This window comes from Nuphar pumila, chromosome 1, assembly GCF_984573655.1.
Source record: "Nuphar pumila chromosome 1, dmNupPumi1.hap1.1, whole genome shotgun sequence".
Classification (NCBI taxonomy): domain Eukaryota; kingdom Viridiplantae; phylum Streptophyta; class Magnoliopsida; order Nymphaeales; family Nymphaeaceae; genus Nuphar; species Nuphar pumila.
In genome coordinates, this window is record NC_143249.1 from 182,704,734 (window position 1) to 182,773,859 (window position 69,126).

The following is a 69,126-nucleotide window of genomic DNA, read 5'->3' on the forward strand; positions in this document are numbered from 1 at the left end:
CTGTCCACATTTCATATGAGGTCTTAGTTACTACTTTAGTTGGTACCCTATTCAATACATAAGTTGCAGTCTTCAATGCCTCTCCCCAGAGAGACTCTGGTAAAGTAGAATAAAAAATTATACTCCTTACCATATCCTTTAAGGTCATGTTTCGTCTCTCAGCAACATCATTCATGCTAGAAATGCCTGACATGGTATACTGAGGGATGATACCACGTTCCTCTAGGAATTTAGCAAAGGGCCTTTGACGTTGTTCACCTGAACCATCATATCTATCATAGTATTCACCACCACAATCAGATTTGACGACCTTAATCCTTTTGCTAAGTTTGATTTCAACTTCAACCTTAAATGATTTGAACACATCTAGGGATTGAGACTTTTCATGAATTAAATATAGGTACCCATAACGAGAATAGTTTTCTATGAACATAATAAAATATTGTTGATCATTCCAAGAAGACGTAGGGCATGACCCACAAATATATGTATGAATTAGTTCTAAGACGTTTGTTCTTCTTTTGGCATCTAATTTCCTTATGTTTGTTCATTTCCCTTTTATGCACTCAACACAAACCTGAAAGTCGGTGAAATCAAGATAATCAAGAATTTCACTCGTCACAAGCCTTTCAATTCTTTGTTTAGAAATGTGACCTAACTGCTTATGTCATAATAAAGCAGAATTCTCATCGGCTAATCTTCATTTTGTACCACGTGAATTTGAATATAAGGTTTCATTATATGAGGCAACAATATTAAGTAAATATAGGTTATCAGCTATAGATAAAGAATCAGTCCCAATAAGATTTGAATCAAGAAATAATTTAAATTGACTATTTCTAAATAAACATGAATAACCAGATTTGTCTAATGTAGAAATAGAAACTAAATTTTGTCTAAATTACAGTATAATGTATGTTTCTTTCAAATTTAAATAACTACCAGTCATTAATAGTAACCTAAATGTCTTTATTGCCTCAACTTTAACTAATTTGTCATCGCCCATATAGATGAATCTTTCAACATCAATTGCCATTCAACAACTTAAGCAACCCTGCATGAACACACTTGTATGAGTGGTAGCACCAGAATCCATCCACCAAGTGTGTTTGGGTACATAAGTTAAATTAACTTCAGAAGAAACCAAAGCAAGGAACATACTTTTCTTTTCACGCCAAGCATGATATTTGGTACAATCTTTCTTTATGTGACCCTCGCCTTTGCAAAATAAACAACTAGACTTTGGATCCTGATGTCTCTTCTATTTTTTCTGCGATTGAGTGTCCACTGCAGCTTCATTATTCATTCTCTTTATCTTAAATTTATCCATAGAGGCTACTGCTAAGTAAGCATTTTCTGTCTTTTCTTGCTTCATCCTTTCCTCTTCTTGCACACAGTGGAAAATGAGCTCATTAAGAGTCAATTTATTCTTCTGGCAGTTATAACTGACTGTATTGTGCAACTAAGTGCATGAGTATGTCCTCATACAACTCTAACTTTAGTGCCTTTGGTTTTAAAGCAAGATGAGACATTTTTATAATGTACTCCCTAATGTTTCATTTACTATTATACTTCATTGAAACAAGACTCAAAAGAAGAGTGTTTGTCTCAGCCTTTTCATTTTTAGCAAAACACTTTTCGATTTTCTCAAGTAACCTCTTGGCATTAACAACTTCAGACATAGTGCCCCTGAAGTTTTTTGAAATTGCACGTTTCATGATCATAAGACTCATGCGATTAGATCGATCCCACTGCTCATGATTCCTTTTATCCTCAGTGAAACACCTATTTGTAAGCACAAGTGATTGATCCTCTCGAAGTGCAAGGTCCAAATTCATGCATCCGAGAACAATCATAACGTACTCTTTACAGTTTTTGAAGTTAGAGCTATTCAAAACAGAAATCAAATTGATATTTGCAGATATCGTAGAAGCATAAGTATTAACTGAATCAAGAACAAAATAAGCTCATAATTAACATACATATTCACATGCATTAACATAAACAAACATATTCAAACTGTGGTGAACCCCATCACAAGATACACATCACAACATTGACATTCAATCTTTATACAGAAATGTCAACTTGTAAGTGGTACTCTCATCATAGTAATCAAACATGGATAATTAATCATGTCATACAACGAGTCTTTCTTTAGACTGACTCGTTGTTCACATGGAAAACCTGTTAATCATCTCATATTTATTACTAAAAATATATATTTAGGCACGGCCAAATAGTAATCTTCCTTTGGGCCGATCACTATTCGCATGCAACCCAAATATATACACATCTCAATATTCCAAACAAGTCAATCTACATAAGAGAGGTTACTTTGGTAACATATTTTAATCAACTTATTTTAGAATATCATACCCTTATTCTGAAAATAATACTGTAGTTCAAATATGTCAATACATGCATATGAAGAAAACACAACTATAATCTGTATAGGGTCAAAAAGTAACCGAAGACAACCCTCTAAAGGGACCCAAAATGCATACTTAACGGCCCTAAAATTAATAATAAAATTCTTTTAAAAAAGTTTTTTTTATTATAAATTTCAAGGCACATGCAAGGGTCCAGCCCATGGGACCAGGTCGGACCCATCGACGGGTCAAAACGGGCCTGACCCGTCACGGGTCAGACCCCAACACCATAGCCGAGTACAGGGCTTGGGCCAACGGGTCGGATCTGACCAGGCCCGACCCGCAGGTTAGGTCAAGTCTGGCTCGACACGGGTCTAGCAGAAGGGGGGTCGAATCAGCTCAAAGTTGATGGCCGAACCGCCCTGGCCCGACTGAGTTGGATGAAGGGTGACAAATTGGCCTAAAGTCGATGGCCGAACTGCCCTGTCGCGACTGAGTCGGCTGAAGAGCACCGAATTGACCCAAACCTAATGGCCGACCCAGCCCATGAGACAGAATCGGTTGTAGGCCACTGAACCAGCCCACGCCTAATGGCCGAACCGGCCTGGTCTGACTAAGTCGGTTGAAGGGCTCCGAATCGACCTAAAGCTGATGGCCGAACTGCCCTGGCCCGACTGAGTCGGTTGAAGGGTGCCGAATCGACCCAAGCCTAATGGCGGACCCAACCCACATAACAGAATGGACAGTAGGCTGCCAAACTGGTCCATGCCTAATGGCCGAACCAGCCTGGGTTACTGAATCAGCTAAAGCCCGAGTCAGCTCAGTGCATCGTTGTACCAGTTAAATGTTGAACTGTCTTGGATCACCGGATCGGCTGAAAGCTGAACCGATCATGACTTACGATGGTGAAACTAAAGAGGTCTCTGACCTTGAGGCACCCGACAATGGTGGCTGGGGCGAGTCGGATGCCCCACGCACCGTCGTCAAACATGGTCAGCCTCATATTGTCATCGATGGTGGTTGGGGCAAACTGTATGCCCAGACCATCATTGGTTTCCGACTGGCCAGCAGTGACCCTCTTCGTTTGACGAATCGAGCAAGGGAAAAACCCTTGGTTGCCCGGTGATCTGAATAAGGAAAAACCCTTGCCTCGTATGGTGATCCGAAAAAGGGAAAACCCTTACCGACAATGATCTGTCAGACAAAAAAGGAAAGGGTGAGGGTTGATCGGCCCTCTCGCCTGTCTGATGACCCTAAGGGGAGGGCCAAATAGCCCTCCCTTGTGTCCGGGCACTTTCGAACAGCGAGAGGAGTGTCGATCATCCCTCATCTGCATGTGCCACACCATCAATCAAAAAGAGACTCGGGAAAGGGAATCCGGTCCTTCCCCTTTCCTCGAGAATCATGCAGACACGCGACGGTGCCCGCACCAAAAAATTGACTGCAACATATTGTCGAACCCAACGGGAAATAAAATGTTAAAAAATGAATATTTCATCAAGAACAAGCTGCTTTGATACCAATTGTTGGATTTTAAATCCACCGAAAAACTCTTTATTTGATTGTTAAACTTGTTTGTTCTAAATCATTGAAAAGAACAGAAACATAACTTGATGTGGAAGTATACCTGAATTCATTGGTGTTGTGGTAGATCTTTTACGGGTATGATCTTCCAGAACCTTTATATGTGTCATTGCCTTCTTCTCTAAACCTAATGAGAGGGACAATTTTTTTTCTTGATGATGGGAAGGTAAAAGAGAACAACCACTATATATGGTTTGGAGACCATAACCAAATTGTAACCACCTTATGGTCTATTTCAAATTCAACCTATCATAAAATTGAAAATTAACACATGAGGGCACACAAGGTCTCTGCACATAATAAAACCATACTATATGAGATATCATATGGCCCAACCGTATGTGATCACTTTATACAGGCCTTATCCTTAGACAACATATAATGTTTAATTAAATATATGTAAGCCCACACTATTTATCTAACAATCTCCACACTCAAATTGTGCCATTCTTTACAAACTATTTTTATCATTGGATTATACGGTTTAAATCACGCTTGGTACAAAACATACGGCAACATCCACAAGATGTAGTTGTCATCTACTTCTTTTTAACATACAAAGCTAACATATCAATCAACTAAACCTAACATGTCCTTACATTCCCTCTAGTATGTGCAAATTGTTATTTGTCAAGAGCACTCCTAAGTAATCTCCTCAAAAAAAAAAAAAGGAACACTTCCAAGCTATTCTTCCACTTGTAGCCGACAAGCCAATGGTGTAACATCATTGTGAATTGCTAGTTGAGTTCACGCGTGTGGTGTAAGACAAACATGTAAATCCATTCCGCTGAGTACCATCCGTGGTCCTTTTAAATTGTAAGCAGGGCACATGATGTACGACTTATGTTTTCTTTTACCAAACATAACTTCTTCCTTTCGTCTTCACTTGACATCAACATATCCCCATTTCTTTGGTATTGCCCATTTTTTATGAATATTTTTAAGCTTGTTTGGCGTCCAATTATGCATTGTCGATGGGGCCTCTCTTTGCTAAATTTTCAAAGAAATGGAGATGGGCTTGGTGGTGTTGGTTGATTTCAGCATGGTGGGAAATTTGGAAGGAGCGCAACAACCGACTTTTTAATGACAGCAACCTTGACTACCTTAAGTTCGTGCATCGCATCCAGCTTCATATGTGTTTGCTGCGCGTTCCGTCTGGGACTCACAAGACATAACTTGGTTATGACCATCCATGCTGGGCTCTCTTGCTAATGTAGCCCACACGGCTACTGCTTTGCTGTAAACTTACTGTTAACTTCCTGTATATATGCCGATCTCTCATCGTCATTTCTGAATTACTGTTAATAATGTTTTTTTATTCTTCTCAAAAAAAGAAATTAACATATCCCCATTTCAATCATAGCCAAACTTGATGGTGAGGTTTACCTATATTTTTAGTTGAGGATTGACGGTGACTTGTACAGATGACCTACCCTTAGATTTTTGTCGAACTACCCTAACTTTAGTGCTCCCCACTTGCTTCACTGGCATCATCTCATGATCCACCAACAAAGCCAGATTATGGAGGGGTAAATTTATTGGCCGGCTTGTTTTCTTGGAGTGTCCGTTGTATCTATGTGGTTTCTGAAAATTGAATTGTTTTTTGTTCTTTTATTTTCTCCCCACATATTAAGGTATTATTTTAATTAATATTGTAATGTTCTGCTTTGCCTAGGACCATTATGCATGCATACTTTAGTACAGCTAAAGTTCGTTGCTATCCAAATCCCTATAATTAATAAAATTAAGATGTTCATATAGCAACCCTGGTAACTTCAACAACATATGCCGACTAGTGTACATGCTTCTATTGGACAATGACAATAAACAGGCTTGAGATAGGAAAAATTATCCCTTTATGATCGTGTGCGAAGTTCTACTCATACCCAGCATCTTCTTTTGTTAAACATTTTTATCAAAATGTGGGTCCCTCTTTCCTAAGACCTAAGAGGGCGTTTGAATCGGCGGAATGCTCCATCCACGGGATGCACAATACGTGGGGCCCATGCGCACCCACGCAAATGCAGGGCAGCACAGACCATAGTTACCGGAAGCACCCCTATATGGGGGAAAAGCGTGCTTCCAAAGTGTGAAGCACCATGCTTCCACCGGATAAGCACGCTTCTGAAGCGGGAAGTGCCACACGTCCCCCAAAAGAGGGAAGCATCAAGAAAACTCACTTCCCATTTATGGGAAGTGCGCTTCCCATTTGTGGAAAACATGCTTCTCTTTCGTTTCCCACTGGCTTCCCCTTTGTTTTCCCATCACTTCCCCTTTGTTTTTTGTATTTTTTATATTAATATTTATTTTTCGCTCTCCCTCACTTCCCCCATGCTTTCCCCTCGTTTCCTCCTCATTTCTATCAGGTTTTCTTTTTTGCTTCTCATGTGCTTCACAATCGCTTCAAAAATGAATCCTGCTTCTTGCTTCCACTACAAGAATTTGCCTTTTTATTGGTGTGCCTATTATGTGAGCTAGTAATGAAGTATCTTTACTGGTGCAAAATATATTCATGTCAGTAAAGAGATATGTTATACCAGCGCAACACACATTGCGTCAGTATAACATCTTCACTGGGGCAATTATATTTCACGTTAGTGAACATCTTTACTGGAGTGAAATATGATCGTGCTAGTAAAGATGTACCTTATATTGGCACGAAAGTGCTTCATGTCAGTAAAAAAAACTCACACCAGTAAAGTTCTCTTAAAAAAACTCTCTCTATATCTCTCCCTCCCCCCCCACCCTCAATCCCACTTCTGTGCCATTGAAGTAAACATCTTTACTGGAGTGAAATATTGTTCCGCCAGTAAAGATGTACCTTATACTGGCACGAAAGTGGTTCATGCTAGTAAATAATGTTCTTTACTAGCATGAAAAAACTCACACCCAATTAAGTTCTCTTAAAAAAATAAAACCTCTCTCTCTCTCTCTCACCCCCCCCCCCCCCCCCCGCCCCTTCTCTCTGTCACCCCCACCCTCTTTTTGTTGCCCCCTCTCCCTCTCTTTAGCCCCTACCCCCTTTCTCTCGCCCCACCCCCTCTTTGCCGCCCCCTCTCTCTTTTGCCCCCTCTCTTGCCCTCCCTTTCTCTCTCTTGTACGTTGCTTTCATCAATAAGGTAAGTTTTTTTTCATATATGATTTAGTTTTTAGGAGTTTTACATTTTAATTGTCTTATTTTGTTATTTATTTATTGAATGCATATTAAATGTATTTTGTTTTCATATATGATTTAAATTTTAGGGGTTTTACATTTTAATTGCCTATTTTGTGATTTATTTATTGCTTGCATGCTAAATATGTTTTTTCTTATATATGATTTATATTTTAAAAGTTTTATATTTTAATTACCTATTTTGTGATTTATTTATTAAATGCATGCTAAATATATTTTTTCATATATATGATTTAGAATTTAAGGGCTTTATATTTTAATTACCTATTTTGTATTTTATTTATAAAATGCATAATAAATATATTTTTGTCATATATGATTTAGATTATAGGTAGTTTACATTTTAATTGCCTATGTAACGCCCAAAAATTTTAACCCAAAAATACTTGATTTTTTTATACAAAGCCTTATCGATGGCATCGCTCCAACCAAACTAAGCACTAGGGGGCTCGCTTGTGCATAAATGCTAGCATATATTAGCCCACTAGAACTAAGTTCAAATAAAAGACAACCAAGGATAAGAACCCTTTATCAAAGAAAAATGAAAATACAGTGAAAATAATCATTTTGGTTCTAGGACAACAACCGGTAGATTATGGGTAGGGTAACTCAGTATGGCACATGTTCAAACCGTGAATCGATTCCAACACATGAATTCAAATCCAAAATATAAAATAATAATACAATTCATGAACCAATTTGAACCTTCCATCAATTAATTTGTAAACAATTGCCAAACAGTTCAACAAGTCTTCATAAATTATGGAGTATTGCCAAAACAAAATCTCAGATTTAAAATTGTTGCTTCTTGAAAAAACCCGCAACATCCCACTATCGCGCCAACTAATTCATTCATTACCTGAATATTTATAATATAGAAATCAGACTCATTAAGTCTTAATAGGAACAGAATTGCATGTATATGCAGAGATAAGCATGCACGAAACATGTGCAATGCAACATCATATTATAATGCATTCGATTGGATAACTACAACACAACTTCATGTATTCAACTTGAAAATTATAACAAATTCATGCAACATGTTACAAATCATAAACATATCTACGATTAAGCATTTGCATTATTAAGACATGTTTTCAATACAAGTTTAACACTGAATAAATAAGTTTAAGTATAAGACTTTTATTTTATTTTTTTACCCTTCCTGTAAGCACATACAATGTCATCATTGAATAAAAAAAAACCACTCGGGTGTTTGTTATGCCATGTATTTTAAATTTTCAAGTGACTTACTGAAACAAATCCACTGAGGGCAGTTTGTGACTGAGAGAAAACCCATAGTGGTCGAGATTCCCATGATGCATCATAAACTTCTGCATAATACATAGACTTACCCCCTAAGACACATTGGTAGTTTGCCCCTAATTCAAAGGACCTAGGAAGAAATGAGACACTCTTGCTCTCAAAACACATAATGGTCTCATGGAGTTCTATACCACATGCCTTCTCTAAGGTAAGCCTAGTCTGGATAGGTTATTAGATGTCTTTTTTAAAGATAAGAGTCCATTACATTTTATCACATGTGTCATTAATCATTCAGCACTTTATGGCTTAATAGTCCAAGTACCCCTCTATGGTAACTTTCCACATTGTCTTCTATGACATGAGCATAATAATACTCATTCATGGCAGTGACAATTATATTAGCTCATTTATGTTCATAACCTATTCAATATGCTCTGATTCCTTTAAACCAGTTGAATATTCATACGCATTGGTATCTATTTCTTATATTATGTGCGCATGCATATTCTTTTTATAACTTGGTACACTTTTAGCACCTCACTTGTTCTTTTCAACCACTTATTCTTTCATGAGCGATCTCATGTTCATGCAGGATTTTTATGCCTTGCAGCACATCATCATCACATGACACACAACATATTCATGCACTTAAGACACCACATTGGTTATTTTAAACCACAAGCTCATTCATGAGCATCCATATGTGCATACATATTTTTTATGTCTTATAGCACATCATAACATCATATAACTTCATGTTGCATGTCATAACATCATATAAATCATGTTATATATTATAACACCATGTTGTATATTAACACATCATGGTGATAGAAATTTACAACATAGTATTCAAAAGATGTTCACAAGTGATGGCACACTCACAATGTATTAGTAGGCCCAAATATTGTACCTCAGTATGTCATGTGTCCATCTGGTTCACTTTTGAAACCATGTCATGTTCATTTGGTTCACTTTTAGAACCATGATATGCATTTAAACACACTTCCTAAATTTGAGACTATTATTAAAAAAATTACCTGTCATTGTAAAATCTGTCATAAATCATCCATAACGATTTAGGCTCCGTGATTTTCACAGAAGATTCTCACATATGTTACATGCAAGCAGGAAAAAATCGAAACCTTAACTCATTACAAATTAAGAATTAAAAATTATGTAAGCATAAACTATTTTCTATCTATAGAACAGTCTTGTCCAATTTTGTCTTTTCAATAAAAAATCAATCATAAATCATACAAAATGAATTAAATGTTGGAATTTTTACTTTGATTGGCTTGATATGTCTAATTCAAGCCCATAAAAACATATAATTAAATTTGATTCCAGCGTCAAGCTAAAAATCATGTAATATCTACTGTTTATGTTACTTGACAAAACATGTTTAAAAAAATTACAGATTTTAGACCAACTTTTCTGATTTTTCATTTCTAAACCATGAAGAATCAACCTCCAAGATTTTAATTGTGTATTTTTTTATGCCTAGCTTAACACACTTTAAAATCTCATCCATGGATTGTGAGTATTATAGGCGATATAATTTTTATAAAGTTTTTATATTTTTATAGAGTCTTTGTCAGGACAAGATTCTTGTGTCAACTTATAGAGGTCATATCTCCCTAACCATGACTCATCTGGGTTTATGATTTGAATTGAGATTGCTTCAATATGTATGAAATATTTTTACAATTTTATAGGATTTTTGGGTTTACGGTTTAAGAGAACCAAATTTATTATTATGACTGGTTAGATCAAAATACACAAAATAACATGTAGTTTTCAGAAATCAAACAAGAACTTCATGTTTTTCAATAAAAATATCAAGAAAATACATCCACTGATTTTGATCCTTCAAGAACACATCAGATTCATACATAAAAATATTTAATCATACTGTAAATATAAAATTATAATACATAACATGAATCTATATTCAAAATCAACTGTTATTTCAAAGAGAACACATTTTTCTCAAAACCGGTTTCTAAAAAAAGATTTTGGATTTTAAAACCTTCATACTCAAAACCATATCAGTGCCTATGTGAATCTAGAATGATAAGTGTGTTGATACACATTCGGGGATCATCCCACGACATGTTCATGTATCTAGCCTCATACACACATACAAAGTTATGGTGTACTTACCTCAAAATCATTAAATCATTCGATGAAGCTCTTTCAAACCGTATTAACCAACAGATCCTTCTTCCTATGTGCACTACCAATGTTGCAGCCACACCAAACCAACTCCTTCTCCAAGGAGGAGCATGTAAGAGGAAGAAGGAAGAGAGAAAGAGAGAGATAGGAAAGTAGAAAGAGAATAGGAAACTGGGGGGTTGTGGGAGGAGGGAGGTATAGACCTCCCTTTAGATAAATTTTCTCATGGGGTCCTTTAATTAATAAGGAAACCCACAGGAAGTCTTAGCTAATTAGGATTCTTACTCAATTATGAAAACAATTAGGTAATTTCGTTAACTAGGTCTTAATAAAATAAGAAAACAATTAAAGTTTCTAATTAACTAAAAGTCAACCTAGCTAATTAAGAAGAAATAGGAAAGTAGGTGAGGATGTCCCACCTTATTGAATTAGCCTTGAGTCCATGTCATCTTGGACTCCATGATCCAAGAGGGCCCACATCCTATTGGGCGTCCCACCCTTGGATCCAATTTTCAATTTTCAAGATCTAGATACTACAATTTGCCATTATTCAAACCCAAATCCATATTGAAATTCAAATATGAGAATTGCAATTATCCAAATTCAAATTAAAATTCAACAAAATTTAAAACATGAATTTGATCTTTATTTCTCAAAAAATTATCAAAAGTTCTCAGGTGTTACAACCTATTTTGTTATTTATTTATTGAATGCATGCTAAATGTATTTTTTTTATATATGATCTAGATTTTAAGGGTTTTACATGTTAATTATCTATTTTATTATTTATTTATTGAATTCAAGCTAAATATATTTTTTCATATATGATTTAGATGATAGGGGTTTTATTAAATGCATGTTAAATGCTAAATGTGTTTTTTTCTCGTATATGAATGACATAAGTTAGATCCAAATTTAGTGAATACAGGTATATAGTAGTTTAATATTTTGTACATGATATCCAATTAGGCAATAATCTTTGAACTTGCACATATTTGAAGTGTGGACGTTTTGGATGATAGAAGTTGGATCCAAATTGGAATATAATTTTAAGTATTTTTTCAGTTGCCTTATATGCAAATTAAGATTGTATTTGGATGCAATGGTTGATGATGACATGCTCTCGATAACCTTCATTTCATAGGAGCGGCCTTAATCGCTATTTGAAGTAGTTAAGAATTTCTTAGAAGTTGCCTGACACAATAATGTAGTGTGGAAAGGAAAAATAAAGTGCCAATGTCGAGCGTGTGTCAACCTCTTATGGCAATCAGTGCAATATGTGTTCAATCATATGATGTGCAACAGATTTTTTGAAAACTATATGAACTGGCATTTTCATGGTAAACCTATCAGACCACAAGCATGTGATTTGTCATATGAAACGATGGATGATATGGATGAGTTGATAGCAGATGCATTTGAAGTACATCCAAATTCGACAACCAGTGATCATGTAGATGACATAGCTACTGGTGAAAGTTTAGAGGGTGATATATATTTTAGGTTGCTAGATGATAACACACAATAATTATGCCATGGATGCTTGAAGTTTATAAAACTATCCTTGATCGTGTGTTTGTTTCATTGAAATGCATCACGAACATAAGAAGATCTTTAAGCAATATAGTACACTCGAAGAACGCATGGCAGCATGTTTACCTTACATCCGTTCTTATTAGTGGTGGACATTGATGCATAAAACTTCATGTTATACGATGCCATCCTTTCTTAATTTATGAAGTATATAATTATCCAAGCTTTATATAAATGTGTATGTGTTCATATTTTTTTCATCTATGTTTATTTGCATGCCTCGTATACAAGTGTGGTGCACCTCAGGTTCTTAGACTGTCTCTCCTCCATGCAATTCATAAATTTTGAAATTGTCTGTATATATTTGAGATGAAACTTGTTTGTTTTTTTATCTGTTATTTGATATTATTTATATATATGAATTTTTTCATACTAGTTTGACCTTTAAGATTGTCTCCTTATCCAGCATTCTTTAAATGTTATGTGGATGTTGTAGTTGTGAATGTTAAAGTTATGGCAGGTCTAGTTATAGAGGAATAAAGGAATAACTACAGTAGTGTACGTATGAATGCTTTGCATGTTGTGTTTCTTGTAGGGTTTCAATTGTAAATGTTAGAGTTATGGAGGATATAGTTATGGAGGGCTGAAGGAAGAGATATAGTAGTATGTGTAAGAATGCTTTGCATGTTGTGTCTCTTGCAGAGTTTTAATTGTGAATATTGGAGTTGTGGAGGGTTGAAAAAAGAAATAGAGTATTGTGTGTATGAATGTTTTGTATGTTGTGTTTCTTGCAATCACTCAATTGTGAATGTTGAAATTATAGAGAATGTAGTTATGGAGGTTGAAGAAAGAGACATAGTAGTGTGTGTATGTGTGCTGAATAATTTGATAAATGAATAAGTGAATGTATAAGCATGTTTTGTAGTCAATGGATGATTTAGTTCATAAATGAATGAATGAATGTATAAACAAATTTTGTATAAAATGAATATCTAAGCAGGTTCATGAATTAATGAATGAACAAACAAATATATTATTGAATGTATAAGCAGTAAATGAATGAATGATTGATTGATTGAATTAACAAACAAATGAATGAATGAACAAGTATATATTATTGAGCAAGTTATGAATGAACATATTGACAATGAAAATTTTTAAAAAATAACATTTTTACTAGCGCGAAATCCACTGGTGCCATATTAATGCTAGTAAAGAGATTTTTATTGGCACAAATTTAACGCCAATAAAGACTATGCTTACTGGCATGACCATTTTGCGCCAATAAAGGCTATACTGACATGACCTACTATAGCACACTTATTGAAGTAACAACAACACTAGTAAATACCTTTACTGGTGCTTTTCCTATCTTTACTGACATGATTTTCATGCCAGTAAAGGTAGAATGTTTTGTACTATTCACACTACTTTTTAATACTCGCTTCCACTTCACACAACGCTTCTTGGTAACTATGGTGCAAACACTGCTGGAGGACATCCCGCAATGCTCTACCCCTCCCCACAAAACATCATGAGACAGACACCAAGGGACACACTTTAACTCAAATAAAACAAAAAAAAGGCATAGTCAAGGGAACGACTCTCTTCTCCTTTCATCCCCCCTCTCCTCTCACTGCCTCTCGCAAGATGACCTCCTTTTGATATCTCCTGTGATGATCACCTATCAACGATAGTCTCTGGTACTCTCTTTCAATCATGGATAGAGCAAACCCTAATCCAATTTTCGGGTTGCAGATTGCTAGATCCAAAAAAAATTTAGGTATGCTTAGATCTTAAGGTTCTTTATTTTAATCTCTAATTTTGTAATTTATGAATGAATGATGCTAAATCTGATTTTTTATATGCTTTAGATTTTAGGAGTTTTGTATTTTGATCCATATTTTTTAATTCATTGAATGAATGATGTTAACTCTAATTCTTTTGTTCGAATATGCTTTAGTTTTAGAGATTTTATATTTTAATCCCTATTTTTGCAATTTATTGAGTGAATGATTCTAAATCCATTTTTTTGTTTTCAGATATGCTTTAGATTTTAAGGATTTTATATTTTAATCTCTATTTTTGTAATTTATTGAGTGAATGGTGTTAAATCTGATTTTAATTTTTATATATGCATTAAATTTTAAGGACTTTATATTTTTATTTCTATTTTGCAATTTTTTAAGGGAAATGATGTTAACTGAATTTTTTCCGGATATGGTTTAAAATTTAAGGGTTTTGTAATTTAATCCCTATTTTTTGTAATTTATTGAGTGAATGATACTAAATCTGATTTTTTGGGAGATTTTAAGAATTTATATTTTAATCCTTATTTTTATAATTTACTGAGCATATTTTAGTCCTATTTTTGCATTTTTTCAAGTGAATACATGTTAAATCCAAATTTCTTTTTTTTAATCAAAATACAGAAATTTTAATCATTTGTGTTCAAGTTGTCTGTGATGATCAATCAAATGCAAAACACGTGAATAGTAGGGTTCTCTATTACTCACGATGCTTTTGGGCATCCCATGAAGCTTTACTACATGTTTCAAGAATTTGTATAACACTTTTTGAACTGAGTAGTCCATGGGAAGTCCCACGAAATGTGCATACTTAGTGAGTCGGTCTACTATGACAAAAATGACCTCCTTTCTTTCGGACGAAGGTAGGGACTCAATGAAGTCCATGGAGATGTCTTGCCAAGCCCCTTTTGAAATGGAAAAGGGTTGAAGCAATCTGGGAGGTTTGATCCTTTCATATTTGTTTGCTTGGCAAATGGTACATTTTCAGACATAGACCTTGACATCCTTCTTCATTCCTTTCTAAAAGAAAGGACTTTTGAGTTTTTGATAAGTTTTTAAAACTCCCCCATGGCCCGCTTGGAGAGTGTCATGACACTCTTGAATGACTTCTCGTGTAAGCTCGCTTTCACTTGGGAGGTAGATCCTCCCTTTGGTTTAGAAGTGGGGGTAGGCTAGGGGGTCCTGGACCTCCTTCATTTTCTTTTGGGTTTCACTATCTTTTTCTTGCATATTACACACTTTGCCTTTTACATCATAAGAGAAGGTAGTGAGTGTGTGCAATACATGTGTGTCCTCAAATCGCCTTGAGAGTGCATTTGTTGCCTTGTTTTCGAGCCCTTTCATGTATTCTATGTCAAAATCATAGCCCATGATCTTGGCAATCCACTTTTGTTGATTTGCCCAATGATCCTCATGGAGTGCGGGCTAGGTCCCCCTCAGATAGCGTGATAAGAGATTCTATAAGCGGAACCCCCATCACTCCCACTATCGTCTTCTCCCTCCGGTTCGGTGGAATCCCCATCTTTCTCTTCACTTGTCTCCCCTACTTGGTACACGTGAAACTTTTTACATTGTTAGGTTTTGGACCATTTTTCATTACAAGTGAAGCAAAGGCCCTTCTTGATTCTCTCTTTCCTTTGGGCCCGTGAGATGTATTCCACCTTTGGGGTAGAGGGTGAGGATCCCTTAGTGAAACGAGAATTAGGTTTACCCGTTTTGTTCTTTTTAGGAGGATCGGCTTAGTGGTTGGGTCTCTTTAAAGCCCACAGCCGCTTTCGCTTTTTGTCATGCAGCCGAGCCACTTTGTAGGCCTCTTCGGGGGTCCTTACATTGGCTGCCAACACTTCAATCCTCAATTCTTGCTACAGCCTACTCGTCTAAGAGCCTAACAAGGTCTCACAGTCCACATGCGGGAGTAGGGTGCACAGTTCTTCAAGCTCATTTTGGTAGTCCTCCAAACTACCCTTTTGCTTAAGATTTTTCAAGTCAACATGGTGGTTGACTAGGGTGGTTGGTCTAAGCCATTTCATTACCTCGATCGTGAATTTTTTTCATGTGGGCTTACCACGCATAGTGACCATCCATTGGTACCACCTAAGGGCACTGCCCTCAAAGTGGGCCATGGCCTCATCCACCTTGGCATCATGGACTACCCCATGGCACGTAAAAAAATGAGCAGCCTTATACAACCACTCTCTCACATTATCGTTGGAGAAGGGGGTATCTCCAACCTTACCTTGCGGTTATGCCTCGGTTCATAGCCGTAGTAGTCACGTCGTTGCCTTGGCAGTTCTCCAAGCAGCGACTCAGCCGCGTCATCCATTCGGCCAGACATGCTCGCACGGTCTGCCCCTCCGGGGCCAATGCCTGGGCCTCCATTGCCCGGCTGTGGAACTGGACCTCCATTGTCAGCGCCTGACCCGTTTCGCAGGAAGGTGCTCAGTGTCTCCAATCTTTCTGTTAGGATGGCCAGCGTACGCTGGATACAAGTGAAGCTCTCTGCGTTGGCCTGACGATCCTTGATCATCTCCAGCTAGGTCTGCTTGGCTAGAGCCCAAGCCTGTTCGCTGTGGAGGAGGGAGTCCCCCGCAAGTTTGCGCTCCCGCGAGGATTGCAGAACGTCCATGAGTGATGTTTCGCTCTGATACCAGGTTGATAGCTCCGGTGGTGATGGGGGCTAAAATTTTTGTCTGAGTGCTCTCGGATGGGAAGTGGGGGGGAGACAGACAGATGGATTAGTTCCAAACTGAACTATCGTAACTGATAGACAATGAGTGTCTCGATGTGTTTGCCCTTGGGGATGCGCGAAAAGTGAGTGTTCTACCCTATGGTTGCTGCAGTGGGTGGTTATAGGGGTAGTCGGCACCGCGGGGGATGCGATGGCAGATGCCGCTTGGGTGTCCAGAAGCTTGACGCTCTGAGGTACCGATGTGCAGGGTAAGTTGGGAGCTTTGCCAACTGTGGATGGTCGTCGGCGTCATCTTGTACTCGGAGAGGTTCTTTGTTGCCCATGTGCCTTACGCTGTGTGAGGCAGTTCATACCGCAGTGTGCGTTCTCTTCCTTGCGGGGGAGGTTCTCTACACGGTGCACTACTTGCACACTTGGGGGCGTTTTGACACTGCAGCGTGGTCAAGCACGGATGGCCATGGGGGCTGTTGGCCTTGAGGCAACGCAAGCGGGCAGGTGCGGCTGTGTAAGCACCAAGAGTGCATGCCAAAGACGCGCAGTTCTCCGATAACAAGCTCTCCATGAAGGCGCACTCACCGATGGCAGCGCAGAAGCTGGCGAAGGGGAAGCACGACCCTTGTGCACACTGGGGGTTGCTCGAAGCTCTAGGAGTGGGGGAGCAATTGGGAGGTGTGGAATGTAGGAGGGGTTCCCTCGCTAAACCGAAGGGGAGATCAAGGACCAAGAGCCACGCGGTCGCCTTTCGGCTTGGGGAGAACCACACCCCAGGCGATTTAGCTCAGAGGTTGGGTCCTTCCCACAGGTCGAGCACCTAATGGGGAAGAATAAGAAGAGAAAGGGGATCGGAGAATAGACCCTGTCAAGGGAAATTCAAAATATTCTATTCATGCCTTTGGCACATTTTCAAAGAGGCTTATAAGGCCTCATTACAAAAAAGGATGCCACTTGATTGGTTAGCCAGCCAACAGACCTGCTGAGAAGCCACTATAGAAATCAGAAAAAGGGGAGGGTCCCAGTCTGAGGTGTCTGCTTGTCGGCCTCAACTGACATGCTCTGACATCCCAATTCGGTCCTGCTCTACAGGCGGGACCACCAGTTACACTAAAAACCATGAAAGTGACATTCTCTTTGTCACTGAGAAATGCCTTGACAGTAAAGGGTGCCAAAAGGGTGCAGTAGTCTTGAGTGTTGTGCAAGTCCTTCTGTGCCAAATCGGTGAGCCGCTTAGCCCGGCCCCATGGGTGCATATCACCTATGTGGGCTTGCCCGAACTTCATTTATGGGGAACGCGTTCGTGAAGTTAGAACACAGAAAGGAGATACTTCATCTAGAGGTGCCATGCTAGTACCTACGCAGGCCTGCCCAAACTTCAAGACTGCGTATCTTTATGCACGTTGAGAATTATCAAGCCAAGATCGAAATCTCGCAGACACTTTCATATGTGAGGAAGATTTTTGTACGGTCATTTCGACAAAATACAAAGTCTACATTTGGAAACTCCATTGGAGACAAAAGCATTGTATTTTCAAGGGATATTAGGGTTCCTCCTATTGGCGGGGGTCAACGCCCATAACACCTACATATGGGACCTTCCTCTTGATTTACATTAGTGCATCACTGTGCGATCCAGAGTGGGCAACACCTATATCTCGTGAGTATCACGTTGAAGTGCACTGGGGTACTCATGAGTATGCAAAATTCTGATGAGTATCTTAGGCATACACGGGGCCTACTCTTGTTGTCTGCCTAACTTCACACCCTATCGAAGGGCTCGACGAGTGCATGTTGAGCAACAGTGATTTCTCTTTACTAAGGAGCTTCATTACGTCATACTAGCAACTGGCTTTGGCTTGGGGTTCCCCGTGGAGAGCACGCGTTACTCAATGCTCACTCCAATATCTGTGATTCTTATTCAGATGCGTAGCTGATTTTATGACCATCGATTGCTTATGCGCTCGTCACAGGAAGACAACACACATGTCCGGCTTGGATGCTCATATGCCAAAAACTTTGGCATTTTCCCTCTATTGACCCATTCAACTCTATTGCTCCAGGCAATTCTGATGTTCTAAGTGTGCATGGGATATGTATTGTCTCGAATCTACTTATGTTAGGCTTATGTAGTTCCTCGTCTCTAAGGCAAGGTGCGTACCGCATGGCCCAAACTGCCCGCCAAGCTCTCTCTTATAGAGAGTGCGGAGAAAAAGGCCGTGACATCGCTACACATGTGTCATTATGGCATGAAAACAAGATCATCCGCAAAAAAGTTTATCAATGATTAGCCGTGTCATACCAAACCGACATCAAACTGCAATTTCATTCATAACAAGCTCTGTTGTAGAATTAAGAAGGTTACCAATGCGGGGTCGCTTGCGTGACAAGTGGGATGGTTGTGAGGGTGCTTAGATAAAGGCACTGGATCAAACCCCACTGACGGTCCGGTGTGTCTGGTGGGCGTAGGGCCCATTCGGTTTTTCCTCGCTTAGACGAGGGTTCCTTGTCATAGAAAAAAAAAGACAACGCCGGTTTTTGAAGGGCCAATACTAACCCTCAGAAGAATAAGTGGCAATGTTAATAAAAACTTTAAAGCACACATGGCTTACACAATATCCAATATAATTTTGAGTTCATTTTTTTTGTAGCTAATCCAATAAAAAGCCTGCTCATCATCAACTGCATATTGACAAACCTTGAGTTGATAAAATACTTGACAACCAGTACACTCAGCTTTGAGCTTGTAGCACCTGTAGGTTTCAACTTGGTGATGTTCTCAAGTCATTCCCCACCAGATGAGTTTAGCTTGTGTGGGCACAACTATGAATTGATGGTATATTATGGTCAACCACATCATAGTATCCACTATTGCATTTCAACTGTGCGAGTTGTACAAGGTTAGGGGTGATTTTTAAAGTAACAGAAAAAGGTGAAGGTGATCTTGAGGAAATCAAAACCACTATTCCATTGTACACTGCAGCTAGCTCAAGTCCTTTGAAAATTGTTCCACTGCCTGATAGGATCAGGTAAAATGTGATTGTACACTTTTAGTATGCTGCTGCACCTGATCACCCTCTACCTTTGGGATAGAGCTTTGTCAGCTATGGGGCCAACAGCTGATGGAGGGTGATCAAGTACAACAGCACATAAAAAAAAGTGCAACCTGATCTTCCCTCTTCCGCAACACTACTCTCTCAGAAGACGCATCAAATATGCCAAAGTAGGTGCACCACTTGCCATTTGGAGAAGGGGAGTACACGAAACACGTTTTAATGCTCAAGTAACCTGATGAAATTTTATTTAGTTTCTTCACGTATAATGAATGGCCAATTCATTAAGAATGTGGAGCTCGGTGTATTGCACCACTAAAACCTTTGGACACTCCAATTTTCAAATGAAGATGATGAGCACTTTAGGCCGGCACCAAATGGCTAGGTATGAATCGGTTCCGAGTATTTAGATGGCAATGAAAAAAAAATAATAGTAAGTCTGATTTTCGTGGCAAAGAAAAATAAACTCTACAATGAGACCATGGACTTTATCAAGCATATTGTTAATTAACATCACACCTTAAGAGCCAATTGTTGATCGTGGCTCGTGAGGAATCCCACATATTACTCCTACACAACGAGGGCGGCAACACAAAGTTATCATTTCTCACGCTAACATGAAACATAATACACATGGATACTCCCAAGTGGGTAGGTGGGGCTTCAAGGGTTTTACCAATCAGAGAGACCTGCTAAGTGATGTTTTTCTTTTTTAGCATACACTAGTATACATGGCCATGCTTATGGTCACAAATAAGGGTGTCAATCGGTCGAGTTTACTCGATTAAGACCCAAGTTCGGACCCGAAGGTTCGATTAATACATGAATCCAGGTATAGTTTGTGAAATTGTATACCATACCCGGGCCCGACCAGAGTTCACCCGCAATTATTCAATGTAAAAATGAAAAAAAAAAAGAAGCATTTTACCAGGTATAGCCCAGTCTGGTTCATGTAGTTCTTATTAGGTCCGGGTATGGTTTCTCTTATGGTGGGTCTGATTAGACTCGGGTCCGGACCTGATACCATACCCAAAAATCGGGGTCAGGTTTGGTTCCACCTGAGTCCCAACCAAACCACACTCTTTGACACCCCTAGTGACAAACATTGCTGGTATTATCAAAATACCATAATTTTGTTATGATATCCTCAATGGCAGATATTATTTAAAAAAAAAAAAACATCAATTCACATTTGCATTATATTTTATATTTTTATATATATTGACAAGCCACCACTAGGCTTGCACATCTTTTTTGAGCTCTTTGGAACTAGCAATGAAGTTGCAATTTGAATATTTTTGTTTGTCAGATACAAGCATAGTTACCAGGAAGTGAAATGGATTCTGGAAGTGATGCGTGAAATTAAAGCATTGAACCCAGTCTTAAAAAAGTAGTGTGAAGCGGGATTAGTTTTGAAAGCTACTGTGGAAGCATGTAAGAAGCAGAAAGGAAAACTTGAAGGAAATGAGGAAGAAATAAGTGGAAAGCGATGGAGAAATGAGAAAAAAGCTAAATAAATAAATTTTAACATAAAAAACACACACACACACACAAAAAAAAAAAACTATGTGAAAACGAAGGGAAAGTGAGTGGGAAACAAAAGGAAAGTGAGTGAGAAGCTTGTTTCCCACAAATGAAAAGTGAGTTTTCCCCCATGCTTACACCTTTCGAGAGAAGCTTGACGCTTCGAAATTCGTGCTTTCCACCATATAGGGGTGCTTCCCGTAACTATGGATACAACTACAAGATCTTGAGGTAGTTATCTGAATCGGGAAAGGGTCACCAAAATCATCCAACCAGCAGGACTCCATCCTGCGTGCTGCCGCTGATCACCCCCAACCAGTAGGACCTTAAGCCACTGGCCAACGCCCATACATGGGAGAGGTGGATGAGTATGCAAACCCTAACAAATCACCATGCTTGTTCTCTTCCATCATGGGAGAGGATGGGTTGGAAAGAAATGTTCAACTCAAACCAGTTCATTCCTCCTCCTCTACCTTTTAACCCATTAAAACACCTTTAAAAGCCAGTTCATACGGACAAAACCGGTTTCAGTCATCATTTGCTTCAATTAACTTAGTTTTGGACCTTGGACTAACCCAAAGCCCCTTAAATCCTATTCATTTGAACCCAAATAACCTACTAAACCCTCTTGGACTGAACTGATTAAATCAAATTAGTCTTCAACTCAACCCACATTCAAAAATCATTCCCATTTGACCCAGGTCCTACTCTTAATTCCATTAAAAACCTATACCCAGTTATGGAATATCTGAATTCCTTTGAAATTAGTTGGACCCAAATGCATTTTAAATTAGATCCCTACAGTTTAGACTGTAGGCTGGAAACAGACCCATTTGGATCTCAAATACATCAACCACCAAAGGGGACCACCATTCCACCCATGCGACTGGACCTGCATTTCCCAATAAGCTGCAATGAATTGTTGTTTTCTACAAATGGAACGGAATTGGAAGAAGTGAAAAAAGACACAAATTCAAGCTCGAGGGTGAGGAAGAATGATGCAAGAGTTAAGCAAAGTAATTTTTGTCCTAAGAATTCATTTGAATCTTGTTTTTAGTTTAGATTTTTTTTTATTTTGGTTTTTATTTAGGATTGGATGCTTCTTATTTAATGGTTTATATCTTAGATCCAATTTAGAATTAGGGTTTTCTCTTTTGTCCTATAAATGCTCTTTATAGAGATTCATAATAATTGATTGATAGATGAATGCTCTTGTTATTTTCTTTGAATTCTTGAACTTTAATGGATATTTTCATTGAATTCCTTGTCTTTCAAGTGTAGTTTTGTAGGACTAGATGTAATTTAGCAATCTTTGCAATCTCAGATTCCAAGATTGTATCAAAATGCAAGATATTGGTAAGGTTTCTCAAACACGCCACATTTTGGGGAATGAAGGCCAAAATTAGTAGTAGCGTCAAATGTAGGGTTGGTAAGGGATTTGTGGCAATAGTAGGGATCGACACGGAAGAAAGAGCGATTTCAAAGTCTAGAATAGGCGAGATGATGATATGATGGTGTTGGGCTTGTGGCAAGATAGAGAGGGCGTTCTAATGGAGATGCGGTAGGAAAGTGTATGTGGTGTGGAAACATGACAAGCGGTGAGAAGGGTTTGTTTGTTTGTTTTTGAAAGTCAAGCTGGGGTTAGGCAGACTCCTATCATATCATTTCGATGTAAATTTTGAATTCAAGAAAATTGATCATATGTGCTGCAAGGTCATGCCGACCAGTTTCCAAAGTAACTCTGGATTTTGCATCAATCAATTCCAAAATGTTGAGCCACCCGCACCACTCTCTGTCTGCTATAGAAAGTGTCCTGAATGTGTTATGATAGTAAACCCAAAGTGCCATAATGTTCTGCATCGATTCTGAATGGACACTAGAAGCCAACCCTTCTTGGAAGGAATCCAGTTTTTTAATTTCCTCCATCTGACAGCAACCTCAGACGTTGAGTTCTTGAGAGCTGTCAACAACTGTTCTCTCAACATCAGCTATCCTTCGCTCTACAAAGTGGTTCGCGGCTTAGGATGGTCACCAAAGATTTGTTCATTTCTGATTCTCCAAATCACCCACACCGCAACTTGGTAGGCGCGTTCCCAACTCCGGCGCATTACTGTGTCTTCGATTCTTTTTGCAAACCACAACTGCACTTTGTCACGGGTCTAACTCCTTCAATAGGCAAATGCGACGCGACGGTCCTTCCTCACCGCCGCAAGCCTACTTGTTAGCTCGCTTGCCAATCGCGAAAGCTTGTAATAAGAGTGCAAGAGAGCAAGAGAGCAAGAGAGAATAGAGGGAGAATAATTGCAATCACAACGAGGGTGAACAAAAGAAAGCTCAATGCATTTTATTCCTTCACAATTTTGCCCAAGGGCTATTACAGTTCAAGTATAAGGGTTGCCCCTTCGGGATAATGATTCACCTGAACCGGGCAGCTTACATCAGACTCAATAAAAGCAAAACAGACTCTAAGTACAACTTTACAAAGTAAGTCACAAGGAAACATGTTCTCCCATTGAAATCATGCACCGTCCTCGACGCCAACTGTTTCATGGTAAGCCCTGACTTCAGCCGGATAGCGGTTGTTCATTCAGAATGCAGGCTCTCACGTTGGTTACAATGTTTTCTCTCACTGCACTAGGTATTTTTTCGTTTTGCCTAAGTAATTCACCTTATGACGAAGGATCTTACTGCGGTACTTCTAGTCCCGTTATGCTATCGGGACCCTCTGCATGATGGGAGCATGTTGTGGCACGCTACGTTCCGGATCTCCATCGTCTGGATGGAACTGCTTGAGGTTGCACACGTAAAACATCAGGTGCACCTTGAAGTCTGGGGGAAACTCCATCTTATATGCCAACTTGCCCACCTTCTTTGTGATGGTGAAGGATCCTTCATAATTTCTGAGCAGTCTACGGTGCCGCCCGCGGAAGATGCTTGTGCGCCCTTAATATAACTTCACCAACACTTTGTCCCCAACTTAAATCTCAGCGGACCGACAATGGTTGTTCGCTCACTTCTTCATTCTCTTTGTCGCCTTGTGTAAGAATGCCTTCATCAACTCATTCTGCTCGTGTCATTCACAAATAAACTGATAGGCCTTCTCTTTTCTTGTGCGGCAAGAGTGTGCGGGGTCAGAGGTTACTGCCCCGTGGCTATCTCAAATGGGTTGTGGCCTGAAGACTCGCTTTTTTGCAGATTGTAACAAAATTGTGTCACGTTAAGGAGCTTCACCCAATTTTTCTGATTAGCACTAACAAAGTGCCGAAGGTACTGCTCAAGTATCCAGTTGATGCACTTTGTCTGCTCATCTGTCTACGGATGAAAGTTTGTTGAAAATAGCAAATCAGAGCCAAGTAGCCGAAATACTTTACCCCAAAACTTGCCCGTGAAGTGAGCATCGCGATCACTCAGAATGCTCTTTGGTATGCCCCAGTGCTTTACTACATACTTTACGAATAACTTTGTAGTCTTCTCTGCAGGGCACTCCTTAGAAGCTGGAATGAAGGTGACATACTTTGAGAAATGATCCACCACAACCAAAATAGAACTGAGACCATCTACCTTTGACAGACTAACAATGAAATCCATGGAGATGTTATCCCAAGGACGTTCTGAAAATGGTAGAGGCTCAAGGAGACCGACAACCTTCTGGTTTGTCTCCTTATCTTGCTAGCAGATGAGGCATGTTTGCACATACCCCTCAACGTCGTCCCTCATCTGCGGCCAATAGTAACCGCACTCAAGGAGTGCTAAGGTCTGCTCCTAACCAGAATGGCTGACCCATAATATATCATGGCACTTCTTAAGCAGTTTTCGACGGAGGCTTCTCCACCGCGGCACGAAGATGTGTCCTCCTTTTGTCACGAGGAGGTCATCCTGTATCCAAAATAGTTGAGTCTTCCCTGCCTACGTCAAAGAAACAAGGTGTTGTGTTGTCGGATGTTGCTACGTTCCTTCGCGTATGCGGCTCAACAATATGCCCTATAAATGCACTTCAGAAGGCACCACGCACGCAGCTGCCAGTTCAGCCCTGTGGCTCAGGGCATCCGCAATAACATTGATCTTTTCAACCTTGTACTCTAAGGCAAAATAGAACTCAGCCAAAAACATCTGCCATCGAGCTTGTTTAGGCGTCAGCTTCTTTTGTGTCTGAAAATAGCTCGTGATCACAATGTCCGTCTTGACGATAAACTCGGCACCCATAAGGTAGTGTCGCCAGGTCCTGAGGCAATACAGGATGGCGGTCATCTTACCTTCATGCAACGTATAACGCCTTTCTGCATCCTTCAACTTTCGACTCTCATATACAATCGAATGACCCTCCTGCATAATAACTCCGCCAATGGCAAAGTCTGAGGCGCCTGTGTGGACCTCAAAAGCTTTTAAGTGATCAAGCAGTCGCAACACTGGCTCCCTCACTAAGGCTTTCTTCAAGTCATCGAAGTCATCTTGGCACGCTCTTGTCCAGAGCCATACTCGATTCTTCTTTAACAAATCTGTGAGAGGCGCAGTAATGAGGGAATAGCCTTCGATGAAACGCCGATAGTAGTTTGTCAAACCAAGGAATGACCGCAATTCTAGCACTTTGCTTGGCGAAACTCATTCCTAGATAGCCCTTATCTTCTGCCCATCCATGCACAACACGCCACGCCCACAACGTGGCCAAGGAAGCTAATCTTCTCCTGCTTGAAGAGACACTTCTCTCATTTAACATAGAGGTCATTCTCCTTCATCACCTGAAATATTGTTCGCAAGTGCCCGACATGTTCCTCCATGTTGCTGCAGTAGATCACGATATCATCCAGGTAAACTATCACAAACTTGTCTAAGTAAGGGTAGAAGATCTGGTTCATTAAAGTCGTGAACGTGGTTGAAGCATTTGTTAACCCGAATGACATTACTAAAAATTCATAAGCACCATAACGGGTGACACAAGTTGTTTTCAGCTTGTCACTTTCAGCAAACCTCACCTGTCAGTAACACGATCGCAGATCTAACTTGAAAAAGATATGGGCACTGTTTAGCTGATCGAACAAGTCCGCTATCAATGGCATTGGGTATTTGTTCTTCACCATGACCTTGTTCATAGCACGATAATCCACACATAACAATTTGGAGCCATCATGTTTCAACTGAAAAAGGATCGGGGCGCCAAATGGGGCTTTTGATGGACGAACGATGTCTGAGTCCAACTTCTCATCTAGCTGCCTACGTAGCTCCTTCAGCTCAGCTGGCCTCATGCGGTAAGGAACCATTGTGGGAGGCTTCGCTCCTGGGGTCAACTCAATCTTATGATCGACCTCACATCTTGGTAGAAGACGCTTTGACAATTCCGGAGGCATCACCCCCAGAAACTCCTCCAACAATGGGGCTAGGGTCGGTGGCATTGTTGCTTCCACCTTTCCTTCTTCTATGTGCACAACTAAGAATGTCTGCTCCTCATACTTAACACCTGTTTTCAACTGCATCGTCGATAACACTAAAGACTTGTCTTTCTGCGTAAGACACTACACTATATGGGACAGGTTTGATCCCATAATCGTCAACGTATTAAACTTTGGCAGCATCATAACATTTTGACTCCGCAAAAACTTTATACCCAGAATCATCTTAAAATCGTCCAGGGGCACCACAAAGAAGTTGGTTTTGTCGGCCCAACTCCGCACTTGGATAGCTACATCTCTTGCTTCACCAAGGATGGGCTTGGCCTCAGAGTTTACCATTTTGATGGTACTCTACTTTGGCCCGAGCTTCAAGCTCAACCGCTCTGCCTCTTCCACCGAGATAAAGTTGTGTGTGGCCTCAAAGTCTATCATAGCCGAAGTAGACTTTTCATTCATAATGACTTCGAGATACATCAATTCTTTGCTAACTTACATGTTCTTAATTGCACAACTTCTAGCTACGTTGATCGATCGCATGGATCCCATCCGTGGTTGCATAGTCTCAATGTCATTGCCTTCTGCCTGCGCAACATTGGCTTGCCCGTCGTCCTTCATGAGGCACTGCCTGACGATATACCTATCTTCAAAAAGCCAACATGTCACAACTGCACCATTGTTGTTGTTGTTGTTGTTGTTGTTGTTGTTATACTTCAAGTAGTTTTGTTTCTTGTCGGATTGATGACGTGTCGATGCCTCACCTTTGTCATCACGTCGCTTGTCCTTCTTACCTTTGTGGTCAGACTTCTTCCCGACTTTGATTGATGGGGTGAAAAGCGTGTGCTGAGTATCAACTAAGCGCTTAGCCGCCACATATGCATCTTTCAAAATACGGAGATTGCTCCTTTCCACTTTCCACAATGAACCAGTTGAGCTTGTCGTCTTCTGGCATGTTAGACACCTCCAACATAAGCTTCTGGAACGTTCTGACATAGTCTTGCAACAAACCAGTATGTTTAAGCTTGCAAATCATCCGATATGCCTGCCTTAGTGCATTTCTTGACATGAAATAGTTGTGCAACTTCATTTCGAAGTTGTCAAAGGTGTCTATCACACATTGACTCATCTTTTTGTCATCACGCTTCCGCCTCCACCAAGCGATAATATCACCATCCAATAACGTTGTTGCAACCTTAATCCTGAGATCTTTAAGCATCACATTTTGAATATCCAAGTAGTTTTCTACTTTGAACAAAAAGTTCTCAATGGCCTTGCTGTCTCGAGAACCATTGAACTTTGTTGGTCTTGGCACATCAATCCTTGATGGCCTCTCACCATTTCCCCCATTTAGGGTCATTGATCGATACAGTGTGCGGTTTTTCAACTGAAGCTCCCCTACTTCAGTCTGCAAGTCGGCCACTGTTGTCATCAACGAAGTGACCTGCCTCATCAGTAAGTTCACCTGCTCTTGCAGGCTCGCCACCACATTATTCAGTCCACCAAATGATTCAACTGCGCGTGAAATCACTCTCTCGTGCAAAGTCACATCTTCCACCAACCTATTGACAATTGCAACCAATTCTTCTTGGCCCCAAGGTGAACTCATCTCTTCAGCTTCGGCAACTGCCTTGCCTTTGGTGTTGCACAAGTTTTGATAAGGCGCCATAATGTCTTGCTCATAAATCGCAGTCTGTCGACGTGTCTGTCAACGCCGATTCTGGAGTCCCTTCCTTAGCACGAGAACGATCTCTGATACCACTTGTCATGGGCCTAATTCCTTCAATAGGTCAGAACAGCGCAACGGTCCTTCCTCACCGCTGCAGGCCTACTTGACAGCTCGCTTGCCAGAAGCTTGTAATCAGAGTGCAAGAGAGCAAGAAAGAATAAAGGGAAAAAAATTGCAATCACAAGAAGCAATCACAACGAGGGTGAACAAAAGAAAGCTCAATACATTTAATTCATTCACAATTTTGCCTGAGGGCTATTACAGTTCAAGTATACAGGTTGCCCCTTCGGGGTATTGATTCACCTGAACCGGGCAACTTACATCAGACTCAACAAAAGCAAAACAGACTTTAAGCGCAGCTTTACAATGTAAGTCACAAGGAAACAACTGCACTTCTAAAGTAAAGTTTACTAATGGGTACCATTTGATCCTAAACAGGTTGGTGGAAAGATTCCATAGGTAAGATGCAAAAGGGCATCCTAGGAAAAGGTGGGCAGTGTCTTCACAAGCACTCTCACACACTTCACATCTGCTAGAGAATTGGTATCCCCATCTATGGAGCCTTTCCTGAGTTATAAGGCGCTCTTCTAGCGCCCACCTTAGAGTTAGTGTTGATCGCGGATATCCCTTCTTAACCCAAACATAGTCCCATAGTCTGATTTGTTGGCCACGTTCCCTAATGACCTCCCATACAACTTTGCTTGAGAATTCAGTAGGTTCTGTCCATTTCAATTGGTCCTTCATGGCTGCCAATTCTCGCCACTTGAGTTTTGATCAGGTCTGGAACATGCAGCAATGAGCCTCTGGAGCAGCATTGAGGTGATGTCAGACTAGACAACATCACTTTTCTTGTGTTCATAGGGAGATGATTAATTAGAAGGCCATATGAACACCATGGATCAACCCAGAAGGCAACCAACTCACCACCCACTATCTCCCACTTGCAGTGATCAAGGACTTGTGCTACCCCTTTTTTGATCCCTTTCCATTCATATGAGCTAGAGCCATGTCCAGTGGGAATCCATAATGATTATTTGCTCAAATATTTAGCTGTTTGTGTTGCTTCCTTGACTCGAAAGGCTGATCTGATTGAAATCGCCAGGTATCACGCGATGCTTCCAAATAAACCTGTGACAACTGGTACCAGAGTCTACTCAAGAACTGGGAGAAGGAAAGAGGGGTATTTGCTGAAACCCTCGTGAGTTGAGTTCGATAATGGACTCAAAGTTGGAAGAACTCCTTGGAAAAGTTTATAAAGAGAAAAAGTCAGAAAAGGAGAAATCTATCGTGGAGTCGACGAAAATATCTCGCTTGAAATAAACGGTTGGCCCTATAGAAAAATGGGTGACTAAAGTCGAGAAATGAATGAAAGAATTGACACGTGACTTTCGTGTATGTGTAAATGTTGTTAAAAGAGTACAAGATGACTTTGGAAAGTTAGATGGTGATATGAGGGCTGAAACCGAAGAACTAAGGACTACAATCCAAGAATTATCAGATCGGTTGGGTATGCAGGAGGCTGAAATGTGAAAAGTTTGGAAACGCTATAGAGTCCTAGAAAAGCCTGTTGAAAAACAGGATTGGTGGTGTGGCCAATACCAAAAATCTTGAAAACAACCCATAAGAGGAAAATACAATGATGTTTCGTCGTGATCGCCCTAAGTTGAAACCAGTTGAGCTGGCAAAATTTAAAAGTGAAAGAGATGCTAGGATCGTAGAAAATTGATTGTAGGATATGGAATAATTCTTTGATCAAGCAGAAATTGACATCGATGCTAATCAAATACGTACGACGACTAAGTACTTGATTGAAGGTGCCACCGTATGGTGAAGGACTCAATACTGAAGCATGAAACATGGAAGAGTTATGATTGAATCGTGGAATGACTTCAAAAAGGAAATAAGGAGATATTTTCTTCCACACAATACTGAGAAACTTGCCTGTGACAAGCTGATGGCCCTAAGGCATATAAGAAGCATTCAGGAATATGTGTCATCATTTTTATCGGTGATGCTCGATATAGAAGACATGTCAGAAATGGATTGCATTTACTTCTTTAAAAGAGGCCTAAGGTTTTGGGCTCAACAGAAGTTGACTCGGATAAAACTGACGAACCTTATAAGCGCAATGGCGATAGATGAACAAATAGTTAAGTTTCCTAATCATGGAGGACCTCAAGCAAGGCCGTTCCACAGAGATGATCAAGGTAATGTTGTAGGAGGCCAAGGGAGAAACCAATATCGACCACCTCCTCGAGACCAAAGAAATAAGCCCCAAGCACGACATGATAGACTTTTGGGAAATAGACCAGTATCTCTGAACCTTCGATGTTGATACTGCAACGAAAACCACTTTACATGGGATTGCTCAACCAAAACTAAAGAAATATGGGACGAAGAGCGGCCAATGCTATCGAGATAGAAGCACCCGTAGAAGAGGACCTCAAAATGAGGGCCTTACAAAAGGTGAATGCACTAGAGGGGTCTACCTCTGCAGTGCTCGTGGTAAAGGAGTTAATGTACTTAGCAGTGACTATCAATGGGAGGGCTACTAATGCGATGGTTGATACAGGAGACACACATAACTTCATGGCCCAAGAGGAAGCCCAAAGATTGGGCTTGCAATGAGATCAAAAAGTCAGTCACATGAAGGTCATGAACTCAGCTACATAACCCATCTTGGGAGTATCCAAGAACGTACAAGTTGGGGTTGAACAATGGGTTGACAGAACAAACTTCTATATTGCTCTGTTAGACGATTTCAAAGTAATATTGAGGATGGAGTTCCTAAGGGCGAGTAAGGTCGTGCCTATGCCCCACTTGGACGTCATTAGCTTTATGAGTGAAGCGTTTCCTTGAATGATCCATGCCTCAACGTCGAGAACGTCGAATGTCTGCATGATTTCTGCATTGCAGATAAAAAGGGGCCTCCAACAAGACGATCGAAATTTCTAGTGACGGTGCAAGAAGAAATAGAGAGAAAGCCTTTTGAAGATATATTGTCACCTATTATTATGATATTAGAAGAGTTCCAAGAAATAATGCCCCAAGAGTTTCCAAGAAACTTGTTGTCGCGAAAGGAAGTGGATCATCAGATAGAGTTGGTGCCAGGTGCAAGATCGCTCACAATGATACCATACAGAATGGCCCCATCGAAACTAATAGAACTTAGAAGACAATTGGATGATATGCTGGTTGTTGGTATTATCCGACCATCAAAGACTCCTTTCGAAGCTCCCGTACTATTTCAGACCAAACATGATGGGTCCAAGAGGTTGTGCGTAGATTATAGGGCACTCAATAAACTGATTGTCAAGTTCAAATATCTCTTGTCCCTAATTGCTGATTTATTCGACGAGCTAGGGAAAGGTCGAGTTTTCTCAAAATTGAATCTGTGAACGGGATATTGACTGATTAGAATTATGAAAGAAGACGAGGCCAAGAGTACATGTGTTATACGGTATGTTGCTTTCGAGTTTTTGGTGATGCCATTTGGTTTAACAAATGCATCTGCAAGTTTCTCTACATTAATGAACCATATATTTTACACTTATCTTGCTCGTTTTGTGGTCGTGAATTTGGATGATATCATTGTTTATAGTCAAAGCATGGAGGAACACGTGCAACATCCGCGCACGATATTTCATATTCTAAAAGACAACGAGCTATACATAAAAAGAGAGAAGTACATGTTCGACCAAGAGAAGACAAGTTTCTTGGGCCATGTGGTTGAAAAGGGTTGTCTAAAGATAGATAGTCAGAAGGTAAGAGCTATTCGGGATTGGGGAATCCCAACCAAGGTCCCTGAGTTACGATCCTTTTTGGGCCTAGCAAACTACTATCGTCGGTTCATTGAGGGATATTCAGCCATTGTGGTGCCTCTAACAGAGTTGCTAAGGAATGACAGAAGTTGAGATTGGCAAGAAGAATGTCAAAAAGTATTCGAGACTCTTAAAGATGTCATGGCCAAAGAACTAGTCTTACAGTTGCCGAACCAAGAAAAAATGTTTAACGTATATATGAATACATCAAATTTTGCTATTGGAGGTCTACTGATGCAAGAGAGTCATCCTATAGCTTTCAAAAGTCGAAAGTTGAACAACGTTGAACGGTGGTACATAATACACGAAAGAGAAATGGCGGTCATCGTACATTGCTTACGTGCATGGAGGCATTACCTATTGTGATCGATGTTTGTTGTCTACACTGACAATGTTGTCATGAGCTATTTTCAAACACAGAGAAAGCTTAGTCCCAAACAAGCTTGATGGCAAGAGTTCTTAACCGAATTTGATATGATTCTGGAGTATAAACCTGGAAGGACCAACGTAGTGGCATATGCATTGAGCAGGAAGGCCGGACTGGCTGCCTTTATTGAAGATAAAAGTGAGGGTACTGGACCTCGAAGCAACCTCCTTGACAGAATCTGAGAGAACTTGCGAGAAGACCCCATGGCACATCTTTTCTTTCTGGTAAAAGAAGGAAAGACAATATGATTTTGAGAACAAAAAGGATTATTGATAACAACCAGGAATTGAGTATATGTGCCTCAATGGGGATCCTTGCGTCGGGAGATATTGAATGAGTGTCACGACTCTCTCTGGGCAGGACATTCAGGGCAAGAAAGGATATATGTGTTGATAGAACAAGTTCATTACTGGCCTCAAATGTGTGATGACGTAGACGGTTACGTACGCACTTGTTTGATCTATCAACAGGATAAGGCCATGAATCAGAAGACCACACGACTATTGGAGCCTCTCCTCATCCCAAGCCGACCTTGGAGAGCATTTTTATAAATTTTATCGTTAGCTTGCCAAAAATTGAGGGGTGCAGTATTATTTTCGTTGTAGTTGATAGATTCTTAAAATATGTGACATTTGCGCCTAGCCCTAATAATTGTTCAGCTGAAGATACGGCTCGACTCTTTATGAAGCACGTTGTAAAGTATTGGGGCATTCCAGAGAGCATTATCAGTGATCAGGATGCTCGATTTACAAGTAAATTTTGGAGAGAAGTCTTTCGATTGCTGGGGTCAAAATTGCACTTTTCTACCAGTTTCCATCGACAGACAAACGACCAGACTGAACGTATTAATGGGATGTTGAAAGAATACTTGAGGCACTTTGTAAGTGCAAATAAAAAAAAATGATGGATCTATTGGATATCACTCAGTTCTGCAATAATTTTCAAAAGATCAATTCATCGAAACATGGTCTATTCAAGATTGTAACAGGACAACAGCCCCAGACACCGCACTTAAAGTCGAGGGAAGGTGCCCTTTGCTTATAACTTTGTCAAGAACTTGTATGATCTGACGGAATTAGCAAAGGTATTTCTATACAAAGTTGCAAAACAAATAAAGAAATAAGTGGATCAAGACCATCGACCCAAGTTTAGAGACGAAGATAAAGTGTTGGTCAAATTATACCTCGAGAGAACAACTATCTTTTGGAGATACCATCGAGGACTCATTTGAAAATATAATGGATCATTTTCTATTATCCAGAGGATTGGCAAGTTAGCATATAAGCTAGATCTTCCTACCAGTTTTCAGGTTCACTCAGTCTTTCACGTGTGTAATCCAAAGCCCGTCAATGAAGATGAAGAGGATTTCAATTGTAGTCTACCTCAGTGGGCTCTCATTCATCAACGAGCTCCAACATTATCGACCTCCAGAGAAATTGAATTCAGCATGAATCATGTGAACAACTATCTAGGAGAAGTGAAAAAGTATCTCATGAAATGGAAAGGCCAACAAGATAGTGATGCCAGTTGAGAGACTCCAAGAAATATTCACCAATTTCAGCAAGCCATTGAAGACTATCAGCAACAGATCACGCTGAGGACAATGCCAGTTTAGGCAGGAGAGCATATTCTAGCTCGCCATGTTGATAGCTTTGTTTCTTTATGTAAATACCTCTTTGATCCTTTGTAGTGTACATAAATGACTTTTAGCCTAAGATCTCCTGTGAACAACAATTGTTACGTATCTCTCACCTCCCCCCATTTCTACTCTCTTGGTGTAATCTTGCAACTTATAAATATAAATTACTCTCTCTTTGTTGCTCTCTTTGAGATTGTGCACGCTCTGTTGCGATTGTGCACTCTCATGCGGGGTATTTGTGTTGCTTTTTTTACTCGAAAAGCTAACTTGGTTGGAATCATCGTGTCGCACGATGGTTCTAAATAAGCTTGTAACACACACAGAGAGAGAGAGAGGTTTTTAATGAAAAAAACCATGTGTGTATGGTGGTGGGGGAGTTAAATAGAGAATTGAAAAGGTGAGGTATTGGCGGGTGGATCAGGTTAAGCGGATTGGTTGGTTTTGGGTTGGCTCCATTGGGACCCAACTCTATATATACAACAACAACTACACCTTTATCCCAAAATAATTGGGGTCGGCGATATGAACCAAAAAAGAAAATCATTATGGGTCTTCCACATGAATCCTTCTCCTCCAATCATTTCTATCCAAACCGCAATGGCAATATATATATATATATATATAGTGGTTTGGATTTGGATTTTAATAATTTAAATCCATTCCAAACCTTCTTTTAAGGTAAAATGCATTGGATTGAGATTGGATTGGATCCGATTCTAATTAAATGCAATAGCATTGTAATCTGGATTTGGTTGGGTCCAAATGGACCCAAACCCAATGTTATCCTATACGAGACCCACTTTGGGTCTTGTTCGGATCTTGGATCCAACATAACCATTCTTACATTTATTTTGATGTATATATATAGGTGTTCGTATATTTGAGAATTGGTCCATATTTTAGGATCCAACTCCCGACCCATAATGTCTTATCAATACAGATATTATATGAATCCAACTTGTTTTGAGAGCGGATCTTTCTAATGGATCCATTCTCATATCTTAAAGGTTTTGAGTGATTTGGGTCTCTTAAGAAACCCTGTTCTAAATTATTTTAAACCCGGACCAAGTCTATTGAATGGATTCGAGTCCTTTTTATGATGTTTTACAAATTTTGAATACTGGGTCAAAACTTGTTTAAACAAGGGATTCAGTGTATCCAACATATGTCAAATGTATAACTTGAATTGGGTTTCATGGGGGGTCGATCCTCATGGATCTTTCATCGAAATCCAGATCCATAGGTGTTTATAAAGCCTGTATAAGTTTAAATAACTTGATAAACATCTAAAAGTTCGTCCATTATTAACTATTGATGAAATTCTCATAAAAATATCAAGAGTAATCTCTTATTATTTCTAAAAAATCCAAAAAAAAAAAAAAAGACTTTACAGTGACATTTAGGAAACTTTTTGGGTCTGGACCCAAAGTTTCGGTTCATTGGAGCCAGACCCGGGCCCCGATCCGGCTTAGGAAGACCGAAGACGGTTAGAATGGGATGGCTCATTAGCTAAAACCAGGAGGAAACTTCAGTTCAGGGATGGTTAGAGAAGAACCAGCCAGTTCACACATCGTTTTAGGAGGGTAGCAAAATTCAACATTTCTTACCATTTTTCCAGGCGGAGTAATGATGTTTCCAGCTGTTGAGCCTGCAGCAGCTGCACAGGATTGATCATCCGATGTGATTGACCAGGGTTTTTGGGAACCCCACTCATCAGGTTGTATCCTGCTCACCTACGAGAGAGGACTCGAGGTGTCATCCATGACCGTGTCTTCCATCACCGCTTCCCTACTTCTGGTGCACCGCCATTGGTAGGGACGAGACTCTTGTTACCATCGGGTTGATCGTTTGCTGAGAGCTGGTAACCACCCGGAAGTGAAGACCTTTCGAGATGGAGTTGCTTCCTGCGCGCGCGGGATGTCGCTGGGATTGCCTTAGCAATATGCAGTTTGTCGCCGGTAGGAAGGTTGGGTCTGGGAGGAATGGCTACCCCAAGGGGTTGTTCAGGCTCAGCATCATTCAAACTTCAAACTGGTTTCCTGAACTCTTTTTCGAGAGAGTTAGACTTCTTCTACAATTGCGAAGCGATACTCTCACTTCAGTCCATCCGTTCACCGAGTTGCTGCGGCTGGGGCCGAAGGTTGGGCATTCATGTTGCATCTTGCTGCTGAATGCGAGATCGAGCCGCATTTAGGGCAAAACCGAATGGGATTTTCATAAACTACTTCCTGTCGATAGGTGCGCCCTAAATCCACCTCAATGAAAATCTCTGGTGGTGGTTGAAAATCTAGATGGGACCTCTAGTCGGATCCGAGCAATTTGTCGACGTTCTTTTGTTTCTTCGCTGCTCTATTTCTTATCTGCAGTTGATTAGCTTAACCTCAACATACCCATAACAACATCTCTCAGAAAACAATCAATATGGCCCTTGTATCACATTCTGAATTAAACATCTATGAAAATCTTTAACCCATTAATACCTATAAAATTTCAAGCCAACAAATGCAAAACAAAAGAAAAAAGAAAATAACAATTTCAATATGATCAACCATCCAACAATGCCCACCACACCAGAGCCATCAATACAAAGAATCCAATTAACCCCAAAAATCCAAAAGAAAGAAAAGCTAGTGGATGGTGAAGAAATGCAAAAGAACACAAAAAAAAATTATAGTTTCTATCCAAGCAACATTCAATTCAGACACTCCCAATCAAACTAGAAACTCAATTTCCCAAACTCAATGGATTACAACCATTCATCCTCGTTAAATAAACATATCCAACCATAAAAAATAGATTAATAAATTTTGCAAACATAAAGCTGCCACAACCCAAACCTTTCTCTTCAAACAAAAAAGATCAACTTAATCAGAGCTTCCAAACGGGTCGCAAAACTCAAATTCCTCAAACTCAATGAATCAACATCAACCATGCAAAAGGATAAATTTTGCTAAACTAAAAGCGATCGTTACACACCCATTTTGTCTGGTTGTCCATCTTGTGCCATCTTTAACACGTATGACTAACCTTCGATTTGTGACATCTCCAACACCCATTACTATCTATCTTGTGTCATCTCCAGCGCCCATGTCCGGTTGTCAGAGTTCAAGTCGGAGTTGGAGGCGTCGTCATCGAGGCAGAGGAGGGACCTCTTCACCAGCACCACCGACTCCACCATTTTCTTCTACGATTTGTCCTCAAGGGCCTTTACCTGCTTCTGCAGCTTCTTCACGACCGGTGCCGATGACGAACTACCACCACCATGATGGCCTCTACCCTTCCGCCCGCTGCACAGGAGAGAGAGGGGGGGGGGGGTCAGGTGCGCCGGTCGAGAAACATTTTTTTTTTTCAATATGTGCCTCCCATACCTGTTATTTTTGTAACAGGAGAAAGGTAGAACAATTTATACATGCTTTTATGGATGTGACAGATGGTCTTTGGCTCGTCCGCCGCATGCAAACTGTGATCTTTTTGACCTTCTCGTCTCGCGTGATGCGTGATGTAATGCACGCACCATCAAAAATACTCTTAAAGTAAGGGTAAGCAGTGTGCTGAGAACTTTCAAATTGCAATGACGGGGGCTCCACTTATTTGGTAGAAGCAGTTACTGAACGTCACCTTGTGTTGGGGTCTTTGCAAGTTCAAAACCCAAATCCAAAAAAAGAAAACTCTGTCTTTGTCCCATTCCAATGTTTGGGTTGTTTTTGAAAACATATAACGTTAGCCTTTCAAATAATTCAATTTTTTTTAAAGGTAAGCTGGGGTTAGGTCGACCCCTTAAGGCTCTCTTTATTTCCTTTAAAAATTGACATTTTTGTAAAATATTAACAACAAAGTATGTCACGGCATCTCATATCTTGATCTGGTATCCATGATGAGATTTGATTCTGACCCAGATGTGAACCCACTTTACTAAAACGGATATTGAGCCGATCAAGGGTGTACTGAAATACAGTGTTGTGAGAGGCGTACGCCTCAGCGAAGCGCACGCTGATACACAAGAAGCTAGCAGCCGGCAAGGGTTATCAGCACCTGAAAGCAAACAATCGCCTGCAGGGCCAGTTTTTGTCAGCCTTTTTTCTCTCATTTTTGTGCTTGCTAACGCTTTTTTGACTCTTCTCCTGCAACTTGGATTCTGGGCCTTCAACGCATCCATGGAGTTCTCCTCCTTGCTTTGCACTTTCTTGGTTGGACGGCTGGGAAAATGATGGGTCATGCTTCTTGTGTGTTACTTGTCGTAGCCATCCGATCTCATCTGTTGGCTTCATTGAACTGGAGCTTGTCCTATTTCCTTTGTCCAATTCAGAGCTCAACTGATTAAAAAGGAAAAACAGAAGTCAATAATGGGCAAGATGAAAAAATAATTTCTTGAAAGGTTTGCCTTAATTTTTATTCATTATGAACATCAGTTGGTTCCTCGAAATCCAGACTTACCTATATGCTTAATCCTGTATTGTATTTTCAAGGACGGTTATCAATTAATCTGGAAGGATAAAGCTCCAGATTGGCATCCTTCCTCCCCTGTTTGCTCATCTCTTTTCTTTATTTCTTCGTTCTTAGATGGATTTCGATGAGTTTCCCGCAAGATGTCGATTTGATTTTATAGTTTTTCTTCTTAATTTTTGCGATCTCGGGTAAAAATGACTTTAAAGCTCTAGTTTAGACCAATGTAGAGAGAAGCTCTAGGTTCAAACTCTAGTTTTTCAAAGTTTTACTATGAGGATTTGGAACTTAATTGATCTTGTGAGGACATAATTTATTTTATAGTCATTTATTAGTAGTTTTTATTTAAAATTTTTATTATTTTATTAATATTATATATTTTATTATTTTGATCATGAAGCTTACACTTCAATGCCTCGAGGCTTATGCCTCGCTTCATAACAGGCTCAATGCCTCGCTTCGCCTCATCGCATTTAACAACCTTGCTGAAATGTGCCTACATAAACGGTTTAGGTTAGAATCACAACAATAAATGGACATGATTGAATACCTCAGATTAGGGGTGGCAATCGGGTCGGGTTGGTGGGTCGTGTTTGCGGGTTGACGGGTCTGCATACCTCAACACGAACCCGACCCGTTTATTAGACAGGTCAGTTGTGGCAAACACGAACCCGACCTATTTATTAAACGAGTAACCCGACACGACCCGGTTAACCCGTTTAATAAATGGGTTGGATTGGGTAAACAGGTTGGTGGGCGGGTTGGTGGGTCAGGTTGGCGGGTTGGGTTCGGGTAAGCAGGTTGACCCGCCCGCCTAACCCGTTTATTAAACGGGTCAGTCGGGTTGGTGGGTTGGCATACCCCTAATACGAACCCGACCCATTTAATAAACGGGTTAAGCGGGTCGACCCGTTTATTAAGTGGGTTAGTTTAAGTCAAACCCGAACCCATCTAAGAGGCAAGTTGGCGGGTCGTGTCAGGTTTTGTCGTGTCAGGTTTTGCCACCCCTACCTCAAATGCCAAATAAACAAGGATATATACCCAATTCCTCATGCCACCTTTTTTAATGACTGTCCTGGAAGCAGGCAATTGTCACCATCCAGTGGTATGCTTTCTAAACCACTGGATGCCGGGGACCATGTGTAAAATATGAGTGGTTAATGATCCAAGTGTAGCTTCTCACGGAACCCGGTTTGACTAGCATGGGAGCGCTGACCAGAGGGAAGCAGCTGTTCCTCTCTCTCTCTCTCTATAGGCGTAGGTCTAATGCGCCGGCCCTTTGCTACTTGTGTAGGTAGGTAGAGGCCCGGTAACAGCGCACATTTCTCTCACCCCCAATAGCCACGGGCGTCCATCTCCCCTGGCCGAGCATAAGAAGACTTTGTGAAACCTGCCTTTGTTTTGGTTGGTGGAAAATGGGAGGGTTTTACACTTTAGAGAGACCAGTTTATATATATTACATCTGTATTATCGGGATTTTGAAAAAAAATATCAAAAATCTAATAAAACGTGTGGTAGATAGGTTTGGCATATTTTTTAGTAAGTAGTTTTTCATTATTCATATATATAGGAAAATGAAATCCTACCCACTAAAAAATATGTCAAACCTGCCCAATGAAAAAAAATGATATTTTTTTCAAAATTCTGATCAGACAGATGTGTTCATATTGATTTACTAGAAATCAATACTTGAATCATGAATTTTGGATAGGAAAAATCGTATTTGGAGCTTCAAAAATTTATAAAAATTGTATGCCGTTGATTTTTTGAAACTTATAAAAACTTATCCATGCATGGGAATAAAATGCTACAAGAACTGATTCTTGTAAAAACAAGCATATAGATTACATTGTATGGTCAAAATTTTGAAAAAAAATATCAAAATGTGTGGTGGGTAGGTTTGACATGTTTTTTAGCGGGTAGGTTTTCATTACTATATATATATATATATATATATATATATGTAGTAAATTAATGATAGGGTGCTCCTCCCACAGCACTTACTCCCTTAAACCATTGGATTATTTTGAAAGCAACGGTATATGTGGGGTTTGAAAATCTTAGTCTTATAACATTATTATTATTATAGAACTGAAATAAAGGTTTTTTATTATTAATAATTTTCAAACAAATAACTGAGGGAGGAGGAGGAGTGGCCGTTTACAAAGATGAAATCAATGAGTTGCTCTCTCCCTGGTCCATATTTCATGCCTGTGGATGAATAGCATGAATGCATAACTTGCATGGACGATGAACAAGGATGCATGTAGACTTGCACTTTTCCTCTTTTAGTATACATAAATGGATACATGGGCATGAATGCAAGAACCAATGATTGACATGAGTGGATTCATGGATCATGGAATAGATGCATGCTTTCTTTCTCTCTTGCTCTTTGGTGGATGGACATTGATGCATGATAATAATTATAAGAAAGAAAATTAATAAGTTAGCTGCATTTAGCAGTTTAGCATCGAAAAAAAAAAGTTAGCTGCGTTTAATTTTTACCTTTGGACAAACACCATTCACGCCTACCTCATTTAGTTCTCAGATGTTACTAATAATTGAAAATCATCAAAATTAATGCTGCCTCCCTTTTCTTTATTTATTTTTTGGCACGCCATGCAAATTCCCTTTTCATATATATAATTTTTTTTTTTACTATATTAAAGGAAAACCCCTCCATCAAGGATCAAGATGGCACATCGCTAGGCCTTCCGTTTGTAAAATCCTCGTGAGTAGTATACACCCCAGCTTCAACCTCGTTGCATAGGAGGATGTTTCATGTGGGTTTCCAACTTGTGACATCCCAGTCAACTCTACCTTACTCGTTTGGCTGTTTGTATGTGATTTTAGTGGGAAAATAATTAAAAAATAAAAACTTACAAAATAATAATACATTTGAATTACCGACCTAAAAAGTTTTTGGGTATGTTTTTTTGTAAATAATTCTTCTTTCCATAAGGACAAACCACCTGATTGGTTCCCGTCCTCACTTGATATAGTTAATTTTGGTATTCTTTTATGTTTGTATCGAATCCAAAACAAAAAAACTTGTGAAAAGGCAGAAGATCTCTGAATTAAAGTATATATAACTCCTGATGCCCAGGGAATGAACAGCCTAATGTTGCTGAATTTTGAATGATAAGGAACCCAATTATGGAAGGAAGCGGTTGGGTAGGAGTCCCATAATTGGCAGGAGTTAAAAAAGTTAAAAACAGTACTTCACTGCATACGGTGGCGGGGGGGCCAACGAGCGGAGGAAACCCCGTCTACGTTCTCCCTTCTCTTCTCCGTGTCCCCCCAAGTTGAACGAAACGAATACATACAAAAGTATTAGAAATTTATTTCTTCCTTTCCAGACTCTCCTTTCGGTTCCGTGCTCGCCTCGTTTTCCTCCCCCTTCACCTTTAGAATCTGCAATTTCCTTCTCCTTAGTCCTGACCTTCTGTAGTCGGTCTCTATATATATATATATATCATTCAGAGTCATACGCACAAATATAAAAAACGAAGAATCTCTCTCCAAATTTCCCTTCCTCCCTCCCATCTTCCGTCTTCTTCTCCAATTTCGCATCCTCTCCGATTCCGCTGGAGGGATGGAAGCAGCGTCGGCGTTGGCGTCCTCCCCGTTAACCGTGCACATGATGGTGGCAATGACGGACTCTTCCCCCTTGTCCAGGCGCCTCCACTCCTACGCCCCCAACTTCTGCGCGCCCTCCTCCTGTTCCCTCCCGGCCAGGAGGCTCCCTTCGCCCTGCAGCCTCCGCAAGGGCCCTCCTCCCCTCTTCCTCGTCGGCAACGGCCGCCTCCCCTGCCAAGGCCAGGGTTTCGGGATCGCGAGCCCGCCGTCGCGGCGGGTGAGGCGCAGGAAGTTGCTCGTCTCGGCTGTCTTCGAGCGGTTCACGGAGCGGGCGATCAAGTCGGTGATGTTCTCTCAGAGGGAGGCCAAGGACTTGGGCAAGGACATGGTCTTCACCCAGCACATCCTGCTCGGACTCATCGCCGAGAACAGATCTCCCGGGGGGTTCCTGGATTCGGGGATCACCATCGAGCAGGCGAGGGAGGCCGTCCGAAGCATCTGGAAGGACGATTCTGCCAAGGAGGGAACCAGTGAGACGGGGTCCGCCACCGATGTCCCCTTCTCCATCAGCACCAAGCGCGTCTTCGAAGCCGCCGTCGAGTACTCGAGGAGTATGGGATACAATTACATAGCCCCTGAGCACATTGCCATCGGACTCTTCACCGTGGATGATGGCAGCGCTACACAGGTTCTGGAAAGGTGGTGAAAGTCTTTTCTTTTTCCTGGATTTTGGTGATTTGATTTTGATTTCTTTTTCTTTTCTTTTTTTCTAATAAGCATTTTTTTGTTGTAGCCTGAATTGCTATAGAGACTGATCAAAATAATCTTTGCATCGTATCCTAATAAGAGAAACCCAAAAAACAAACTGCCATCAATGCCTTTTAGAATTTTCTTCTTATTGAATGTCAAGCTCAAGTTGTTTAATTGGGCGGGAGCGATTGAATTATTGGTTATGTGATTTATAAATGGATATACGGATGATTCCACGATTGTGGAGGTTTTTGTCGGATAGATACGATGTGGTTTGAGTAAGTATATAAAGGTACTAACCGAAAGAGGGATTTGAGCCTTTGCATCTTTATATGTGCATCTCCCTTGTGAACTGTTAAGCAAAGATGAGGGTCCATTGTTGCCATTGAAATGAGATATAAGATTCATTGGTAGTTTCTTTATTCGAACTGTACATAAAATGCACTGAAACTGTGGTGTTTGGGTGATGGTCAATGAATTACACGAACTCATACGGCCATCAAAGTTTGGGATAGGCCATTGAATGCAACCTAACCGTTTGATTACAAGTATATACCAGATAGTTGCTACTTATACTGAAGCAAGTGCACCGATTTCTGTTTCCATAGTTTTTAACGGTCACTTTGTCGATAACACTATTATGATAAATGTTGTTTGTAGGTTGGGGGTAAAGGCAGATCACTTGGCATCTGTTGCTGTCTTAAGGCTACAAGGAGAGCTAGCTAAGGACGGCAGAGAGCCACCTAGTATGATCAACAAATTGAAGCCCAAATCAACCCCTGGCATGTCCACTGCTCTGAGGAATTCAGATAAAAAGAAAGGTTGGTGGGAGTCTGGGGGATCAATATAGCCTAGTTTCATTTTTTTTTCTTGTTATTAGTCCCCCAATCAAATAAAGCTTCAATTCTGATCCTTGTTTTTAATGTGATTTTCAGAAAAAAGTGTTGTCTCTCGGTTTTGTGTTGATCTTACTGCTAGAGCAAGCGAAGGATTGGTTGATCCGGTGATCGGCCGTGTCTATGAAGTTCAGAGAATTGTGCAGATCCTTGGTCGTAGAACTAAAAACAACCCAATTCTTCTAGGGGAACCAGGCGTGGGGAAAACTGCAATTGCTGAAGGTCTGGCCCTGCGTATTGCAAATGGAGATGTTCCTACATTTCTTTGGGTATGTTATCCCTGTCCAAAGAGAGTTTTCTCCTAATTTTTTTTTTGTTTATCCACTTATTCTAATGTAAAATTTATTTGCAGGAAAAGCGTATAATGTCCTTGGATATAGGTCTGTTGATGGCAGGTGCAAAGGAGAGGGGAGAGTTAGAGGCACGTATCACCAGTTTAATCAGTGAAGTGCAGAAAGAAGGTATGTGGATGATGTTTGAAGTGCTTGTATAATGTTTCAATAACTGTTCATTTTCATGCTTAACATGCTTGGTAATGCAGGTAATATTATTCTATTTATTGATGAAGTTCATATACTTGTTGGATCTGGTACCGTCGGAAAAGGGAGCAAGGGAGCGGGGCTTGACATGGCTAATTTATTGAAACCATCCCTTGGAAGGGGGGAATTACAGGTATATGTTCTCAATGTGCAGTTTTCTGCCAAAAGCACTAATATTAGTTACCTGAAAGGACATGAATATGTCCTTGAGAAATAAGCTACGTATTCATAACTTATCTTATGCCAATGTATATGTTTTTTCACAAGTGACAATGACCTGTATGCCTGTTTTTCTGCTCATCCATTTGGAGTGACCTAATCTAAATCTTCTATCATTCCATTCAATTGTCCATGTTTCACCTTATAGCACCTTATTGTTGCCCCACTCCCCCTACTTTCTGTAGGTGTTTTCTACACAAATAGATTGGCTGAAAAAATGTCCAGAACAAATTCTTGATGAAATTTTAAAATGTTGCAACAAAATTGCTCAGCTTGTTTTGCTTGTGGTTCGCTTATCATGAATTTTTCTGTACTCCTATTATCACAAGTGAAATGGACTTCCAATCTAGCCAAAAGAGCAACTAAGCCCACCCAAGCTGTAGGCCTGCAATGTGTAATTTACCCTGCTTACTACTGGATGTAATGCCTTTTCTGTTGGATTGTAAAATTTATATTGTTTGCTACACTTTTTTTCCCATAAAACATGACTTCTTGAGTCTTACACTGTCATATTTTGGAAATATTGTGATTTTATCATGTTAGTTTTAAAGGCTGATATATTGCCAAGATATAAACGTGATAAAAATGGATTTTTCAATATTTTATATTTATTCATACTTCTATTTATATTATAGTATATATTTTTATATAATTTATATATTTATGTATGCTGTCATTTTTTTGAGATCTTCCCAAGAAAAAACATTTTTTTTAGAATATCACAAGATTTTTACAAGCTGAGAATTTCCCAAGGACAAGATTTGTGGCATTAATTTTACATTAATTTATCTATGGGATGAGTTATATATTTTTTTAATTACTTGTAGTCTAGGCCTAAGCTGGCTAGTTCCTTATATTTGGATGTATAACAAGAGCTGTAGTCTTTTTCATATGGGACAAGTGTTTATCCTCTTGCAATCTTCTTTCTTTTTTTTTTCCCTTCTTTCCATTCTCATCATGCATTGTGGTTTCCATATCAATATCGTATCTATATGTAGCTTCTAATTTCTTCCTTCTTTTTCGGTGGGACACTGATATTCGATTCTGTCTAGTGCATTGCATCTACAACTTTGGATGAGCATCGGAAGCATTTTGAGAAGGATAAAGCATTAGCCCGGAGATTCCAACCTGTTTTAGTGAATGAGCCAAGCCTGGTGGGTTATCATGTGATCTTCATCTGCAAGTAAGCAATTTAGTTTCAGTTCTCATTAATTCTCTCTGAAATGCTTCACAGGAAGATTCTGTCAACATATTGCTGGGTATCCGTGACAAGTATGAGGATCATCATAAGTGTAGATTCACTGTGGACGCTATTAAAGCAGCAGTTTACCTGTCTGCAAGATACATTGCTGACAGATACCTTCCGGACAAGGCCATTGATCTCCTTGATGAGGCTGGAAGCAGAGCTCGTATGGATTCTTTTAGGAGAAGGAAGGAAGAGCGAACCAGTATACTTTCAAAGTCACCAAATGAATACTGGCAAGAAATCCGAGCTGTTCAAACATTGCAGGAAGTGGTAATGCTTTGCACATGTTTAAGTTTGTGTTTTTGTTAAAGAATTGAATTTTATAACAAGATGTCTGAGAATCTCATGTGATGTGCAGGTTTTGGCTAATAAAATCAAGTATTCCATTGAAGGGGATGCCTCAAAATATGATAGTCCTTCATCCGCCGACACAAAAGGCAGTACTAAAGTTGTCCCAGAGTCCTCTCTGAATTCTGTATTAGACGAGGCCGAGTATGATAGCTGCTATGTAATTTTTCCAATTTGGAAATGTAGATTTGACAATAAAAGAGATTATTGAAGATACTGGGTTTCTCACTGAATCAGTTTGTTGATTTGTTTGCAGGCCTATTGTGGTAGGCCCAGATGAAATAGCTGCAGTTGCTTCTTTGTGGTCAGGGATCCCAGTTCAGCAGCTGACAGCTGATGAAAAATTGCTTCTTGTTGGGCTTGATGAGCAGCTTCGGAAACGCGTAATTGGTCAGGATGATGCCGTCAGTGCCATCTCACGTGCTGTGAAGAGATCCCGTACTGGCTTGAAGGATCCTGATAGGCCCACTGCAGCTATGCTCTTTTGTGGTCCAACTGGAGTCGGCAAAACGGAGCTCACCAAGGCTTTAGCAGCTTGTTACTTTGGATCTGTAAGTTATCCATGACAAGTGTAATTTCACCATTTTACACCATATGGAAGAGTTGTAGCTAACATGGCAGCATATCCCTTCGTGGCTTTGCCATTTAATCCTGAATTTCATGCTCAGACGCATCTTGTTTATTTGATCCCCAAGTATGATTCATATGCATAGATATTTTGGTATTTGTGATGCAACTGATCACTGAGTTGCTTTGTGCTTGATGATTGTTCAATTGATTCGTAGGAAGATGCAATGATCAGACTGGATATGAGTGAATACATGGAGCGGCATACAGTGAGCAAGTTGATAGGCTCACCCCCAGGATATGTAGGATTTGGTGAGGGCAGCACGTTAACAGAAGCTGTTAGAAGGCGGCCTTTCACCCTGATATTGCTTGACGAAATTGAAAAAGCTCATCCAGATATTTTTAATATTCTCTTGCAAGTGTTTGAGGATGGTCACCTCACCGATTCTCAGGTATGCCTAATTCCAATGGTAGTCATTAGTTCATGTAGGGAAGAGTATATTCTACAGAACACATCAACATATGTTCCAGTTTCATTGATATTCTGTGCCAAAGTAGCTTATTCCACCGTGTAATCTACTGAATAATTAGCTGCTTTTCATTCGGTCCCTTTATAAAGAAGGTCTTACAGAATTTTTTATACCCAGGGACGAAGAGTTTCGTTCAAAAACACGTTGATTGTTATGACATCAAATGTGGGATCTACAGCCATTGCAAAAGGTGGACGAAGCAACTTTGGTTTCATGATTGCAGACGACAGTGATTCGAACTCATACTCTGCCATTAAAGCCCTGGTTATGGAGGAGTTAAAAGCATATTTCCGGCCAGAGTTACTTAACAGGATAGATGAGGTGGTTGTCTTTCGTCCCCTGGAAAAGGCACAGGTATGGTGTATTATGATTAATTTGCAGAACAATGTGTGCTAGTTAATGTCAGCTTCCATTTATCTGTTATTTATTACTGAGAATTACCAGTTAACTGTGCGATGAAAGGTACTTTGCCAAATGGTGAAGTGTCTTTTAGAAAAGTGTTTAACAACAACAAACAACAACAACAACAACTACGCCTTCATCCCAAAACAATTGGGGTCGGCGATATGAACCAAAAAAGAAAATCATTTTGGGTCTTCCACATGAATCCTTCTCCTCCAATCATTTCTATCCAATGCCATGTCCTCGGTGAGGTTCAAAGCATTCATATCCTTTCCTATCATCTCCATCCAAGTCTTCTTAGGCCTACCCTGACCTCTTTTAACTAATATATTTTCCCATTTCTCCATTCTTCTAACTGGAGCATCATTAGGCCTTCGCCGAATATGTCCAAACCACCATAAACGATTCTCTCTCATCTTATTTTCAATGGATGCAACGCTTACCTGTGAAGTGTTTAAATTTAATCAAAATTCGCTCAGCACCACTGGCGTTCACTGTGAAGTCTCTGCATTATAATATCTTTGAAACCATTACCTGCTGAACTTGATTTGGTTGACTGTTTTTTTTATCAAATATGCACCCATCGCCTAAACTTCTGCTTCACAAATTCTGAATCGATTGGTTTTCCTCAGCTGACGTACTTCATATTATTCAATGGTGAATTTAGTTTTTGGCTAGAAGGCCAACTGTCCAAAACATGGGTTGACTTTCTGTTTTATAGGAGAGCGCTGACCCATCCCTAAGGTGCATGTGTCTCACGGAAAGTTGGTGGCTTCCATGGAAATGCACAGAGAACGAGGTGTTTCCATGTGGCCCATCAAAGCGATGCAAATGTGGGGGTTGTTTTCTGATTAACGCTGCCACCCCCTTTCCATTGAACGCATTCTCATGCGGGGGCGAACTCTCTTTCACCGAAAGGAGACTCCAACATGAAAGCCGCATGGGATCTCCTTCACTTTATGCTACTGCACTCTAAAGCACGAGCTGACCTATAATTCAGCATTTGTTCACTGTCTGCCATGCTTTTCAAAATAGCTGATTCATTGGTCTTGATAGACGTCGCTATCTGCTTTTATGGTCATACATGAATGTCTTTTTAAGTTACTTTGGGGATCTGATGATTGGTTTGTTGTAAAATTCTGATTTCAGATGCTTCAGATTCTTGACCTGATGCTACGGGAGGTTAGGAGCAGGCTCTCAGTGCTTGGGATCAGCCTGGAGGTATCTGATGCAATCATGAACCTTGTATGCGAACAGGGTTATGACCGCAGCTATGGTGCCCGGCCTCTGCGAAGGGCTGTCACTCTTCTAATTGAAGATGTGGTAAGCGATGCATTACTTGCCGGAAACTATCAGGCAGGTGATACGGTCTTTGTAGACGTTGATGCAACTGGAAATCCATTTGTCACAAGTCTCTCGGATCGCAGCATACACTTGTCATCTTTGTAACTTGGAAGTGATATTGTAAGCTAAAGATTATATTAGCGTGCAGGGGGCTTCGTTTTGTATAGTATTGTATATGAATCTTTCTATTCTTTGTACCGCTGTGGGCCTTGAATGACTTTGCAGCGGTTTTCCTTGCACTTATAATGAGGATGGAGATTCTTTATAAATGTACTGTCATTGTGTTTTCCCGAATGCAAGCACCTCTTTACCTTGTAGCCTGGAGATTCTTTTCTTGTTTCATCTTCTCTTCGTTTAGGTTACGAGCTTTGTGCAGTGCGTTCCCAACACGATACTATTCTCGGGTATGAAAGATTCTCATTTGGCGTGAATGCCTATTACAAATGTAACCTACTCTGTTGTCTTTTTTGTCCTTTTTTCTCTGTATGAGTTACGAACAGAACAAGCTTTATAAAACCAAGGATCTGTATGGTACAGGGGAATGATGTATTTCCATTCACTTCAAGTCCAAATTGGTAGCAACAACGAAATGAGGGCACGCGTGGCAAAAAGTCGTGACATTGCTGAATCTACGATACTACTACGATGGCAAAGTCTATACACTTGCTACTAACTTTGCTTTGAGGAAAGTAACTTTCTTCAGGCCTCTTTGGTGGTTTGCTCAAGCACACGTACCCCTGCAAATTATTCTTTGTTCCTGCATTTGGCCAATTTTCTCCATTTCGACTTTTTGGGGGATCAATTTCGAATCATCATGAGTGCCATCGAGTAGGCGTATCTGCGATCCCATGTCCCTTATTTACATATAAAATTTTATACTCGGTCATTCTTAAGCTTGCCTATCTCGAGAAGAGACAAACAATATGATCAAGACAGCAGCCGTCACTATAATGGCACCAGTTCTTTTACCAAGCAAATGCGCATTTTCGGGTCCTATGGAAGCTACATTATCGTCCCATAGCTGCTCCTTATTTTCATATACTGTTTACCACAGTTTGCTTCTATCCCTAAAATTTAATGTCATCATAGCAGCTACATGGTAATCGTGTTCTTTTCCCATTAGCTCATTTTGCATTCCGTGGATTTTGCAGCGTGCTCTCTACATTCTTAGTGATACAAAGCTAGTGATCATCTAAGCCATGTTACCCCATCTTTACCTTGTATCTTGCAGGGAGATGCAGGCAGCACTTTTGACAGTCTCGGGCAGAAGAAAACTAGAACTCGGGTTCAGATAGTATGAATGTTCCTGTTATAAGCTTAATTATATAGGTTGATGTTTGAAGTTTGTGCATTGATTTACTTAAAAGTTATTTTGCTTATACTGAAGCATTAGGCTCTTCAAAATGACCATAATGTAGACCAGGCCTCTCATTAGCACAAGTGATTATTTGGAGGCTATCGAGTGCATTGCAAATGTAATCTTTTATAGTATCAAATAAATCTATGTGAAATGTAACACGTGTACACATTACATGAATGAATCTGCACGAACTCTACGAGACTGCTATAAAACCAATGCTCTTATGTGGTACTGTGTCTATTTGTCCCCACTTTATCCAACCAGCACCAATTCTAATAGTGGTATCTTCTTAAAATCTACCATCTTGTTGAAATATAGATCCTAAATGTTGAAACTCATATGACATTGTTGAATTGCACTTTTTGCACTTAACTTGCACTCCATATGGTTTCCTTGGAATTCTGTCAAAACCTTTCTCTAAATATGTGAAAATCATGCATAAGTTTGTTCCCTTCCCTCTAAGTCTTTCCTTGAGCTGCCTTAATAAGAAAATACTCACTATTATCTACCTTCCTGGCATGATCAAAGTTGGTTCCTTGATACTGTGATTTTCTTCTCAAATTACTTTCACGGATGAAATCTCTGGTTAGGATGGCCCAATTGTCCCAGAGAGTATAGAGGCAGCAGCTAACTCCCACTTGGCTCAAGTCTTGCTTTATCACTCTTAAAAGGCTTCATAATGTGACTCTAATATCCGTACTTTTGTTCTTATATATAAGAACTAAAGTAATATTTCTCTACTCATGTAGCATTTTATTTGTGGATAAAAATATTATTAAACAATTCTGTTAACCACTTAACTCCAATATTACATCTAAAATTCCATAGGCACATTATCTAGACCTAGTGATTTGCTTTTCCTTATCTTCTTTATAGCATTTTCACTTCATCCTCACTAATTATATCAATCATTCATTAGTTGTTTCTCTTCTTGCTCTATTCCATTCTACTATTCTTCATTTAACACGTGACAAGAAATGCTGTTTTTATCGTTTCTTAATTTGATCATTCTTAACTCCAATCTTTCCATTTTCTATCTCTAACGCACCTTATTTGGTTCAAACTTCTAGTTTTTCACTCTTTACTTTTGGCTAACTCATACATGTCTTTTACACATTCTTTTATATTTAACTTGTATACATTTGACCATGTGCATCATATTTAATCTCATGACCTTTTTTGCTTCTTTCTTTGTTGACTTGTATTTATATTATGTTTCTTGATTTTTGTCGTACTCTAAAACATAGTTTCTTATTCTTGATTGATTTTGAGCATCCACTTTCGACCATCAAGTTTCTTTATGCATATAAGGTAAGCAGGCCTTTATATAAGTGCCAAAAGGAACACATGCTTTACCTTAGATGAGAAAGTATTTACAAAACCATTGGGAGTGATCTTGCAAGATTAAGTATACATGATAATAAAAGCTTTGCCTCTTGAACACAAAAGGGAAAAGACCAAAGCATTTGCAGAAACTTGGTGATTTATTAACACAGCAATATAATATCCAAGAGCATCATAACAGGTACATATCAATGATTCTAGCTGCTTCAATCCTACAGTGCCAACACTACTACCTGAGATCTTTGCAGAAATGTCACAATGGTTTATCAGCTAAAGCCCATTGTAACAATTTTCCGATGAATGCATAACAAGGTTAGTAGACATAACCAGCTGGCCTTAGTTCAATGAGTGAACAAACGGCCAAACTGTTAGAGAGAGGAAAACAAAAACAGAGCGGGGAAGAGAACAAAGTTATATGGTGCCTTCACGATAAAGGATGGACAGAATGTGTTATACTTCAAAGCAGATTCATATGGCTTCTATTTGTACAACATAAATCTAAGCATGCAGAGCAGCCTCCATTCACAGGCTACTAAACTGACTCATAAGAGGTCAAACCTGTTCTTACAAAGGGGAAAAAAATCATCTGGAACCGTTGTGCAGCTTGAACCCAAAAACCCTGGGCGTGTAAGTTTGAACAGGTGGTGCTGGCTTTGCAGAAGGATAAGCCATCAAATACAAGTGTGGGAATGTGGTCCCAAAGTAAGCCCCATCCATGTCTAGATGGCAGTTAAGTAATGCAACATCAAACAAGGAGAGTTTGAAGAAATGATTATCTTGTAGTCACAGTAAGCGCTGCAGTATGTCTTTGTACCAGAAGATGCACAACACAACTAGCAAAACAATGAAAAACAGATAAAATTTACCAAGAGCTGGAACAAACTAACATTTTTTTATACGACACTGGGTTGATGTACATACAAGAAATGGAACTTTTCAACTCTATCTTCATGGATCACATACACAACCTGGATCGCCTAAAACTAAAACTTTAAAAGAAACCATATGAACGTATGAACTTCCATACTAGGAAAATTACTAGGCTGACTCCATAGGGAGGAGATCCAGGTGGACTTGGAAAAATCTCTTTTTGAAACAGACAAGAGAATAGAACAATCTAACAAAGGAAATAACAAGCAAGAACTCTGATTCCAAAAAGGATACTGCTCTGGTATTTGGACCTTGGGAAGTACAGATCTTCACACTTTGGGCAGTAGATCTTCACACAGCCATTACGGGGAATGTCTGATGGACCAACAGGAAGGCAAGGGTGTCCTCCACAATAAACTTGAGGGCATCTCCCAAAATCAGCTCTCTTGAACTTCTCATGCTGAGGTAGTAATCTGAAAGGCATTAGTAACAGAGCCACCTCAAGAATTATATCATTCATTAATCAAAGAGAGAAGCTCACCATTGCACTTAAACCCTTGCTTGTAAGAATATAACGTGCATGAATAAGACCATACAATAGCTCTGCTGCACATTCAACCTCATGGTGTTCTTCATCTTCCAGCTCGCCTGAAGCAGTTACAGTGTATCGTGTTGAAGGCAAAACAGTATCATTGATGGTAATGGACCTTAAACTTGTCTACTACTTGCCAACAAAAATATGTACATATAAGAGTAATAAGAGAAACTGAGCAAGATGCTTCTCAAGATGGAAAGATCCCATAAATATGAAAATGACAATAATTGTGTCATATATAAACAAAACTATGAACCAAGAAGGCTAACACGTAGAAGGTCAATAAAATCAAAGTCCAATTTCCATAAATGTGAAAATTACAAGAAGTATCTTATATATAAACAAAACTATGAGCCAGAAAGATTTTAACATGTAGAAGATTTAATAAAATCAAAGTATATCGGCTAGTTATGCAGCTACATAGCATTATAGAACCCACCAAAAGAGAAATGGAATGATTGCTTATCAACAATTAGTAACAGATATTGCAGAATATCTTTCAAGTACTAGATGCAAAACTTAAACTGTATAAATACCTAAAAAGTTAGAAGGAAATATCAATCTTACATTTCACTATCCAAGATCTAGTACTAATGAATAGGAAACAAAAAAGATATGCATTAAATTAGAAATGCCAACTATTTTCACTTAAATGTGGTTTTAGAACAATGCTGTTATCAACTTCAATAAAACATGTCAACAGCACAGAGCAGTGTTATAAAAAACGCGCCTTGAGGCGCAAAAGGCGTGCCTCGCCTTGAGGCGCGGCCCTCTGTCCCTCAAGGCGCAAGCCTGAGGCACAAAATAAATTTTTTTTTTTACAACAAGATTTCTGAGACATAATCAACAAAGTTTTTGTAGGTTAATCTCATATATTTCCAGTTATTTCAGTTATGTAATAAGTTTATTAGTATATTACTAATTTACTATATTTTAACTTTTGTTGGTTAATCTCGTATATTTTTCAGTTATTTCAGTCATGTAATTAGTTTCTTAATATATTTTAACTTTTGTTGGTTAATCTCATATATTTTTCAGTTATGTAATCAGTTTTTTAGTTAATTTTATATGTTAATCTCATATTCTTTAGAATAATCTCATATATTTTAATTTTTGTAGGTTAATCTCGTATATTTTTCAGTTATTTCTGTTATGTAATCAGTTTCTTAGTATATTTTAACTTTTGTTGGTTAATCTCATATATTTTCCAGTTATGTAATCAGTTTTTAGTTACTTTTATATGTTAATCTCACATTTTTTAGAATAATCTCATATATTTTAACTTTTGTAGGTTAATCTTATATATTTTCCAGTTATTTCAGTTATGTAATCGGTTTTTTAATTACTTTTATATGTTAATCTCATATTTTTTAGAATAATCTCATATATTTTAACTTTTGTTGGTTAATCTCATATATTTTCCACTTCCAGTTATGTAATCGGTTTCTTAGTATATTTTATCTTTTGTTGGTTAATCTCATATATTTTCCAGTTATGTAATCATTTTTTTAGTTACTTTTATATGTTAATCTCATATTTTTTAGAATAATCTCATATTTTTTCCAGTTATTTCAGTTATATAATCAGTTCTTAGTAAATTTTAACTTTTTTTGGTTAATCTCATATATTTTCCAGTTATATAATCAGTTTTTAGTTACTTTTATATGTTAATCTCATATTTTTTAGTACTTATTTGAGATTTTCTATTTCTTATTGGTTGTTATTTCATCAATAAAGTATTTATTTATTTATTTGTATTTTTAGATATTTTTTTATAATTTTTTAAAAGTTTTCAAAAAAAATTTGAGGCTTACGCCTCGGTTTTTGGTGGAGCACCTCGCTACGCCTCAACGCTTTTCACAACACTGGCACAGAGGTATGAGGATACATAAGGAAACTGAAATGAAGACTAAGGGCACATTTGGTTGCTGCTTTAAGAATGATTCAGAATCACATGGGGTCTCAAGCAAACATAAAAAGGTAACCTGTGAGAAACTGAATCTCATTTGCCTTTGCAAATGAGAGTCACTTTCTAATTTGCGTGAGATTCAGAATCACATGAGACCCCATGTAATTCTGAATCACATTGATTCTGAATCATTCTTTAAAGGAGCAACCAAACATACCCTAAAGGAAAAGCTAGACAATTATGGACTATGATTAGACTAGACTCTAGAACATCATAGCTTTCCATTTTTTTCCCTGTTGAAAGGGGAATGCCATACCATAGTTGTCAGATAATATCATATTTCTGCCGCTATTACTGACATTCGATCTTAGGTTCACTACAGATGAGATCTCACAATTCTCCTTATTCTGACAAGGTAGTATTTGAATATATGAACCAAACCACAAGTGTCCTAAAATAGTCTTTGCATTTTTCTTCTCTGTTGTGCTTCATCCTTTGAACTCAGTAGTACAACAAAAAGTGGTCACATTCAAATATGGGATCCTTTCTCAAAGGAAATTATGGAAAAAAGAGAAATAGCAAAAGAATATGGAATCCCCAAAAGAGTGCACGCCTACACCATTCAATTCAACATAATCCTGTCTCATTACGATTTCAAAAGCACTTATTTTGTAATTAAAACCATCTACAATCAACAGGACTTGAAATGGACACGTTAAATGATAAAAGAGAAGTGTTATTTCTGAAGAAAAATCAGAATCAACAGTAACAAATTAGGACATCAGCACTATGAGTTATTTCCAAGCTAGGCAGTGGTCAAACCCTTTTGTGAACCAACAGTGCACCTCTATTTTATAGGCTGTATGTTAAAAGAAAATTGTTCTCATTCTTTGAGAAACAAAAAGAATATATATGAAATATCTATAGTGAATACATGAAAATCAAATTTGTCAAATCTTTAGCTCCCTTGAGGAATGTCAAAAGCTTCGGGACGCACCCAAGTATCAGAAAAATGTGGGATTAAATGTGATATTCTTTATGAAGTAAAATGCAATACCCAGCTAATCCCACTTGGTCGGATAAGTTGGTGAACGAAGCACCTCCTAACATCATGATGAGGACTGCTGCTACATGATTCTGAGTACAATATCTTGTCTGTAAAACACTCTTTTACGACTTTGATACCAATCCATTATGGTACACAATGGAAAATATTAGAAACTAACAACTAACTGGCCGAACAAGAAATGCATAGGCAAGAGAGAATGGGGGGAAAGAAATACAAGGATGCAAGCACGAACCAGAGTGATTATAATAAAGAACTTACCGCTCATCGAGTTGTCATTATCCAAAATCATGTCAAGGGCATGGTCATAGTAAGGGACCTGTCCTGGAAGGCCGCACAAGTTAAACTCATCATGTACGTAATCCTCGTCGACTTCACAGAGAATCCCATTTCCCCTTAGCCCACAAAACCAAGTAATCCATGACGAATCATCAGCCTCAGAGGTATCGAGCTCAGTCTCCTCGCTTCCAATATCTGAGGGTTCTTCAATAAAGGACAGAGAAAATAAAAGAAGGGGGAAACTACAGAAGCTTTCTCATAGAGTTGATAAGAGAACATGTAAATGAACAACTACCGCTCAGCATGGAACAAAGAATGATGCAACTTTAATCAATAAGACCACCACAAAAGAACCACGTTAGCCCACCAAGATTGGTAAACAGGAGCAAGGTAAGGTCTATGTAAACCATCAGACCTTGGAAAAGATATTGGTTGGAAACCAACATCTGAAACTCTGCAAGGGAATGGATTACAACTCCAAGCAAAAGTTGTCTCCAACAGACGCTAAAGATTTATAAGAATGAAGAAAGATCACTATCGCATCTTGAGATATACAGCAAGCTCAAAGCAAAGGCAAGATCATAGCGGCAAGCTTTCCTCTACAAGTTTGGCTTCGGTATACAAGAAAAAGAATCGTTCATCGAGTTGTGCAGTTTCGTGCCAAGAAGGCACACACCAAATTTTCGTAATATTGAGCCTGCACGAATCCCTCAAACAGAAAGAGATTTGCACTATATGGTCGTCATCGCGACGCATAAATGTGAAAGCATGGGTGATTCTCGATATCATCACAGGAAGGGCACCTCACCCAGAAGAAGAAGAAGAAGAAGAAGAAGAAGAAGGGAAAGCAGGGCATAAAGAAAGGAATAGGGGGGTGCACGAAAATGTACTCACCGATTGGGGAGTGACCGTTGGTTTTGGTTTCTTTGGTCCTCAGGGCGGAGCAAGAGGCGTTCTCCGATCGTTTCTTGGGGGCGAGCGAATCTGCATCTTTGGGGGATGACGCTTTGGTGGCAGGCATGGGGTTCGAACCCCCGCCTCCCCCACTGACAACGACGTTAAAACCGTTGGAGTTGAACCTGCCTCCACCCCGCAACGAAGAAGCATTCTTCAACATCATTACTGTCGCTGTTAGCGTCACCTGCTACTATTTTCAGCAGCAACAGAACCACCACTCCCTTATTAATTGCAAACCCCGCCGTCCGCTTCCCGCCCACTCACTCATCTCCTCCACCACAACCCCAAAACCCCCCACTTCAAAGTTCAACCCACCACCCTCCTTTCTCCCTCTCGGGGAAAACAACGAAAGAAGCAAAAGAAAGGAAGGGGAGAGAGAAAAATCACCCTGGTGGTGGTGGTGGTCGTTTGTTTTCAAGAGAGGGGGAAAAGCACCAAACTTCAGAACCAGTAATGGATAACTCACGCCTTTTTCTGTTCCTTTTTTGTTTTTATGGTTTGGAGCCCTATTTGGCTAGCAGCTATGTAACGTCGCCAACCTAGGCTCATGTATCAGCGGCTCACGCTGAATCTGGTCTGGATGGAAAACCCTACGTCTTCATACTAGATTCTTTCTTTTTTATCGAGTGCTCCGCCTTTGTCATTCTCGATTTCTGTTCGTTTCATAGATGCATCGAGGGAAAGATCAATATTGAGTGCTTGGCTTAATGCGTTCACGATCCGCATAAAATAGGATCGCAAGAGATACAGCAGCCAAAGCCAGAAAGATCGATGCACTTTTTCACTTGAGGCTCTAAAAAATCTAGACTTAATTAGCTAAAATGAATTGTCCTAATTGAACTTAATCTAAGAATTAAACTGGATTCGAATTTATTGAGAAAAGACAAATTTTCATTCAAAACTCACAATATTAACATTTACAACTAGAGAGCACTATATTAATAGTGCACCTTCTTGGAATGAGTGGCCCACACTTCAAAACTTGTGATTCACATCCCTTTGCATGAGCTTGAGACAACGCCCACCTTGAATCTCCTCATTGCTGACCAGCACATATGTGCTTCTTGCGCACAAGCTGGACGGTTTGTGTGTACGGACTTCATGCTCACCTCGGTGGTTGTTGATGCATGCACGCTCGTGCCAGCTGCGTGCGCGTAGTCGAGTGTGCATCATTTTCTCATTCTTGAAAACTTCATAGTCCTGAAGAAAGGATTATGAACATCGAAATCCCACTCCCAAGTAATTGTGGTTTCTCCTTCGTTGTTTCACTATATCAAATGTTTATTTAGTAGACTAATGTGACATTTCTTCTTTTGAGTCTTCAATACCTTAGTAGGTTGTCGTGAAACAACTCTGTAGGTTTTCTCGAGAGGTGTAGAGCCATGATAGGCATTCAATCTTGATACATGAAAAATCAGATGCACCAACACCTTTGGTGGAAGCTTCAACTTGTAGGCCACTTGACCAATGTGTTCAAGAATTTGATAATAACCAAAATATCTGGATGTGAGTTTTGTGATCGAAGTTTTGCTTAAAGAAAACTGACCATGTGGAATTCTTTTGAGCCAAACCCAATCACCAACTTTAAATTCCCTATCTTTCCTTAAACGATTGTAAACTTGGCGTATTCGATTTTGAGATTTTGTTTAAAAATCTTTAAAATCTCATCTCTTTGTCTCAATTGCCTATCGATCGTGGATGACTTGGTCGTGCCATCTTCATAAAGGATTGGTTGAGGAGGCAGTTGACCATATAAGGCCTCATATGACATCATTCCCGTGGAAGAATGAAAAGAAGTATTATAATTGTATTCCACCCATGGTAAGAAGTCGACCCAAGTATTTTGCTTCACTTGTGAAGCACCTCAAATATGTTTCAAGTGATCTATTGACCACTTCGGATTGTCCATTGATTTAAGGATGACTCGTTGTGCTATAACACATCTTGGTGCCCATCAATGTGAAGTATTCCTTCCAAAATCGACTCAAGAAGAGCAGGTCTTTATCACAAATAATAGTTTTTGGCATCCCATACAGTTTTGATACATTCTCAAGAAAAGTTTTTGCCACCATCTGAACTGAGTAAGTACTTGGCAATGTCATGAAGTGGACAAACTTTGTAAGTCTATCCACTACCATAAAGATCACTTCTTTCCTCTATGAAGAAGGAAGTTTCTCAATGAAGTCCATACTTATATCGGCTCGTGCATGTGAAGGAATTGGTATTGGTTGAAACAATCTGGGAGGTCGGATACCTTCATACTTATTGACTTGACATCCTTGACATTTACACAGGTTTTTTTATATCTTATTTTATATTTGTTCAATACAACTTTGTCTTAACTCTTTGCCAAGTTTTGTGAACTCCCTCATGACCTCCTTCTCTAGAAGTATGGAAGTGTTGCAGTATTTCTTTGAGAATAAGTGAGTCATTTGGCAACACAAATTTATCTTCGTGATATAATTTGTCTCTTTTCACCGAGTAATAGAGATGACTATTAGGGTCTTCAAGCAACTCTCTAATAATTTGTTGAATCTCCTCATCCTCACTTTGAATGTGATTCATTCTTTTCCCAATTTAACATGTAACCTTTGAGATGACCATAAGAGTATCATCTTCTAGTTGTCTAGACAAAGCATCAGCTGCTATGTTTTCCTTTCCTTTCTTATATTTAATTTCAGTCACAACCCAATTGTAACGCCTCAGAATCCCAACTTGGAAAATCCTTTAGATTTTTAGGATTTTTTTTTTTTTAAACATTGCGCAGAGCTAAAAAACACAAGGAAAAATCAGTTGGAAGTTTTAGGTGGGTTATAGAGTGAACAACAAGAAGAAACATTTTATTATTACAGTTTTACAAAATAATACAGGAGGAATATACATCATTTTCCTTTTTCAAAAGTCAACTGCCAAGATCTCAAGGTCTTAGAGTGTGGGTTCAGCCCTCCGCCGCACATCGAGCTCCATCACACCATGAGAAGTCACCACCTGTATCCCCATAAAATGGGGTTACTTCTCTTGCGAGTTGGTAAGAAATCATCCACGATAATCCATTTACAAAAAACACAACATTTATAACATGATATGCATAAATAACCAAGGTAACAACACAAGTGAATTTATCATGATGGAACAGATAAAATATCGCAAGCAATGCGTATGTATGAGTGGACATATATGTGCATCGTGGTGTGACAGTTAGCATATTTGAAATGATTAAATAAGTGCAACTGCGATAGTAAAAAAAAGTAGTATGAATTATTATCAAATGGCTAGCATGACTATGTAATTAACATCAACAGTCAATAGCAATAACGAACATCTCATTAATTATAACTAAGAGCAGAAACATATGACCCTAAAACACAGGATTGATATTAAATAATGATTAACATCATTAGATTGCAAATATGCATCTAGGTGCATAACCAAGTATACTTGAACATTTTAGCCATTAAGCAGTTATATAAATAAGCAACTGAACAGTTAAGCAATTACAATGATAGAAATCATCATACTCATAAATCAACGGTTAATCTTAATTAGGCATATCTAGCAACATTCTCTCATTTCGAGGTACTTAAGTCCATCTGGCCTGCAGGGCAATACAAGCCAAATGTTGAGGTCACACTCGAACATTTACGAGCTCTAGCTCTACAAACCAAAATGAGTACTTCACCGGTGAAGGAGATAACAATCAATTAACATTCAGGGGTGTGATACTCTTAGACAAGTGTGCTTAGTTCACAAAATGGGTCCATCGCCTATGCTTACTCTCCACGAAGTTCAAACATTCAACATCTTTCGAACCAGTGTCATAACCCTAATATGAGAATTTATGAAACATATCACACAAGATGTGAAAGTATGTGTAACCCCATATTTCTAACATAAGTGAGCTCGACTCACAAGGTGGGTCTATTGCCCACACTAACTCGCTACGGAGTTTCAGACATTCAAACATGTCTCGAGGACAAACATATTTCTACATTGCGCTTCAAGTCTCCTTGTATTTACGGGATGAAACAAGTGTCAAGGGTGAATCGTGTGTCCAAAGTAAATAGACACGAAAACATTCTATCTTTCATTATATGCTGAGAAACGTTATTGCACATAAGACACTTGAATTATTAACGTAATTCATTCAATGCATCTAAATTCGATGACAAGATATACAAATGGAACGTATTTATTCGTGCCATGACATTGATATTTTCATGTTACATCATGTTCTTTTGTATATTTGCAAACGTGTCAGAACCGCTAGTGAACACTTTGGTTCTCAGAGTCGGCTTCAACCCATGAGCGAACTTCATTGCTCGATCCTTCTCTGTGATGTATACATTTGGACAATATCGCTCCAACCAATGAAACTTAGTGATGTAGTCTGCCAGGGTTGTCGTCCCTTGTTGTAGGTCTAGAAATTCTTGCATCTTCTTACTTCGTTCATGCTTGAGAAAATATGCAGAGTTAAAAACTTCTACAAATTCATCTCATGTAACATTTATGTTTTTGAATTTAACCATAGAGATCGTGTCCCACCACTTCTTAGCGTAGTCCCTCAAACGATAGGTATCGAAGTTCACTTTCTGCTCTTCTGAAACATTCAGAACGCAAAAAATATGTTCTATCTCACATATCCATGTCTTAGCAGCTTCAAGGTTTGTCTTTCCCTTAAAAGCGGGAGGATCCATTCCCATAAAGCGCTTGTAGGTGATTGTACCTATGTTCTGCCTACCTTGGGCTACGTATTGAAGGTTCGCATTCATCTGTTGCATTGCAACCACTTGTTGTTGCATAACCTCTGCAAGGTTGTTCACAGTGTCCATGATATCGCTGCAGCTGGCCTCCCATGCCATCTATCAGGACACAAGATATAATAATAATTAATTAATAGGTTTCACAACCATGCTCACTAAGTAATAATCGTAGCAATCTTTCACAAAGTCTTGAGTGCACTGCGCATAATTCAAGCAGTGTCACATCACAATTTAATTGTGCAGTAACACAATCTATATACATGTTCTTTGAACAAACCCAAGCGACGCCACATAAGGCCGCTATCGTCAGAAAATCACCATTCTAGATGACCATCGTTAGAGAATCACCACTCTAACACACTATATGAAAAATTACCACTCCGACATCACAAAATAAAGAGTCATTGCTAGAATGACATCGTTAGAGAGTCACCACTTTAATGTCATCGTTGAAGAGTCACCACTTCAACCACCTCATTAGAGAATCACTACTTCTAATGACATCGTTAGAGAATCACCACCCTAACGGTATCATTGAAGAGCCACCACTTTAACAACATCATTAGAAAATTACCACCCTAATAGCATCGTTGAAGAATCACCACCCCAGCAGCATCATTAGAGCATCACCATCCTAATGACATTGTTAGAGAATCACCACTTCAACAACCTTCATTAGAGAATCACCACTCTAATGGCATCGTTAGAGAATCACCACCCTAACGGCATCGTCAGAGAATCACCACTTTAATGACATTTCTGAAGAATCATCACTCCAACAACCTTCATTAGAGAATCATCACTCTAATGGCATCGTTAGAGAATCACCACCCTAACGGTGATGTTGAAGAATCACCACTTCAACAACATCATTAGGGAATCACCACCCTAATGGCAACGCTGGCACTATCAGAAATCACCACCTGAGCCAACTCAACTCACCATAATCCCTTCCGACTGTGACTGGGAAACAAGAATTCCCACAATGTTCTCTCAAAAGCAATAACACCCTGAAGTCTGGTGTTATGTTGTTCCCATCTACGACACTCTCAGGAGTCAATTGTCATCATCGACAACACAAAAGTCGCTTGCTAAGCGCATAACATCATTTACGTTCTCATTACCAAGAACAACTGGGGATCAACAGTACCCTCCAACAAAGAACTCAAAGATCAATTAGCACAGACAAGGCTTTAGCCTTCTGTCCAGAAGATCATCTCCGAAAACATACCCTTCATCAATGACAGGGTCACAAACATCTCCAATGTAGTTGGAATGCAAGAAAAAAACACTAACTTAGAGCCTCATCGGACGACTCTTATCAAAACCACATCGTCTTCTACACGATTGGTGCAATAGTTTCGATATTCGTTACGATTCATCTATCGTCTTCACTCAAGTAATATGAAACGAGAAGGTGAAATATGCAAGAGGTCTTTGGGTTAGATCAACGACTTTAACTCTCATAGGAGTTGACACGAACTAGCTTGGGAAACCACATCCACAAGCGTAAAAGCAAAACCATTTGAGAACTCTACACCAAACTTTGAATGACACTTAATCTCTAAGTGTTTTCTCATACCATAATACGCACGTACACTCAGATCACGAGGACAGATTCGCCCCACGTGTTTCATCTTACATCTTGCACAAGAAAGTGCTTGATTCGCAAATGCTCTCATGTTCCGCATAATAGTCTGAACCGCTTGGTTCAGTCTCTCGATGCCTTGAGCCAAATTCTGTAAGGATCTAAGCATCAGGTTGTTTCTCGTATCAGACGATAACAAAAAAAAACACACATATCTAAGCATGCAAAAATAGAAATTAAGCAACAGAAACATAATTCTACTAAATTAGGCATACTTATAGTGCGATGGTTGATGCGTGCAGAGTCTTTAACCACACTTCTAAAACATTGCTCTGATACCAAGTTCTGTAACGCCCCAGAATCCCAACTTGGAAAATCCTTTAGATTTTTAGGGATTTTTTTTAAAACATTACGCAAAGCGGAAAAACATAAGGGAAAATTGGTTGGAAGTTTTGGGCGGGTTACAGAGTGAACAATAAGAAGAAACATTTTATTATTACAGTTTTACAAAATGATACAGGAGGAATATACATCATTTTCCTTTTTCAAAAGTCAACTGCCAAGATCTCAAGGTTCTAGAGTGTGGGTTCAGCCCTTCACCGCATATTGAGCTCCATCGCACCACAAGAAGTCACCACTTGTATCCCCATAAAACGGGGTCAGTACTCTTGTGAGTTGATAAGAAATCATCCATGATTATCCATTTACGAAAAATACAGCATTTATAACATGATATGCATAAATAACCAAGGTAACAACACAAGTGAATTTATCATGACAGAACAGATAAAATATCGCAAGCAATGCGAATGTACGAGTGGACATATATGTGCATCGTGGTGTGACAGTTGGCATATTTGAAATGATTAAACAAGTGCAACTGCGATAAGTGAAAAAAATAGTATGAATTATTATCAAATGGCTAGCATGACTATATAATTAACATCAGCAGTCAATAGCAATAACAAACATCACATTAATTATAACTAAGAGCAGAAACATATGACCCTAAAACATAGGGTTGATATTAAATAATGATTAACATCATTAGATAGCAAATATGCATCTAGGTGCATAACCAAGTGTACTTGAGTATTTTAGCTATTAAGCAATTATGTAAATAAGCAACTGAACAATTAAGCAATTAAGATGATATAAATCATCATACTCATAAATCAACTGTTAATCTTAATTAGGCGTATCTAGCAATATTCTCTCCTTCCGAGGTACTTAAGCTCATCCGGCCTTATGTTCCCTGCAGTGAAACACGAGCAAAATGTTGAGGTCACACTCAAACATTTACGAGCTCTAGCTCTATAAACCAAAAGGAGTACTTCGTCGGTGAAGGCGATAACAATCAATTAACATTCAAGGGTATGATACTCTTAGACAAATGTGCTTAGCTCACAAAATGGGTTCATCGCCCATGCTTACTTGTCACGGAGTTCAAACATTCAACATTTTTCGAACCAGTGTCATAGCCCTAATATGAGAATTTATGAAACATATCACACAAGATGTGAAAGTATGTGTAACCCCACATTTCTAACATAAGTGAGCTTGACCCATTAGGTGGGTCCATCGCCCACACTAACTCGCCACAGAGTTTCTGATATTCAAACAAGTCTCGAGGACAAACATATTTCTACATTGCGCTTCAAGTCCCCTTGTATTTACGGGACAAAACAAGTGTCAAGGGTGAATCGTGTGTCCAAAGTAAATAGACACGAAAACATTCTATCTTTCATTATATGCTGAAAAATGGTATTGCATACAAGACACTTGAATTATTAACGTAATTCATTCAATGCATCTAAATTTGGTGACAAGATGTACACGTGGAACGTATTCATTCGTGCCATGACATTGATATTTTCATGTTACATCATGTTTTTTTGTATACTTGCAAACGTGTCGGAATGTGCGATAATTGCACGTGAACTATCAATAAGCATGTTGTCATTCACTATCATTTATAAAACATGTTAAATAACTTACGAACTTGAACCATTATGCTTATAAAGTAGCTATGCCATGTAAGGTGTGTCATTAAGTATAATTCAAAACATTACAATGTTTGAATAATCATGCATACGATAGAAATTCGCAACCGTGTCAAGATGTGCCCAAGTGATGTGGCATAATCGTGTATGATGTAAAAAAGTGCATTAATTCTGTTTACACATTTCATGAATCAAGAGCTTGGGTAAGTGTCTAAATTTCATCGATATGCCACTGGCATATTTCTTACGTATTCAATGAATCGTGCTAACTAAGTATGTCATACGTGTTTCACATCAAGGTCATTCCAAAATGTGGAGCAAAGCATAGCATCCATCTAAGAGTATAAATTACCATAGAGTTGCTAAAATAAGAACTTTGGCACGAATAAAATGTATATCTCACATGCTAAGGTGAAATGCCAATGTATGGCAGCCATCATGGTGCTACCACTGTGATGTGAAAAGGGTCAATCGGTACTTCATCTATGTAGCGCACAAGGATAATTTGGTACTACGTAACCCAGTGGCCGCAACAAGGAGGGGCAGACCTCCCCTTGGTCTAACCCACTGGACTAAACATACCCACTCAGCCAATGTAATCAAAATATCAAAACTCGGAGGCTACAAATCAGTTTGCATGCAAACCGATTTGCCAAAGCCCACCCGATTTTTCCCTTGTCCTCACATTTCACAATAACATAACTCTATAAATATATTTTTGTAACTTCGATTGCAGCCAACTCCCACTGATGAACCTCCGAACCGAGCACATCTCTAAGGTGTTTGGCTGCCTTCGGGGTAGCAAGTTGGTGCACCCAACTCGATCTAGCCGAATGGTGCACCCGTTATGCGACAACTGCCCAAACTGATTGCCTAAGTGCCCTGGTCTGAACCGAATGGGTTTGAACCAATATAGGGTCTGTTCAATGGATTGACCAGGTCTAAACCACATGGTTCAGACCTCAGTCCACACCTCCCAACTGAACCGTAAGGTTTGGGAGCAACGAAAAAGCGACTACCGAAAGTGCATGCATTTCTATGGTTATTTAAAGAAGTGGTTTGACTCGTGGGTGTCGTACTTTAACCTATACATTTTTTTATTGTTTGCTCGTGCAGATAACTTCACAATGGAGTAGACCCCAGAGTGTAAGGCTGCTAGGGACCTCAGTTGGGCTGCACCCAACTCAGCCGACAACGAGAGACATCCAAACAGGATAAAAAAATATGTCTTCCTACGATAGCGGAAAGATCAATATTTTTGAGATGTTTAGGAAAAGATTCAACCCTGACCCAAACACAAAAGTTGTAGTGTTATCTCTTAGCTTTCCACAGAATCAAACCAATTGATTTTTCATTAAGGGAATCAGGAAAAATCACAAAAATACGGGATGTTGTCTAGGGCGTTCTGGACTGAACAGGGATTGACAAAAAAATCTGAATGTTTCACATTTTTACATAGGATTTTAAGGATTCTGCGAACCAAATCAGGAAAAGTCCTCAACTACAAAGTTGAAAGACTGTGTCTTACTTTTTTAGAATGTCTAAGAACATTAAAAACCGACCAGTATCTAGTGAGATACAGTGGATTCTTCAGATGTGTGTCTGACAACTCTATAATCGGGAAGCTCGTTCTAGACAAAAATACTGAGTATGAACTAGGCTAACGGAACAAGTCTGAACCGAATGGTTCAGGCCCTGGACAGGGTCAACAAATAGTCATAACTAAAAAAAAAAATAAAGACGAACTGGTTGAAAGCCTATACATGCATTTTCTTCTTTTTTTTTTAAATTGTGTGTGTGTGTGTGTGTCATGGAATGCATCACATCTAGTGCTACAAAATGAAAGTAAGGAACAACACAAATCTAATCCACCAAATTCACATGCAACTCATCATTACAACATTGTGAAATCTGGTTTCATGAAGAAAGAAGATACAATCACATATATTTCTTTGAAAAAAAATAAAGGATTTGCAAATGGAAGATGAAAGAAAACTCACCTTTGATGCGTGCAACGCAAGAAACCGAACTCTACTCTTAGCTTAGAGTATAGAGAGGAGTCCCTCTTCATTACCCAGTCCTACACACAAGCTCAAGGTAGGCTCTAATGGAGGTTCATAAATTCAGTGGGAGAGAGAAGAGATGAGAGAAAGGGAGAGAGCAAAAATTGTCCCCCTTCTTTCTCTAAGCTTAAGTAGGTAGGGTTTATCAAGTGGACGGTTCAGATTAATTCTCCACAAAATAATGGTTGGGATGTGTTTCACACCCACCCATGTAATGGCATACTTGAGGTTCCTCAAGTGTGCCTCCCACGCCCCCCTTATAGGATTCTTATATTTGAATTCTTTTAAAATCTTTTCAAAAATGTCATTGGCAAAAGCCTTTAATGCCCTTATGCCTTTAAAATTTTTCAAAAAGTGTCCCAGGGCTGCATCCCCCCTGGAACCAACCGAATTGCACCCTTTTTGAGCTACTTAATTTCTTTCAGAAGTGCCATGGGCTGCCGCCCACATGGTCAATCAAAATCGTTTCTGAGAAAAGTATTACCTTATATTACCACAATGCCACCGCCCAGCTGGTCTAAAGGGTTATCTATGTCCACCTATGGTCGACCAAGGGCTAGGGTCAACCCCCTAGTTGGACCCAAACCCGACAAAGTTCAAAAATAACCCGTATTACATTTTATTAAATTTTATAATTAGGGTTTTTGAATTGCTCCTTCTAACTTCCGATAAAACTTATGATTTCTTTTAAAAACTCATATTATTGACAAAATTTCATAAAATATCTTGAACTTAGGCATTTAAATTCTCAGTGTGCAATTCCATTAATTCTTTATGCGATTAATCAAAACTTAGGTATTAATTACGAAGAATATATGTATATACATATATACTTTTGCTTTAGGGTTTCTGATATACATTTACACACGTATATATATATATACAAATGTACTCACACAGACATATGCATATGGATATTTATGTACGAATACATCGATAATTGTATTATGAAATTTCATCTTGTATCGGATAATTTTTCTTAGAAAATTATCGGTTCTTACACTAATAGATTGATTAACCTTTTTTGTTGAATTGGTGTTGGAAGTAGCCCTTTTGATTCTTTGGAAACATCTTCATAAGTGTTCGAGAGAGTGTTCATGTCTGAAGGTATCTTACTCAAGGGATTCTGTTCTTCGTTTAGAGTAACCGATTGTGCCACACTCAACATGGCCATGTGAGTAGCCCTATACATTTTGAGCTTCTTCACCATCTACAACCTCTCCACTTTGAGTGTTATTGGCTTTCAACACCATGAACTTTTCTGCCTTGATGAATGACATTTTCATGTTCAAGAAA

General features: G+C 39.3%; 2 protein-coding genes and 1 long non-coding RNA gene across 4 annotated transcripts; 2 read left to right on the forward strand and 1 right to left on the reverse strand.

Moving 5' to 3' along the window:
• The first annotated feature begins 41,991 nt into the window (after nucleotides 1–41,991).
• ERD1 (Clp ATPase) lies at nucleotides 41,992–49,330 on the forward strand. The gene is made up of 12 exons (XM_090001610.1): nucleotides 41,992–42,894; nucleotides 43,606–43,766; nucleotides 43,881–44,110; nucleotides 44,194–44,302; nucleotides 44,383–44,513; nucleotides 45,652–45,753; nucleotides 45,834–46,115; nucleotides 46,204–46,337; nucleotides 46,450–46,744; nucleotides 46,979–47,212; nucleotides 47,408–47,644; nucleotides 48,842–49,330. Exons 1-12 carry the CDS (start codon nucleotides 42,212–42,214, stop codon nucleotides 49,139–49,141), a joined length of 2,898 nt encoding a protein of 965 aa, XP_089857736.1. The 5' UTR covers nucleotides 41,992–42,211; the 3' UTR covers nucleotides 49,142–49,330.
• Nucleotides 49,331–50,006: 676 nt separating this feature from the next.
• Nucleotides 50,007–50,608, forward strand: LOC149851601 (uncharacterized). Its single transcript, XR_016431096.1, has 2 exons — nucleotides 50,007–50,135; nucleotides 50,268–50,608. It is a non-coding gene; the product is annotated as an uncharacterized LOC149851601 (long non-coding RNA).
• A 1,582-nt stretch (nucleotides 50,609–52,190) lies between these two features.
• On the reverse strand, nucleotides 52,191–58,098 carry LOC149851602 (casein kinase II subunit beta-3-like). 2 transcript variants are annotated; one of them, XM_090001601.1, is made up of 5 exons: nucleotides 57,354–58,098; nucleotides 56,442–56,654; nucleotides 53,152–53,258; nucleotides 52,905–53,070; nucleotides 52,191–52,459 (listed from the first exon to the last, which is right to left on the reverse strand). In XM_090001601.1, exons 1-5 carry the CDS (start codon nucleotides 57,577–57,579, stop codon nucleotides 52,323–52,325), a joined length of 849 nt encoding a protein of 282 aa, XP_089857727.1. In that variant the 5' UTR covers nucleotides 57,580–58,098; the 3' UTR covers nucleotides 52,191–52,322. The 2 variants fall into 2 exon arrangements, with proteins under 2 accessions (XP_089857727.1, XP_089857721.1); XM_090001595.1 differs by having other exon boundaries at nucleotides 56,442–56,663.
• Between the last annotated feature and the right edge of the window lie 11,028 nt (nucleotides 58,099–69,126).

What these genes read in the sequence shown, in the direction of transcription:
- ERD1 (XM_090001610.1), top strand. Translation starts at nt 42,212, where the DNA reads ATGGAAGCAGCGTCGGCGTTGGCGTCCTCCCCGTTAACCGTGCACATG. An exon ending in GCTACACAGGTTCTGGAAAG is followed by an intron (nt 42,895 to 43,605) that starts GTGGTGAAAGTC and finishes TGTTGTTTGTAG; the next exon opens with GTTGGGGGTAAAGGCAGATC. An exon ending in ATGTTCCTACATTTCTTTGG is followed by an intron (nt 44,111 to 44,193) that starts GTATGTTATCCC and finishes ATTTATTTGCAG; the next exon opens with GAAAAGCGTATAATGTCCTT.
- LOC149851602 (XM_090001595.1), bottom strand. Translation starts at nt 57,579, where the DNA reads ATGATGTTGAAGAATGCTTCTTCGTTGCGGGGTGGAGGCAGGTTCAAC. An exon ending in CAACGGTCACTCCCCAATCG is followed by an intron (nt 56,664 to 57,353) that starts GTGAGTACATTT and finishes CCTTTATTGAAG; the next exon opens with AACCCTCAGATATTGGAAGC. An exon ending in TAATGACAACTCGATGAGCG is followed by an intron (nt 53,259 to 56,441) that starts GTAAGTTCTTTA and finishes TAACTGCTTCAG; the next exon opens with GCGAGCTGGAAGATGAAGAA.